Source organism: Callospermophilus lateralis, unplaced genomic scaffold, assembly GCF_048772815.1.
Source record: "Callospermophilus lateralis isolate mCalLat2 unplaced genomic scaffold, mCalLat2.hap1 Scaffold_1955, whole genome shotgun sequence".
Lineage (NCBI taxonomy): Eukaryota > Metazoa > Chordata > Mammalia > Rodentia > Sciuridae > Callospermophilus > Callospermophilus lateralis.
Window position 1 is genome coordinate 90,785 of NW_027512964.1, and position 72,089 is coordinate 162,873.

The 72,089-nt window shown below is 40.3% G+C and overlaps 1 protein-coding gene and 1 long non-coding RNA gene across 2 annotated transcripts; both read right to left on the reverse strand.

Annotated features, from left to right (window-relative positions):
- Positions 1–29,105: 29,105 nt before the first annotated feature.
- On the reverse strand, positions 29,106–36,261 carry LOC143640360 (uncharacterized). The gene is made up of 4 exons (XR_013154917.1): positions 36,191–36,261; positions 32,809–32,915; positions 31,614–31,751; positions 29,106–29,174 (listed from the first exon to the last, which is right to left on the reverse strand). It is a non-coding gene; the product is annotated as an uncharacterized LOC143640360 (long non-coding RNA).
- Positions 36,262–42,252: 5,991 nt separating this feature from the next.
- On the reverse strand, positions 42,253–43,185 carry LOC143400091 (olfactory receptor 2C3-like). Its single transcript, XM_076857363.1, has one exon. The coding sequence runs from the start codon at positions 43,183–43,185 to the stop codon at positions 42,253–42,255; it is 933 nt and encodes a 310-aa protein (XP_076713478.1).
- Positions 43,186–72,089: the final 28,904 nt, after the last annotated feature.

Consider the following 72,089-nt stretch of genomic DNA (forward strand, 5'->3'; position numbering starts at 1 on the left):
TATATATATATATATATATATATATATATATATATATATATATATATATATATATAATGGGGTTCATTATAACTTACACAGAAATGCATATAACATATTTAGACAAATCTTACTGCCCAGTACATTTTCTATCCCTTCCAATAACCCTCCACTAATCCACAAAAAGCAGTTTTATGAGGACAGTTTATACTAAGGGCTACCTCCATTTTAAAATCTAAGATATTTCAATTTAAAAACCTCATAATGCATCCCAAGGTCTAAGAAAAACCTCAGTAATGAATTCTAAAACCAATACAAGAAAAGAATTAATTAAAGTCAGAGCCAAAATTATAAAATAGATATTTTAAAAAAATAGTAATAATGAAACAAATAGTTTGTTTTTAAAATGGTAAATAAAACTGATAAACCCTTGGCCAAGGGAACTAAAAGAAAAAAGAAGATACAGATGAATAAAGCTAGAAACAAAAAGTGAAATATTAAAACAGATACCACTGAAATCCAGAACATCTCTAGAGACTATTAGAAAACTTATATTTCAATGAATGGGAAAAATTTAGACTATTTTAAAGAATAAAATTGAAAGATAAATAAATCTAAGTGATATTAATGAAATATGTCATAAAATGTTGAATCAAATAGCTAGAGGAAAACCATAGCTCAATAACAAGCAATTAGGTTGAAGCAATAATAAAAAAGCCTTATGGACCAGAGGTTCAGAGGTGAATACATGGCTAAATTTTATCAGATATTTAAAGAAGAACTGATATTAATCCCCCATTACATTTAAGAGCAAAGGAAAGATGCTTCCAAAGCAATTCTGCAAAGTATTACCCTGACTGGAAAAGTGAATATTGGACAGAACAAGAAAAAAACAGATATCAATATCCTTGAGGAACATAGTATAAAAATTCTCATAAAATCTTTGCAAACCACATTCAACAACACATTACAAAATAACATACATGTCAGGCATAGTTGTGTAGGTCTATACTCTCAGAAAAGCATCAGGTTGTTTGAGGAACACTGTAATTTCAAAGCCAGCCTGGGAAATTTAGTGAGACCTGTTATCAAAGTGAACAATAAAAGGTGCTGGGAATGTGGTTCATTCGTACCATGCTCCTGGTTTGAGACTCTAACCACATACAAAAAAAAATCCATAAAAGCTGATTTTGATGCAGGATGATTCAATACATGCAAATCAATAAAACTAATACATCACATATAGAATCAAGAGCAAAATTACATGATCTTTTAAGAAGCTGCAGGAAAAGCCTTTGACAAATTCAATGGCCCTTATGACAAAGCCCTGAGAGATTAGAAATAGGAGAATTTTATTAAAAGATAATAAAGACCAAGTATACCAAATCCAAAGCCAATAGTAAAATCAAGAATATTTTCTCTAAAATCAGGAAATACACAAGGATGTTCATTGCCACCAATCTCACTAATCACAGTACTTAAAATTTTAGAAAAAGAGAAAGAAATAAAAGGGATTCAAATAGGAAAGTTAAAATGTTAAATTATTTCTATATGCAAATGATTTAGTCCTATTCTTAGAAGAACATAAATAATATATTATGAAAATTCTACTTTGATGAATGAATTCATCAGAGTAACAGGATACAAAATAAACATATAAAAATAAACTGTTTGTCTATATACCATAGCAAACCTAGAGAGAATAAAGCAAAAGTAATAGCTCATTCAAATAACTTTAAAAATAGCTAGGAATAACCCTAAACAAGAAAGTGAATGGCTTCCTCAAGAAAAATTACACATTGAAGAAAAAAATAAGAAAACAATAGGAAGTAAAAAGATCTGCTATGTTCACAGAGAAGCAGATGAATATTGTAAAAATGGGCATAGTACCATAAATGAATTATAGATTCTATGTATTCCCATTCAAATTCAAATGGTATTGTTTGCAGAAATGGGGGGGGAAATAACTACTTCTCAATTTGTATGGAAGAAAAACAAACAAACAAAAATATACTTAGACAAAGTGATACTGATCATAAGAGAAACAATGGATAAACCACAATGCCCAATTTCAAAATATAAAACAGAGCCATAGTAATAAAAACCATGGTCCTGGTGTAAAGAAAGACCCATAGACCAATGGATAGAAAAGAAGTCAGAGAGCAAACCCACACTGGTACCGTCATGTGATACTAGGCAAAGACACCAAAAACATATTTTGGAGATAAGACAAACAACATTTTAGAAATAGTGTTGGAAAAACTAGATATCCGTATGTAAAAGAAGAAACCTAGATGCCTATTTTCTAACACTGTACAAGAGTTTATTCAGAAAGGACTAAAGACATATGTACCAGACTAGAAGGTTTACAAATACTAGAAGAAAATATATGGAAAACACTTCAGTATGTAGGCAATAACTTCCTGAATAGAGCCCCCTACAGCTCAGAAAATAAGAGCAACAATGGATAAGAGAAGGTGCATCAAACTGAAAAATTCCTGCGTAGTAAGTGAAACACAAAACAGTAAGAAGTGGTAGCCTCCAGAAATGGAGAAAAGCTTTGCCAGCTATTCTTCTGACAGAGGATTAATATCCTAAAAATATTAATGCAAATATCTTAACACCACAAAAACAAAAACCTTTTAAATAAATGAGCAAATGCACAGCTAGTTCTCAAAATAAGAGATACAAATGGCCAACACTTCAGGGAAAAAAAAAAAAAAAACATAACATCTTTAGCAATCGGGAATATGCAAATCAAAACAACATCAAGTTCCCATTTTCCACCATTTAAAAAAGCAATCATCAAGAAGGCAAATAATATTGGGAAGATGAGGAGAAAAATCTCTTACATGTGAATGGCAGGAACATAAATTACTATATCACTATGGAAATTCATATGACGGCTACTCAAAAACTGAACATAGAACTACTTTATTATTCAAATATACTACTCAGTACTTACCAAAAAATATTAAAGTCAGCTTATTTTAGAGATATACATATGCCCATCTTGCCATGACACTATTAATAATAGGCAAGTTATAGAATCAGGCTAGATGCTAGTTAATAAAAGAATGGATAAAGAAAATGTGGTATATATAAACAAGGAAGATTTCTATGCTTAGAGAACAACAAAACTAAGTTAATTTTAGGAAAATGAATAAAACAGGGAAGCATAATGTTAAATAATATAAGCCAGACTCAGGAAACAAGTATCATATATTTCTCTCACATGGAAAACTAGAGGTGGAAATGTTCAACATAAAAATAGATGAATAATAAATTTTATCCATTAGCTCTTCATAACTGAAATAAAATTAAAGTAATTTCAAAAACAAAAGATATCATTTACATTTAACCTTATTTTAGCTTCTCCAGGATATTTGCAAATATATTTCCTAACCTGGAATAGTTCATAAAAATAGTAGTGTTTTACAATAAACATTAAAGTAAGTAAATAAAGAAACATCTAAAATTTGAAATTTCAAAATTTGACATAGAATTTATATATTTTAAGAAACTATAATGGAAAAACAACAATTCTGAAACTAAACTATTACCATACAATTATTGAGTGTTTCTGCTTCCAGAAGTGGTAATTACTTTGCACACACCATTTATTCTTTGATTAGATTAAGAGTAAATTTTTAGAAAATTTCATTACCTCAAATTTCTTTAAAATTTTTATTGGATCTTTTCAGTTATACGTCAAAATAGAAGTCATATACTAGAATATAATGATAAAAGCATAGAATATAATTTGTTCTAATTCAGGACCTAGTACTTCCTTCTGTTCTTCTAATCTTTCTGCTATTTACTTATGGTTTTTTTTAATTACTGTCACTTTTAGTAGAAAGACTCAAAGTATGGATATGCAAGCCTTTTTAATACAAGTATTAAGATACAGATTCTAGATTTCTGGGTTGCCATAATTCCCAATATTACTTTAGTATAAATATGGAGCCACAGAAAGAAATAGAGAATATAGGTCTCCTCAAATGCTATGATACCAAATTATCAAGGGTCCAAGTAAAAAAAGAAAAGTTATGTGCAATGTATATTATATATTCCAAACTAAAGGTACCAGGGAAATTCCACAATTTTATAAAAATTAATTTAGGCATGAGTATTGTAAGTCATGTAAGAATGATTTAAAAATCCCAGGAATAAAAACTGATACAAAAAATCCTTGAATAAATATTATATTTCCTGTACAGTTAGAAAGCTGTTTTTAATGCAATTTTTCTTTCACTAGGTATTTCACAGCCCATTGTTACATCCAGCCCCCACAATCCCCAAGTACTTGAGAGAACAGTGATACAAAAAGCATTTTTTTAAAAAAATCAACATAATTCTTTAAAATGGATTCTTAGCAAATATTCATATAAAATATAAGAAAAATATAGCTAAATTTTCAGCATTAACATCTTAAAATACAAAATTCAGAGCAAGAACATGAGGTTTTTTACAAAAGATCACTTTACCTTAATAGGAGCTTCATAGCTGTCCTGAACCATTGCAAACAAAGAATCACCTGAGTGTGATTTTTTGATAGATCTTTAAAGCAAAAATGTATAACAAAAATGGTGAATAGTTTTCTTTTTAAAATAAACTCTGTTTAATTTAAGGTATAACTTATTAAATGGTGTTTCTTGATTGATTCATTAAAATATGACCTCCAATTTAACAAAATAGCTTGTGTTCACCTCTTTCTGACTCTACTGCTGTGAATCTATAAAATATTCAATATAGATATTAAGGCACTCTTAGTTCCAATTCAGAGCAATAGCCAATACATGAGCAGAAACAGATAAAAATTTGTTCTTGCAAATTGCCTGTCTTAAAGGCTGAATTTAAAACCCAATTAATGGCTGACATTTCTTTTTCACCTGAACTGAAATAAACCTCTGGTAACACAAGACAAGATAACAAGAGGCACAGTTCTCTCTCGTGAATATCCAGGAGTCAAATACTAAGCAATGTTGTTCTTCAGCATTGAAATCACCAATAATAATACAATATTTATTCCCTCTACCCACAAATAATGCACAGAGTTCTCTGGAACTTTAAAAATTATTGAAATTTAAAGAGTGAATATATATGTTATTTAGAATACCTTTGTCAGAAACATTGAAATAAATTATAAAATTGATTTTTCCTGTATAGGTCTCACTTTATTCAGGTCCTCATAAACTAGCAAGCCCTTTAAAACCTTTACAAGCACTCAGACACCCGGGGGGAAAGACTGCCAGAAAAGCAGAGTCTTGGTATTTGTACCTCTGTTTCCCTAGCTATTATGTAAATACCCTCCTTTCTCTGGGAATCCATTTCCCAGTCACTCATCTGCAAAACTCAGTGGCAGTCTGTAAACTTGAAATCTACATCCCTTGAATATTCAGATTCCCGACACAAGGTTAAACTAAATGGAGTCTCAATCATTGGCCTGTCTGAATACCTTTTCAACTACTCAACTGAAGATTTGTAATAACTTTCCCTGCCCATCACTCCTTTGCCCAGCACTACATGTACATTTTAAGGACATCAGCAGTTTGGAAAGAAAGTGAAGGTGAATGAAAACCTGTTTTGTGCCACAGATTCATGTATTCTGACAATTTCCACAGTTTGTTTCACTACTCTCTAATCCATTCTTGCATCACAGAGATGAAAACAGGCAAAATACATGCTATTAAGACTTCCTTTAATTTTGTATTAATATGCCTTTATAGAGAGCTTTTAATATTCTGTGTCCTTCATTCCTGTTTTGTGCTCATCAAACTAATCACAAACCCTAAGATTTTGATCTCTTTTTTAAAATGCTTATTCCTACCCAACACAGTGTTGTTACTCTGGGTGAATACTTTTATAGCCCTTTCCTTCACTAGTTAAATTTTGAACCTCTACCAATGTGTTCACTTAAAAATTCTAGTCTTGTCCTCTTTAGTTTGATTCCTATAGTCAATCTTCAATCTATTATTTAAAAAATCACCTTAAAAATGATAACCAAAAAATGTACTGAGCTCAGAATTAAGAAACTGAAGTTTAAATCTCATTGTTCTCATTGTTTGTACCCAGAAAACTCCCTTTAATATATTTAAGTTTCCGGTACATCCTCAAAACTATCATTTGGCTGGCATGTAGAACACATGCTGAAAGATAAGAAGGTTTCTAAAATTCCTTAAAATTCTTAAATTTCATAACTTTTGATCTGTCAAAAGAAAAAAATATTCAATTGACAAAAAAAAACAGAAACACAAAGAGAACAAAACAGAAAATACAAATAGAAATTAGATAAAAGTTTATAGTCATAAAAAAGGAAAAAAAATATAAAAGTAAAAGTCTTCATAAAATTGTTAGGGGTAGTAATTGAAGAGAAACTATCAGGAAAATCAGGAAGTAGAGAAATTAGAATGTCCTCTAAGGATTAATATAAGTAATACAACATTGTCTAAATAATGTTATTCATAACTTTCAGTAAAATAATTTCTCTACAGCACTTGACTGATCTTCTTGTTTACTAGAAACCATGAGGCCATAGCTCTGTGAGATTTTCCATAAAAGCTTTTGATATATTAAGAAAAAATCCTGATTACTAGTGGAACTGTCAATATCAGGACAAAATCTTGGACTACAACCTGGCTTATCAGGTAAAATATAAATCAGAATTAACACACAACTGACTTTGACTTTCTAAATGATGATACACAATTTGAAAGTTAAAATGTGAATATATTTGTTATTTAGAATACATTTGTCAGACACATTGAAATAAATTGTAAAATTGATTTTTCCTGTATATGTCCCACTTGGTATCAACCTGTACAGTGTAACAACACAATGGAGTTGTCAGCCAGGTAAGACTACAGTCTAAACACAGGCCTGAAACTTATTAATTACACAAATATGAAACAAATAGTCAACCTCTATGAATGACAGCTCTTTATTAGTAATTAACAGATTATAATAGCACAGATACTTTCAAAGTGCTTATAAGATAACTTTAGGAAACAAGTGTTAACTGAATGTGGTGTCTGTCCCACACTAGAATACTCAACAAATCCTTCTACCTTCACTCTCCACTTAGTTAATAGACATTTTTTATTTAAAATCTATAAATTCATACCTTCTTAATGAGTCATCTTTAGGACTTTCTTTAACTATTAAATAAAACAGTAAAATATATAATTAATCAAAAACAGAAATATAAAATATAAAATTTTACGACTCTGATGTTTTGTTATAAAATGTTCCTCCAGACCCATAGTCATAGAAATTTTTAGAATTAATATTAATTGTATTTATGACAGGTAAGTAATGAATGCATTAACAACTCCTATGCTTCCAACTTTGTACTTATCAAATGCAAGGAAGAAACAACAGGAATTATCAAAGTTTGATACTTAAAAGTAAATCATTGGTCCCATAATCATAATCCTTATTAAAAGTTGCAAAAATGAAAAAAAAAAACCTTATCATTGTCAAATAAAGTAGCATAAATATATAAGTGTCAAACAAGGGGAGACATGATGGTGAATTAGCAGGAAGTGGATTTTCTCACAGCTCCACCATATGGAACTCAGAGAGTGAGAAAACTGCTTCTCTGTGAGGTGGGAGATAAAAGCATGTCACTGATACTCAATATTGGACAGAGACCTTGAAAACTGGGGAATTTGGGGTATATCAGACAAAGGTGAGAAACAGAGCTGGAGCTTAGGATCTGATGTGATTGGGGGAAATCTGTACATTAGGACAAAAAAAGACTAAAAAGTGATGCAGACAAGGGGCTAGGGTTGTGGCTCAGTGGTCGAGTGTTTGCCTAGCATGCATGAGGCACTGGTTTCAATCCATGTAAAATAAAATAAACATACTGTGTCTACCTAAAACTAATTACATATATGAAAAGTGCAGCAGTCAGTCTTGGAATGCAGAATGTGGGACCACAGGGTCAAGCTATTCTACTCATTAAACTGTGCATGAAAGTCACCACCAGTCTGCCTGGAATGTACAGAGAGCTGAAGCTGGAGACATATTTAAACATCTGCACTGCAATGGCACCAACTCAGACTGGAAATTTAGATCCATGTGTTGGGGCTCAGTCCGATATATAAATCTGGCAGACACCATCCACAAGACATAAACTGAGCCTAGCAAATCAGGAGAATTTCTGACATGGACAGTATTTCTCCTGGGGGTAATAATAGTCAGACAGGCCAAAGAGAGCCTGTCCTCCTCTCCCCCCTTGACACAGCTATGCCCAAGACCAGTGGCAGTTGCTTCAAAATCTCAATGAGCAGGAGTGATGAACCTTGGTGCTTGAGGGCAGACCTAAGGAGGTAAGAAAGAACAGTACCCTGAAAAAACAGAACTGGTAAAGGACTGGCTTCCCTGTCCCATGAATGTAGCCCTGGGGAGAAGAATAAAGTCCTAGGTGTGCACTGATTTATTTATGCCCAGTAACTCCACATGAAATGAAACACCTGGGGCAAAGGCAGAACCTCACTGCCTCCCCTGAGAACATATTGTAGAACCTAGCATGACCTATACCCTGGGGGTGGAGCTGACAGCACCTTTCACAGCTCCCCATACCATCCCATGGAGAATAGAAACTGAGAGATGAAAAGACACTTTGGAAGAGACAGCAAGCACATACTCTCAGTAACAATCCTGTTTTTTTTTTTCTCTTTTTAGTTTTTGTATGTGTACTGATGGATACATGAAGGACATTCATACACTTGTACATATTTGTTTATGCTTTCTCATTTGTACTATTCTGAAACAGTTATTTTTCCTTACTCTGTTGTTAAGGGTTAAAGTTTTCAATTAGCCTATTTTGGATTGAGTTTGTGTTCTGTTTCAAACCTTTTATTTCTTTTTGTTTCTATTTCTTTTCTTTTAGAAACAGTCAAATTCCATTATTCTCACTTTACTCTTTATTTCTTTTACTTGTTTTTCCTTCTTCCTCATAAACAATACATCGTATATCACTTTGCTTCTGCCCTACTCACATCTTGAAACCGCTAATCCTTTTCTATCACCATTGCTTTTTTCTTCATAATGAACTGTATTTTTAATTTCTCACAGAACTCTTGGTTTATAAAATTCCACACACCACCACTAATGCTAAAGCACCAATTAATACAATTGAAGCTATAGAAAACACTTATTCTTTTATTTTATGAAAGATATAACTCATGATTACTTACTGTTGTTACTGATATAAATTGATACAGTTCTGTTTATTGTGCCAACTAACTTTGTGTGAAAATAAAAATTAAGTATGCAATTTAGTCCTATATTTTTATGCACAGTTGGTTGCAATTATTTGGCTCCCCCCCAATCTGTGAGCCACAAGATAACTACAGGATCACTAGAAATGCACAGAATAGAAGTTCTGTTACTAGAGATCCATTTTGATACATGAATAGACACACAAACAATATGAACAAGCAAGGGAACAAAGCATCCCAAACAAACCAGAATGACCCAAAAGCAGATTCCACAAAAACCACAGTGAAGAAAATATCAGAGAAGGAATTTTGAAACTTTATATTTCAACCAATCTATGAGATAAAAGACAAGGTAAAAAGTAAAATCACAGAGAAGACACAAGAAGTAAAATATCAAGAAGGAAATAGAAGTTCTAAAGAAAAATCAATCAGAAATTTTCAAACTTCAGAAATCAATAAACCAAATTAAAAATGCAATGCAAAGCATCACCAATACACTAGATGACTTAAAGGACAAATATTCAGGTAATAAAGAAGTAGTGCATAATCTTGAAAATAAAGTTCATCATGGAGAAAAGATGTTACCAGACCATGACCAGAATTTAAATATATATATATAATAAGAAAAGGCCAAATTAAAGATTCACTGTGATAGATGAAGGTATTGAATTTCAAAACAAAAAATGAACAATCTTTTCAATGAAATAATTGAAAATTTCCAAAATTTAAAGAATGAAATGAAAAATCAAACACAGGAGGTATATACAACTCCAAATATACAGAATTATAACACTCCTAGCCACAATAGTATGAAAATGCCTAACATACAGAATAAGTATAGAATTTTACTTATAATAGAATTTTAAAACTTGATAGTGAAAAATGATTGGTGATATTCAGAGGCAAACCGATCCAGATCTCAGCTGATTTTTCAAAGACCCTAAAAGCTAGGAGGTCTTGAAATAATATATACTAAGCTCTGAAAGAAAACGGATTCTGCATAGAATACTAAATTATATCAGATTTTAATATGAGATAATAACATCCATAATAAACAAAAGTTAAAAAAAATCACAACTAGAAAGCTGGCATTATAAAACACACTCAATAAATATTTTATTAAGAAAAAATAAAATATGCAAATAAAAACGTACAGAAACTAAAATTAAAAGAATAGTTAATCAAAGTAGAATCTATTTCAACTTGATAACTAGAAATGAACCAAAATAACAGGAAAAATAAATTATCTCTCAATAATAACACTGAATGTTAATGGACTCAACTCATCAACACACATACACTGGCAGATTGATTGGGAAAAAAAAGAAACCAACAGTAGCCTGTCTCCGAGAGACTCACCTCTTAGACAAATACATACACAGACTAACTGTGAAAGAATGGGAAAAACATATCATTCACATGGATCTTATACACAAGGTGTATCTACTTTCATATCTGATATAATGGACTTTGAGCAAAAGTTCATCAGAACAGATAAAAAATTCCATTTTCATACTGCTTAGTAGAGTAATACAACAGGAAGAAATTATAGTGGTAAATATATATGCTCCAAACTATGAAGCATCTAAGTAATCAAAGAGCTCCTTCCCAATATAGAGAATCAAACAGATCACAACACAATAATATTGGGAACTTTAAGATGTGTCTCTCATCACTAGAAAGATCATACCAACAAAAGTTAAATATAGAACTAAAATTACAATAAATAATTTAGACTTAACAGAAATGCACAGAATATTTTACTCATCAATGACTGAATACATTTTCTTCTTAGCTGCACAGGGAACATTTTCCAAAATAGACCATATTTTAGTACATAAAGCAACATTTCACAAATACCAAAAATAGAGCTAATACCTTGAACTCTGTCAGACCATAATGGAATAAAACTAGAAATCAACAAGATGAAAATTTAAAAAAAAAACTAACACTAAGAGACTAAATTCACTATTGAATAATGAACAGATAGATGAACAAATCAGAGTTTAAATAAAAAAATTAAATGTAAATGAGAATAGTGATACAATATATAAAAACCTTTGGGACACTAGTAAGGCAGTTCTAAGAGAAATGTTTATAGCATTGAGCCCATACATTAAAAGAATAGAAAGTTACTGAGTAAAATAATCTAACATTATATCTTAAGGACCTAGAGAAAAACACTAAAATCAGCAAAATATAGGAAAAAAATAAAAGTCAAAGATGAAATTGATAAAATCAAGATGTAAAAACTGAAAAAGAAATGAATCAAAAATTTTTTAAATGAACAAAATTGATAAATATTAACCAAGCTATCAAAGAGAAATGAAAAGTACCAAAACCTATGGTGAAAATGGAAATATCAGCACAGATACTACTGAAACAGATCATGAATAGAAGCTATTTTTCAAAATCTATACTCCAATAAGCTAGAAAATCTAAAAGACATCTGTAAATTCCAGGTGACATGAGCTACCCAAATTTAACCAGAAGTATATAGAAAATTTAAAGAGATCAATTTCAAATAATGAGAATAAAAAAGTCATCAAGACTCTACCAACAAAGAAAAGCCTAGGACCAGATGGATGCTCAGCCAATTTCTACCAAACCTTTAAAGAAGAACCAATACCAATCCTTCTCAAATTATTTCATGAAATTGAAAAAGAGGGAATTCTTCAAATTAATTAAATGAAGCCTATCTCACACTGATACTAAGTCCAGACAAAGATACATCAAGAAAAAAAAATTCAGACTAATATCCTTGATGAACATAGATGCAAAAATCCTCAATAAAATACTGCTAAATCTCATACAAAAAATAGATTTTAAAAAATAGTGCACATGACCAACTGGGTTTCATCCCAGGAATGCAACACTGATTCAACAAATGGAAATCAATAAATGTAATTCATCACACAAATAGATACAGAGATGAGGACACTTGATTATCAAAATAGATGTAGCATCTATTTTTTACATAATACCCCATCTATTCATGCTTCAAACACTAGCAAAAGTCGGAATGAAGGAATCATACCTCAACATTGTAAAAGCTATACATGACACACCCAAGGACAACATAATTATGAATGGAGAACAACTACAGAATTTCTTCTAAAAACTGCAATGAGACAGGGATGCCCACTTTCACTACTTCTATTAGTACACAATGCAACTCTTAGCAAATACAAAATGTAGAGATAATACTCTGCAATCTATTGGATCATAAATGAATAAAACACCAGAAGACCAAATTCACGACTGAATGATGAATAGAGAGATGAACAAATCAGGTTCTTTAATCTCTTGCCAGAGCAATTTGGCAAAGGAATGTAATTAAAGAGATATGAATAGGAAAGAAAGGGCTAAAACAAGCACTGTTTGAAGAAAATGTGATTCCATATAAAGAAGATCCCCTCAAAAAATACTCACTAGAAAACTTCTAGAACACAAATGAATTCATCAAATTTCAGGATACAAAAGTAACATTCATAAATCAACTTTGTTTCTATAGTCCAATAAAAGATGAGCTAAACGAGAAATTAGGAAAATTATCCTATTCAAAATAGCATAAAAAAAACACTTAGGAAACAATCTAACAAAAAAGGTAAAAGACCTCTACAATGAAAATTACAGAACACTCAAGAAATAAATTGAGGAAGGCCCTAGGAATACAAAGACTTCCCATGTTCTTGGATAGGCAGAATTAATATTGTCAAAATTACCATACTACCAAAAGTGCTATATAATTTCAATGAAACTCCCTTCCAGAGCCCAAAGATGTTCTTCACAGAAACAGAAAAAGCAATAATGAAATTTACTTAGATAAACAAGAGACCCGGAATACCCAAAACAATACCTAGCAAGAAAAATGAAGCAGGAGGTATCACAATAACAGACTTCAAATTACACTACATAGCTATAAAGGCAAAACCAGTATGGTATTGGCAACAAAACAGATAAGACCACCAATGAAACAGAAGACAGAGACAAACCCACATAAATACAATTACCTCATACTAGACAAAGGCATAAATATCGTATACTGGTGCAAAGATAGCCTCTTCTATAAATGGTACTGAGAAAATTTGAAATCCATATGTAGTAGAATTAAATTGAACCCTAATCCTCCCACCATGCACAAAAACTCAACTCAAAGTGGATCAATTACTTAAGTATTAGACCAGAATCCCTGCACCAGATAGAAGAATACATAGGCCCAAAACTCCAACATATCAGCTCAGGAACTGACTTATTAATAAAATCTCTAAAGCACAAGAAGTTGTTGGTGGGCCTGACCTTGGGTCTACATGAAGGAATGCTCATCTTTCTCATTGTGCAGCAGGGATGTCCTAACATACAACACTATATTTTGGAACAGAGTGTTGTCAGAACACTGGCAAGCACCATTTGCCTGCTCCTTTGACAAGAAATTACTCCCCAGTTGCTAGACTCTTGGTGGCAGGACTCCCATAATATTATATGTTGTGTATCCCCTCTGGCCTATCATGACTGCTGTATGTAAATTGGAACATAGGCACTATGAAAGCTAGTTTTGCTGCATAATATAGCAGAAGCAATTATCTGCAACTGTCTTTGGAGGGGTTTCTGTATGCCCTCAAGCTCCCAAGAGTAGATGCTGAAAGGGCAGGCCCCTCAACACAAAGTAAAACCAATTTTCAATAAATGGTGCTCCATCAAACTAAGAAGCTTCTTCACGGCAAAGACAAAAACCCAGAACATGAAAAGTGAGCCGACACAATAGGAAAAAATACCTTTGCCACCTTCACCTCAGAAAACGCATTAACTTCCAGGATAGATAAAATAATAATAATAATAACAACAACAACAATAACAAAAACAGCTTAAAACTAATAATAACACCATCACCAACCTCCACCCATTTAATAAATGAGCAAAGAAATTCAACAGGCACTTCACAGAAGAAATTCAGATGGTCAACAAATGTATGAAAAAAAAAACTACTACAGAAATTACAGAAAAGCAGTAAACAGATCAGGGACAGAAAGCTTACAAAGACATTCCAGTGTAGGAGACAGCAAATATGCTCATCTCTTACTTCCAGCTACTTTTTCTAACTTATGTGTGGTACAAACAAAACTTTACTTCCCCTAGGGACAAAAGTGTTGAAAGATGACAACCTTCAGAGTTTATACACTCTCATCCATACCACATGGTCATAGGGAAATACAGAAAGAAGCACTAGGGAGGTAGCAGCAAGTTGTTATGTAGTAATAGCTGATATGATTAAATATTTAAATAGGCTATGAACTCACTCATGCTTTCAGAATGAGCCAAACATTGTCTCTCCATATAGAAGAAATTCTTTCCCACTTCATTAAAACTATAAAACAAAACAAAACAATACAACAACAACAAAAGAATAAGACATTTACTCTGAGAGAATCTACTGGTAGGGCAGAGGAAAGAGCTAAGTGGTAATGTATTGCATAGAATGAAGGAGCTCTGGCTTCAATCCCAACAGTGTAATAAATAATGATGGTGATGCTGACAATGATGGTGATGATGATGATGATGATGTGGAGGAGGAGAAGTACAAAGGACTTGTACTGTTAAAATTATATAGACTGAGTTTATATTCACCGCTCAAAAGAAGAGGAGTATTTCGATTCATGCATGCTATTCACATTCTAGTCTTATTTCACATGGCAAGGTAGATGTAAAAGACCATTTGATGACAATTTTATAAACTATGACTTTTTTAAAAATATTTTTTAGTTGTAGTTGGACACAATTTCTTTATTTTATTTATTTTTATGTGGTGCTGAGGATTAAATCCAGTGTTTATCATGTGCTAAGTGAGCGCTATACTACTGAGCCACAACCCCAGCCCAAACTATGATTTATTGAGACTTTTAAATTCCATAAAGAAGAGTTTAGCTGGTCCCAGGAGAGCAGGATGGTCTATTTAGTACTGTGTTATACAATGTGATGTCAATTTTCTCAATCCTCCTCATAAGTGGAAGATGTTTATAGACTTCACACTTCTTCAGCATGCAATCTGTATGCCCTCATATCCTATACTGATGTAAAAAAGTACTAAAAGTGGAAGACAACAGCTTTAAATGTAGCCCACTCACAGAGAATGTGCCTCAATTTCCTGATGTTATGGGTTCAATCACTGGCACCACAAAAGCACTGAGATCTATTTTTTTTCAAGTATACTTTTCCCTTTCCTGTTTGTTACCTGAATGATTCCTGGACATTTATACATATTCATAATTTTTTTCTCATTTGTAGTTTTTTTTTGGTACTGGGGATTGAACTTGGGGATATTCAACAACTGAGCCACATCCCATTCCTGCTTTGTATTTTATTGAGAGAAAGGGTCTCACTGTGTTGATTAGCTCCTAGCCATTCCTGAGATTTGCCTTGAACTCACAATTCTCCTGTCTCAGCCTCCCAAGCTGCTGGTATTATAGGTTTGTATCACTGAACCCAGAGATTTCTAGCATTATTGAAGCAATTTATTTTTCATAGATCAACATTTTGACCTACCAATAAAGAAAAGTCCACAACTAGATAAATTCTCTGCAATCCCTACCAAACCCTTAAAGAAGAACAAACACCAATACTCCTCAAATTATTCCATGAAATAGAAAAGGATGAAACACTTTCAAACTCATTCTATGAAGGAAGAATAAACCTGATACCAAAACCAGACAGAGATACATCAAAGAAATAAAACTTTGGACAAATATCCCCAATGAATATACATGCATCAACTCTTAATAAAATACTGAAAAAAACTACATACAAAAACATATTAAAAACATAGTGCATGCTGGCAACATGGTGGTGGGCGCGGAGAGATCAAGTCTCTGACCTCTTCAGCTGAGTGGGCATAGGGAGTTGTAAACCATCTAAATGCTGTTTGCTCAGGATCACTAGGCGATGCTGAGCTGATGTGGATCTGGGGCGAACAGTCTGGGCCTCTCAGAACACACACCAAGCCCAGATTGGCTGAATTCAAGCTCCTGTTCGCCTGCTTCTCACAGACAAACTGCTGTGACTCAGCACTAAACAATCCCGCTGAAACAACTGGTCGGCCCTTCTGAACCTGCGGAGGTTAATGCCAACTGAGCCTTCATAGGCAGTGGCCACAGGATTGAGATGGGACTTGGAAGAGCCAGTCAGGACCCACCCATTGCATTGGTCACCCAGCAAAGAAAATGAACTGTCGCCATTTGCATGGGATACCACCATGGCAGAGAGCTGACATCACCAGAATGCGGCAGAGGAGATAACTTCATTGAAACCAGCAGCGACAGGTGTGTAACCCCCTAGCCTTCCCTCTCCACACAGCAGGAAAACCTTAAGGGCCCCTCCCAGCTCTCCCTTGAGCATGATTGCCAGACCAAGGGAATCAGGAGTGGCGCGGGACCCCCGGCTACCGCTCCCACCAGTGCTGACAACTGAGGTCTCTTGCACCAGCTACCAGAGGCGTGGCTACCAGAGGGCAAGAAAAATTTGCTGAGGGTTCTCAGCCCCAAGCTCCACAACTTAGGGTCTGAGGGAATGGCAAACTAGGAGAGTGTGCCCAGTCGTTCATGAAAATAGGGCTCCCGGAAGCAGCAGACCTGGCATGTAGCCAGTATTGTGGTGAGCATCACCAGTGAGCAGGGCCTGGCTTGAGGAAAACTGGGGAAGTGACTAGACACAAGAGAAGGCCCTAGGCACTCAGGATTGGAGACCCGCCCAGTAAGGGAGGAGGAGCTGCTGTACACTGATTGGTTCCCGCATATTGAGAGGAGAAGCTTGGCCCGGTGGGCACAGCTCCAGAACTGGAAGAGAAGTTAATCAAACTCTAAGATTGCATTTATTAATTTTTTTTAATTTGGTTTTTTTTTATTTTCATATTTTTGTTGTTTTTTAATTTTTTTTTAAGTTTTTAAGTTATTTTTTATTTTTAATTTTTAATTATTTTTAAAATTTTTCTTTCTTTTTTATTTTCTATTTTTTTCTTTTGTATTTTAATTTCTTTTCAATTTCCATCTTACCCCTTCCTTGAATTCTCCCTGCTTACTCTCATTCTCTTTAGTGACTTCTTCCCTTCCCTTCTAATACCTTTCCTCCCAAGCATCAAATAAATTTATAGGAGTAAAAAGTAACTCAGCAGTCAAACAGAACAAGAAGTAACATGAGCAGCATGAAAAAGCAAGGAAGAAAAGGAGTAAAAACAATGCAGAACAGCCTAAATATTCAAGAGGACCTAGAGGCATCAGAAAAATGGTCAAATAAAGAACTCAAGGAATACCTTAGACAGATGGAATGGAACCTTAAAGAGGATATGAGACAGAAAATTAAAACAGTGAAAGAACACATTGAAAATGAATTACATAAAGAGTTAAAAGAAGAAATTAAGCATCTTTATCAGGAGATAGAGATTATTTAAAAAATCAAACAATAATTCTAGAAATGAAGGAAACTATAAACCAAATTAAAAACTCAAATGACAGTATCACTAACAGAGTGGAGCAAGTAGAAGCCAGAACATCAGAAAATGAAGACAAAATATATCATCTTGAAAAGAGTCTAGCCAACTCAGAAAGGCTAGTAAAAAATCATGAGAAAATCATCCAAGAGATATGAGATAACATAAAAAAACCAAACTTAAGTGTCATTGGGATAGAGGAAGGTACAAAGTTTCAAACCAAGGGAATGAGCAACCTGCTGGATGAAATAATTATAGAAAACTTTCCAGAAATAAAAAAGGAAATGGATATACAAATTGTAGATGCATACAGGACACCAAGCATACAAAATCACAGTAGACCAATGCCAAGACACATTGGTATGAAGATATCCAATATACAGAAAAATGAGAAAATATTAAAAGCTACAAGAGAAAGGAGGCAGAATACATTCAGGGGTAAACCAATAAAGTTAACAATGGATTTTTCATCACAGACACTGAAAGCAAGAAGATCCTGGAACAACGTATTTCAAACACTGAAAGACAATGGATGCCAACCAAGAATTTTGTATCCAGCAAAATTAAGCTTCAGGTACAACAACGAAATAAAAATCTTTCATGATAAACAAAAGTTAAAAGAATTTGTAGCCAGAAAATCAGCATTGCAAAGCATCTTGAGCAAAACACTACACGAGGAAGAAATGAAAAACAATAACCAAAACCAACATTGGGAAGTACCTCAGTAGAGACAGAGCGTGGGGGGGAAAGCTAATCATGGAGAAACAAACTAAATTTAAAAAAAAAAAAAGATAAATAATCAAACATGGCTGGAAATACAAACCATATATCAATAGTATTTCTAAACATTAATGGCTTAAACTCTCCAATAAAGCGACATAGGCTAGTAACATGGATTTAAAAAATGAATCCAACAATATGCTGCCTCCAGGAGACACATCTGATTGGAAAAGACATACACAGGCTGAGGGTGAAAGGTTGGGAAAAAATATACCATGCACACGGTCCTCGTAAGCAAGCAGGGGTGGCCATCCTCATATCAAATAAAATCGAGTTCAAGACTAAGTTAATCAAAAGGGATAATGAAGGACATTATATACTGTTAAAGGGAACCATTCACCAACAAGACATAACAATTATCAATATTTATGCACCAAATAATGGTGCTGCAATGTTCATAAAACAAATTCTCTTCAAGTTCAAGAATCCAATAGACCACAACACAATAATTATGGGTGACTTCAACACACCTCTCTCGCCATTGGACAGATCCTCCAAACAAAAGTTGAATAAAGAAACTATAGAACTCAATATCACAATCAATAACCTAGACTTAACTGACATATATAGAATATATCAACCATCATCAAATGGACATACTTTTTTCTCAGCAGCACATGGATCCTTCTCAAAAATAGACCATATATTATGCCATAGGGCAACCCTCAGTAAATATAAAAGGGTGGAGATAATACCATGCATTTTATCTGATCATAATGGAATGAAACTGGAAATCAATGATAAAAGAAGGAAGAAAAAAATCCTACATCACATGGAAAATGAACAATATGTTACTGAATGATCATTGGGTTACAGAAGACATAAAGGAGGAAATCAAACAATTCTAGAGATAAATGAAAATACAGATACAACATATCAAAATCTATGGGACACAATGAAAGCAGTTTTAAGAGGGAAATTCATCTCCTGGAGGTCATTCCTCAAAAAAACAAAAAACCAACAAATAAATGAGCTCACACTTCATCTCAAAGTCCTAGAAAAGGAAGAGCAAAACAACAGCAAATGTAGCAGAAGGCAAGAAATAATTAAAATCAGAGCGGAAATCAACGAAATGGAAAGAAAAGAAACTATTGAAAAAATTGACAAAACGAAAAGTTGGTTCTTCAAAAAATAAATAAGATTAACAGACCCTTAGCCATGCTAACAAAGAGAAAAAGAGAGAGAACTCAAATTACTAACACACGGGATTAAAAGGCAACATCACAACAGATACTACAGAAATACAGAAGATAATTAGGAATTATTTTGAAAACCTATATTCCAATAAAATAGAAGGTAGTGAAGATATTGATAAATTTCTTAAGTCATATGATTTGCCCAGACTGAGTCAGGAGAATACACACTATTTGAACAGACCTATATCAATGGATGAAATAGAAGAAGCAATCAAAAGACTACCAACCATGAAAAGCCCAGGACCGGATGGGTATACAGCGGAGTTTTACAAAACCTTTAAAGAAGAATTAATACCAATACTTTTCAAGTTATTTCAGGAAATAGAAAAAGAGGGAGCTCTTCCAAATTCATTCTATGAGTCCAACATCACCCTGATTCCAAAACCAGACAAAGACACCTCAAAGAAAGAAAACTACAGACCAATATCTCTAATGAACCTAGATGCAAAAATCTTCAATAAAATTCTGGCGAATTGGATACAAAAACACATCAGAAAAATTGTGCACCATGATCAAGTAGGATTCATCCCTGGGATGCAGGGCTGGTTCAATATACGGAAATCAATAAATGTTATTCACCACATCAATAGGCTTAAAGATAAGAACCATATGATCATCTTGATAGATGCAGAAAAAGCATTCGACAAAGTACATCATCCCTTTATGTTCAAAACATTAGAAAAACTAGGGATAACAGAAACTTACCTCATGATTCTATACCTAGACATGATTCTATACCTAGAAGACCCAAAAGAGTCTACAAAAAAACTACTAGAACTAATAAATGAATTCAGCAAAGTGGCAGGATATAAAATCAACATGCATAAATCAAAGGCATTTATGTATATCATTGACAAAACTTCTGAAATGGAAATAAGGAAAAACACCCCATTCACAATATCCTCAAAAAAAATAAAATACTTGGGAATCAACCTAACAAAAGAGGTGAAAGATTTATAAAATGAAAACTACAGAACCCTAAAGAGAGAAATAGAAGATCTTAGAAGATGGAAAAATATACCCTCTTCATGGATAGGCAGAACTAACATCATCAAAATGGCAATATTACCAAAAGTTCTCTATAGGTTTAATGTAATGCCAATCAAAATCCCAATGGCATTTTTTGTACAAATAGAGAAAGCAATCATGAAATTCATATGGAAAAATGAAAGACCCAGAATAGCAAAAGTATCTCTAAGCAGGAAGTGTGAATCAGGCAGTATAGCGATACCAGATTTCAAACTATATTACAGAGTAATAGTAACAAACACAGCATGGTACTGGTACCAAAACAGGCGGGTGGACCAATGGTACAGAATAGAGGACACAGAGACTAATCCACAAAGTTACAACTATCTTATATTTGATAAAGGGGCTAAAAGCATGCAATGGAGGAAGGATAGCATCTTCAACAAATGGTGCTGGGAAAACTGGAAATCCATATGCAACAAAATGAAACTGAATCCCCTCCTCTCGCCATGCACAAAAGTTAACTCAAAATGGATCAAGGAGCTTGATATCAAATCAGAGACTCTGCATCTGATAGAAGAAAAAGTTGGCTCCGATCTACATATTGTGGGGTCAGGTTCCAAATTCCTTAATAGGACACCCATAGCACAAGAGTTAATAACAAGAATCAACAAATGGGACTTACTTAAACTAAAAAGTTTTTTCTCAGCAAAAGAAACAATAAGAGAGGTAAATAGGGAGCCTACATCCTGGGAACAAATTTTTACTCCTCACACTTCAGATAGAGCCCTAATATCCAGAGTATACAAAGAACTCAAAAAATTAAACAATAAGATAACAAATAACCCAATCAAGAAATGGGCCAAGGACCTGAACAGACACTTCTCAGAAGAGGACATACAATCAATCAACAAGTATATGAAAAAATGCTCACCATCTCTAGCAGTCAGAGAAATGAAATCAAAACCACCCTAAGATACCATCTCACTCCAGTAAGATTGGCAGCCATTATGAAGTCAAACAACAACAAGTGCTGGCGAGGATGTGGGGAAAAGGGTACTCTTGTACATTGCTGGTGGGACTGCAAATTGGTGCGGCCAATTTGAAGGCCGTATGGAGATTCCTGGGAAAGCTGAGAATGGAACCACCATTTGACCCAGCTATTGCCCTTCTCAGATTATTCCCTGAAGACCCTAAAAGAGTGTACTACAGGGATACTGCCACATCGATGTTCATAGCAGCACAATTCACAATAGCTAAACTGTGGAACCAACCCAGATGCCCTTCAATAGATGAATGGATAAAAAAAAATGTGGCATTTATACACAATGGTGTATTGCGCAGCACTAAAAAATGACAAAATCATGGAATTTGCAGGGAAATGGATGGCACTAGAGCAGATTATAATAAGTGAAGCTAGCAAATCCCTAAAAAACAAATTCCAAAAGTCTTCTTTGATATAATGAGAGCAAGTAAGAACAGAGCAGGGAGGAAGAGCAGGAGGAAAAGATTAACATTAAACAGAGACATGAGGTGGGAGGGAAAGGAAGAGAAAAGAAAAATTGCATGGAAATGGAAGGAGACCCTCATTGTTATCCAAAATTACATATAAGAGGTTGTGAGGGGAATGGGGAAAAAAACAAGGAGAGAAACGAATTACAGTAGATGGGGTAGAGAGAGAAGATGAGAGGGGAGGGGAGAAGGGATAGTAGAGGATACGAAAGGTAGCAGAATACAACAGTTACTAATACGGCATTATGTAAAAATGTGGATGTGTAACCGATGTGATTCTGCAATCTGTATTTGGGGTAAAAATGGGAGTTCATAACCCACTTGAATCTAATGTATGAAATATGATATGTCAAGAGCTTTGTAATGGTTTGATCAACCAATAAAAAAAATAAAATAAATAAAATAAAATGCATGCTGAGATTAACCTTTATAAAAAAAATAAGACAAAAAACAAAACAAAACAAAAAAAAAACATAGTGCACCATGATCAAGTAAGGTTCATCCCAGAGACACAATGTTGGTTAAACCTACAGAAATCAAAACAGGATTCATTAATAGACTTAAAAAACATAACATAATTATCTCAATAGTTCAAGGAAGAGCATTTGACAGAATACAGCATACATTCATGTTCAAAATGGTAGAAAAAATAGGGATAATATGAATGTAACTGAACATTTTAAAATCTCTATACCAAAAAAACCCAAGAGTAACATGATTCCAAATGGAAAAAAAATGAAACATTCTTTCTAAAAACTAGAAAAAGACAAGGATGCCCTCTTTTACCACTTCTATTCAACCTATGAATATTGAAATTCTAACCAGAGCAGTTTGGAAAAAGAGATTAAAGGGATATGTATATGAAAAGAAGAGCTCAAAATATCCCTATTTGCTGACAACAATATTTTATATGTAGAAGACACAAAACTACACCACAAAATTTTTAAAACTCATAACCACACTCAGCATAGTAGCAGAATATAGAATTAACACTCATAAATCAATTATGATCCTGTACACAAATTATGCATCAGCTTATGAATCACAATGGATTCAAAACAATTTAAAAAATAAAATAATCAGGAAACAATCTAAGAAGTGAAAGACCTCTATTATGAAAATTACCAAACACTAAAGAAAGAAATTGAAGAAGACCATAGAAGATGGAATATTTCAAATGTTCATGGATTGGCAGGATTAATGTTACCAAAATTGACATACTACCAAAATGCTATAGTTTTAATGCAACTCCTATTAAAATGTCAATGATATTTCACAAAGAAATAGAAAAAGCAGACATAAAAATTCACTTGGAAAAACAAGAAGCCCAGAATATTCCAAACAATCCTTAGTGAAAAAAAGTGAAGGAGACAGCAGACATCACAAGGTCCGATCTCAAATTATACTATAGTGCTACGAAAAAAAGACATCACAAAGACAATAATCACATACATACTGTCTTGTTAATCTAGACAAAGGCACCAACAACATACATTAAAAGAAAAGACAGCCTCTTAAACAAATGGTACTGAGAAAACTGGAAGTATGCATGTGGCAGAATCAAATTGAACCCCTACCCCTATCCCTGCACAAAACTCAACTCAGAATACATCAAGGAACTAGGCATTAAACCAGACATCCTGTACCCACTAGAAGAAAATATAGGCCCAACTTTCCATCATCTTGTCTTAGGAACTGACTTCCTCAACAAGACTTCTAAATTGCAACAAATAAAATCAAGAATCAATAAATGGGAAGGTAACAAAGTAAAAAGCTTTCTCACAGGAAAGAAAAGTATCAAGAACATGAACAGAGAACCTACAAAATGGGAGAAAATCTTTACCACCTGCACCTCAGAACATTAGTCTTCTGGATAGATAAAGAATTCAAAACAAACCAGCACAGCAAGCTGAAAGAGGAGGATCAGAGTTCAAATCCAGCTTCAGCAATGGTGAGGCACTGAGCAACTCTATGTCTAAATAAAATGCAAAACAGAGCTGGGTATGGGGCTCAGTGTTAGAGAACTAGCCTTGCAGGTGTAAGACCATGTGTTTGATCTTCAGCACTACATAAAAATAAATAAATAAATAATAAACAAGTAAATAAGTAAATTGTGTCCATCTACAACAAAAATAATAAAAATAAAATAAAATAAAACATAGGGCTGGGGATGTGGCTTAGTGGTTGAATGCCCCTGAGTTGAATCCCCACTACTTGCCCCCATGAAAAAAAAATCAAAAACTTAACACACACACACACACACACACACACACACAGCCCAATATAGTTAATATTCTCTTCTAGTGGTCATAGGATGTCAATAAATGTGCAAAGGATCTGAAACTGGTTGTTTACAGAACAAGAAATACAATTGGTGAGCAAATATACTTTTAAAATGCTCAATATCCAACCAGCAGTGTATGAGGGTACCCTTTTCCCACATCCTCACCAGCATTTGTTGTTGTTTGTCTTCATCATGGCTGCCATTCTTACTGAAGTGAGATAGTATCTTAGGGTAGTTTTAATTTCTCTTTCTCTAATTGCTAGAGATGGTGAGCATTTTTTCATATATTTGTTGATTGATTGTATATCCTCTTCTGAGAAGTGTCTGTTCAGGTCCTTGGCCCATTTGTAGATTGGATTATTTCTGTGTGTGTGTGTGTGTGTGTGTGTGTGTGTGTGTGTGTGTTTAGATTTTTGAGTTCTTTGTATACCCTAGAGATTAGAGCTCTATCTGATGTGTGAGTGGTAAAAATTTGTTCCCAGGATGTAGGCTCCCTATTCACCTCACATATTATTTCTCTTGCTGAGAAAAAACTTTTTAGTAGGAATTCATCCCATTTGTTAATTCTTGGTTTTAACTCTTGTGCTATAGGCATCTTATTAAGGAAGTTGGGGCCTAGCTCACATGAGGAAGATTAGGGCCTACTTTTTCTTCCATTAGATGCAGAGTCTCTGGTTTAATTCCTAGACCCTTGATCCATTTTGAGTTAACTTTTGTGCATGGTGAGAGATAGGGATTCAATTTCATTTTGTTGCATATGGATTTCCAGTTTTCCCAACACCATTTGTTGAGGATGCTATATTTTCTCCAGTGCATGCTTTTAGTACCTTTGTCAAAGATAAGGTAGTTGTACTTTTGTGGGTTAATCTCTGTGTCCTCTATCCTGTACCGTTGGTCCACCAGCCTGTTTTGGTGCCAGTACCATGCTGTTTTTGTTACTATTGCTCTGTAGTATAGTTTAAGATCTGCTATAGTGATACCATCTGTTTCACTCTTCCTGCTTAGAATTTCTTTTGCTATTCTGGGTCTCTTATATTTTCAGATGAATTTCATAATTGCTTTTTCTATTTCTGTGAGGAATGTCATTGGGATTTTGATCAGAATTGCACTGCTGGTGAGGTTGTAAATTGGTGCAGCCAATTTGGAAAGCAGTATGGAGATTCCTTGGAAAACTGGGAATGTAACCACCATTTGACCCAGTTATTCCTCTTCTTGGACTATACCCAAAAAACCTAAAAACAGCATACTACAGGGACTCAGCCACATCAATGTTTATAGTAGCACAATTCACAATAACTAGACTGTAGAGCCAACCTATATGCCCTTCAATGGATGAATGGATAAAAATATGTGGCATATATACACAATGGAATATTACTCAGCACTAAAAAATAATAAGATCATGGCATTTGCAGAGAAAAGGATGGCATTAGAGCAGATTATGCTAAGTGAATTTAGCCAGTCCCCAAAAAACAAATGCCAAATGTCTTCTCTGATATAAGGGGGGTGACTCAAAATGGGGAAGAGAGGAAAAGCATGGGAAGAAGATTACCTATACACAGGGAAGAGGGGTGGGAGGGAAAGGGTGGGAGAAAGGGAATTGCACGGATGGTGGAAGGAGAGCCTCATTGTTATACAACCTACATGTATGAAGAAGTGAGAAAACAAAGGAATAGTGCTACCTTAGATTAAGAAGAGAGAAGTGATGGGAGGGGAGAGAAGAGGTTGGAAAGATAGGAAGGATATTAGAATGGAATAGACATTATTATTATTGGTGTATATAGGTGAATGCATGATCAATGTGAATCTACAACCTGTATACTCAGAAAAATGAGATATTGTATCTCATGTGGTTTAAATGTATGATATGTCAAGGTCATTCTACTGTCATGTGTAACTAACTGAAACAAATAAAAATAAAAAATGAATTGTAGTGCAAAAAAAGTATATGTAAAATGGCATAAATTGACATAAACATACTTTATATTCAGAGGTAAAATTGTGCTTTATATGTGTAATAAGGATTGTAGTGCATTCCACTGTTGTCGTGCACTTAAAAAATTATAAAATCAATTAAAAGTAGGAAAAAAACCACAAAATGCTAAATTTCTCTAGAAATTAGAAAACGCAAATTAAAACTACATTGATATTCCATTCTTGGTTCAGTCAAAATAGGAATTATCAAGAATACAAATAACAATAAATGATGGAGAGAATGTGAGAAAAAAGTTACACTCATACTTTGCTAGTGAGACTGCAAATTGGTGCAAGTACTCTGGAAAACAGTATGGAGATTCCTCTGAAAATTTGGAATGGAAACACCATTCAACCAGTTATCACCCCAGTTGAATCTTGATTTTATTTGTTGCAATTTAGAAGTCTTGTTGAGGAAATAAGTTCCTAAGTTGACATGATGGAGAGTTGGGCATATAAATATATATCTCCAAGGGACTTTAAATCAATATACTACAGTGACACAGCTACATCAATGTCTACAGCAGCCCAATTCACAATAGTTAAGCTATGGAAACAACCTAGGTGAGCTTCAAAAGATGAAGAGTGAAATTTATGGCACTTGCTGGTAAATGAATGGAACTTGAGACTACTATATTTACTGAAATAAGCCAATACCAAAAAAACCCAAAGGCCAAAAGTTCTCTCTGATCCTAAATAGAATCAGATGTAGCCCATGTATGTAAAAAATACACTCTACTGTCATACATATCTAAAAAAATAAAATAAAACCTGGTGTTGAAAAAAATTAAAAATAAGAACAGCGATAAAAAGCTTTAACCTAACATACACATTTAGTAATGGAAAGAGATGGCTAAAATTCAGTGGTCTGGACACACTAAAGCAAGACTAGAAATAAATGAAGAAACTCATACAGAATTATGCGAGTTTGAGATCTTCATTTATGCAGGTTCTCAGCCTAGGTAGCTCCCATATATTTGAAGACATCATATTATTAACAAGTATGGAGGAACCACCACAGAAAATGCATTTCAGATACTCTACTGCCTATATCACTATTTCACTAACATGACTCCACTATCACAACACTGACAAAGAAAGTTGTTACTTAACATTGCAAGCTATCACCACTCAGGAGTCACAGATAAGACATAGGAAACTACAATAGAGACACCATTTGGAAAATACTTCAACGTCACACACTTAATCAATAGCATAAGACACATCATCCAGGGAAAACAGTTTCCTAAGCAGACACTCAAATAAATGTGGAAAAGATATATATCCCTGAAGATGTACAAATTTCAATATAGAAATATAAGAAAGATAAAAAGCAAAGTAGCATGACTGTTTTATAGTTAATTACCCTAGAAACTATTTCCAAAGATAATGCAATATACAAAAATGCCAGAATAAAATTCAAAAAAATGTTAAAATAGTGAATTATTTCAAAGATGAAGCAAAGAGAAACTGAGTAGATTAAGGGAAAACAATGCAGGGCATGAAAGAACAATTCAATACAGATTCTGAAAAAGAATCAATTAGAAATCTTGAAAATAAAGAGCTCAATACCTCAAATAAATATATCCATTTTAAGTTAGACTCATAGACTAGATCAAGTGAAAGAAAAAAATACAGAGCTTGAAGTTGATGATGAAATATCACATTCAGACAATATCAACAACAATCAAAATAATTGTAAACAAATTACAAAACCACTAGACACAATTCATAGATACTTTTGTGAATCACTGGTACACATAATGGAGAAGAGGTACAGGCTACAGGCAATGAAAGCTTTCTCAGTGAATACAAGAAACTATTTCTTATATCTTGTGAAAGTTATGGACATCCAGGTATAAGATTTTAGAATACCAAATGGACATGGCCCGAAAAGAACTTCTTCAAATCATAGTCTATAAAATTACCAAAGGTACACTGAAATCTATAATAAGGGCCAAAGCAATTATAAACACATCAGAAAAATATTAGATTTCTGAGTAGAAATTTTAAGGCCCAGGAAATGGTATATTTAAAACCCCAAATAAAAATGTTAAAAAAGAAACAAAGACGATAATTGTAAAATGGATGGAAAGGGTGGTCATCATGTTAAGGTGAAAAAATCAGAAACAAAACCCCAATTATCACATTCTCTCCCTAACATGTGGAATCTGGGAAGAAAATAAGAATGACTAGAATATGATGGAGGGAATACTAAGGAAGAGGGAAGGTAACTGGGGATGAAAAAGGGAGTAGAGGGGAAAATGGAAGTAAGGAGAGTGGTCAGGATTCAAGTATTGTATATGTGTGTATAGAAATATCACTGTGAAATTCACTAATGTAGGCACTCAATAGGAGCTGATATTAACAGTCGACAAGAACACCTGGTTTTATAACAAGTCCAATCTGCTATCATGTGACCATATATGAAACAGAATGTATAATTTAAAAATATTCTTACTTCTGCAAAGACATAAAATTTCAGGGTCAAAATTAATGTAAAATTTCTTCAGACAATATCATTTAGATGATAAATTTCTTATAGTTAATTATTAAGATATCCTGGATTCTATATGACCAAGAAAGATATAAAAAATATGAATGGAATTTGAACATTTATTTTTTTCCACTCTTCTTTTGTGATCAAACATTCTTACTCTTATTTTCACAGGGCATGAACACCAAAAGTAACTCATTTTTTTTAAGTCTTACCTGGATTGAAATTTACTGATGTTCTAGATTGTGCTTTCATGTATTGAAGAATTAAATTCCTGTTACTGTATTTGAAAAAAGTAATAAAATTGGTATTTTAACACTCATATGAAAACACTGACCAAATATAATTCAATACTTAATAATGTTTTAGATCTAGTATCAGAACTTTTTCATATGCTCTCCTAATCTGTATGCCCTATAAACATTTTGTTAACTTGAAAATTATTTGTACAATGTTTGTTTTTTTCTGTTTTGTGAGATGGTATTTCATGATGATGGTCAGGCTGATCTTAAATACCTGGGCTCAAGCAATTGTCCTGCCTCAGGCTCTTAAGTAGCTGGGGTAAATGCATGTGTCACTGCACCCATAGCTTGAAGTTAAAGAAGAAAAAAGATAAAATGATCATTAATTGAGAACAGGACAGGTAAATATATTAACTAGTGTAGCTTGAACTCAGAAAATGTCTTGTCTCTGTAAAAATTAGTTTTTTGTTCTTGTGCAACTTCTTTCTCTTAGGCTTAAGGCCTTTTAAAAAATAAGGGTTGTATCACTTTAGTTCACCAGGTTATTATGGAGATTTACTAAGATAATATTGAAACATGTTAAGCAAAATAGTAAAATAATGGCATACTTAACAACTTACAATCTCAGCTAGAACTAATGTGCATTTTTCATAGGTTCTAATATTCAAAAGTTAAAATTATTTTAAAAAATGCTTGAGTCCTAATTTTCATGATCAATTGGGCTCTTCTTTGTGCTTTATAACTCAAAGCAAATCAGCAATTAATTTATAACTATTTATAAATATCTCCTTAAATTAGAGAATATAATCATCCCCTTCTGTGAGACTAATCAATAATAACAAAGGCAAGAAATTAACAAATGCCAAAAACTTGGACTACTACTATTTCTTCTCTACCTAGTTGAACAGAATCAGCAGATAAGTGTAGCTACATTTCCATGTTGATCTCCAACTGACTTGGAACACAAAATTTTCTTTAAAACTATGGATACTGAGGAGTCATGATGGGGCTTAGCTCTCTTAGATTCAATAAATCTGCTTAATCTATTCCTTTTGAGGCAGACCTTAATAAATGCTGAAAACTTTAGGCAGCGATTCCAACAGCTTGAAAATTGCCATTACTTGGGAAAACTACTAGAAATGCCAATCTAAATTGGCACTCACCATGGAAAACAGTGATGTGGAACCCCCTGCAGTCGAAGGAAATCTATTTCAAGGGATGGAAGGATTTGGGGCACAGATCTGTTAGCCAAGAAGACAGAAAACTCTGATCTCTTCCAGAGATTACTTGAAGCTTTACTTGAAGCTTTCTAATAGATTTGAATGATTTTAATTTTATGACAGAAAAAGACAAAGTCCTAAAAGGATAATGCACCAAAAAGGGCAAGGCTAATATGGGGATTCCACATAAGGTTCCTAAAAGGGGGACAGGGTCAGAGTGCTTAGTATTTGTTGGCCAAAGCTAGAGGCCAAGCTGTCAAAGCAGAGTGCTTCTGCTAGGAAACAACTGTTGAATAAAAAAGCATAAGTGCATGAGAACTAAAAAAAGTGTTGAGTCTAAGTGTGGGTTACCATGAAGGCTCAGGGATTGAATCAGTCAGGATATTTTGAAATAAAAGCTCTTCACTACCAGACTGCAGGTCCAGGTCTGGCAGAAACACCACAGCAACAGAACTGACAGAGACAAAGGAACAATTTAAAAATCTATTTATTCCCCTCCATCTGACTACAGAATTATCTTCCTTACACTTCAAGGATATCATTAGGTCCTTGATAAATTAAAGGGGGATGGTAGAATAGCTAACTTCAGCTAAACAGGGAATTTCAAGACTCAAATAGCAAATTATAAAATCATAGGTGTGATACTATCTGTCCCTGTGAGGAGGGGTTATGCTTGAAATGAATTGGATAATGCTGGAAACCCTAAGGATGAAGGTTTACAAAGTCCTAAGATATTAGGTAGAGGTATATCTCAGTGGTAGGAAAATTTCCCAGCATGCATGAGAAGAAAAAGAAAGGAGAGGGGAAGAGAGAAGAGAACAAACCTTGAAGGTGACTCATGCACACATCACTACTTATTTTTTTTAAAATAACTAATCCATTTTAATTATGTATATATGACAGTAGAGTGCAATTTGATTCATTGGACACAACTGCAACAACTTTCATTTCTGATTTTACAGGATGTACCATTGCATCCTATATGCAGTCATACCTGTACCAAGGTAATAATGTCTATCTCACTCCACCATCTTTCTTGCCTCCATTACCCCTCCATCCTTCTCTTTGCCCAATCAAAGTATCATCACTGCTTCTTGGCTACACTTTGAAGGGTTTCTGACTAATGAACTGTCCTAACTCACTACGGTTCCATACATAGTAATGCTATGAAATCTCACCTCATATATAAGATGCAACAGGTGTAACTATTGTGGATATACAGCTAATGTTGATTAGTATTGTAATGTAAATACTTACTCAGTATTTCCACTAGCAATGGCATAAGACAAGGCAATCTCTCCACAATTATCTGAAGCAGACACATTAACACCACATTGAAGAAGAAGCTCAGCTATGTGTGTTGATTTATGTTCCACAGCCAACATGAGGGCTGTTCTAAAATAAGAGAGATAACTTCAAATTTAGGTATTTTAATAAGTTTATTTAAAAAGCCATTGTAATACATTTTACCTCTTTGACATCTAGATTTACATACACTAACAGACATATACATCTTGGAAGATCAAATCTTTATCTTTCTTTATCTTTCTAAATCATTTGTAAGTCTAAAAGGAAAACAAACACATAAAAAAATAAATCACGAGTCCCAAAAGAGGAGAGTTACAAACTTAAAGTCCTTCAATGAACGTTAATTATGATGAGGTCATTCATCTGGAGTTGGCAAAGATTTCAATGAATAAAGCTCCATTTCTTTCTTAGAGTGATGTAATATATTGTAACTCACAGTCAGCCAAAAGTCAAGGAGTAAAAAAGGTATTTGCAGGTACAACATAATAACAGCAGCACTGGTGATAATAATAATAATTGTTGCTTCAGTCATTCACTCTGAGAAGCATTTGCCAGGCATTGAAATCAATGCTACGTGTATAATCTTGCAACCAGATTTCAAGCATATGTTACACTCTTTTTCATTATAAATGTTCAAAATTTGTCAAGACTAATTAGACGTCACTTAGGAAAAATCTGAAATCAATATTCTACAAATTAAGTAATTTAAAGCAAATAGTCATATAAAGGAAAAAATAATTTTCAATGTCTATCTATACTCAACACAGCATTTCCAAAAGAAAACTATACCAGGAGAAGATGAAATATTACAGAAAATTTAAGAAGTTCAATACTGAATAAAAGCACAAACTAAAAGTCTATATTTTACAAAACTAACATGAAAACTCTAGCTAACTCAAGATTATGTGATCAACAAAATCAAATAGTAATCATCAGCCAATAATTATAAGGGCATGTGAATCATACTACATACTCTTATTTGTGTTGCTCAGTTTGAATAATTGCTTTTCTCCTCAATTTTAGTTTATGTTCATGAATTTCACTCTATTCCAATGATTATGTCATTCCCATTAATTTAATATTTTTCACTTGAGTGATTTTACTACAATATTAACCCTTTTCCAAAAAATATAAAGTACTATACCTTCCCTTATCATCAACTGCATGTATGTTTGCTTTATTCTTAATAAAAAATTCTACCATCATCCGTCTGTTTTTCTTTATGGCGAGTAAAAGTGGTGTTTGGCCACTCTGAAAAACAATAAATATAATTTATTCACAAAATTACTACTTTTCAACTGAAGTTAACCTTACAAAATACTGAATGAATATAAGCATATAATAATAATGTAAATTAAGTTTGGCCACTCTCTTCTCTTCCCATTCTGCTTCCATATGTGCTGCTATTTCATTTTGAGATGCCTCTCCTCTGCCTAGAGTGGCCACATGAACTCCAGAGTTTCTAAGACTCCTTCATACGTTCACTGTTTCCATGGATCTTTGCCACTGTCCAGCATTCATCATGGCATCTTGGAGTTATGTAACATGAACCCTCCTCAACCAAGAGCATATTTAGGACATAAACTGTATTTTATATCCCAATAGCCCCATTCCCTAATGCATATTAGTAAAGGTTATAAGTATTATATTTCATTAACAAGCCAAATTCTCAACCCACTAGTAGGGTGTATAAATCATATTCTGAAGAACATCTACTTTTCCAGAAATACCAAGCAGTATAGAAAAGATTCCTTGTTTTACTGTTAGAAAAAATTTACACAACTGTGCATTGTGAGTCCAGAAGTACAGAAATAGCTTTTCCATTGCTTAACACCTACTTGACACCGATTTTTTATTGGAGATATTCACATGTGAACAATTGAAGTTACAGGAATATATTTCTGAGAGCTTTCCAGCAACATGGAAGTTTTCTCCATGTTATACAAGTCCACTTGATTCCTTTTTATTTATGAAATCAGAATCCCAGATTCCAATGTAAGGAATTTCTGCTTAAAATTGATAGAGTCTGAGTAAACTATGTTGCTTTTTCATAATTGTTCCTGTGTCTTCTCTTATTATAAGTTGAAAGATATTTATCTTACATGTCAGAAAGTTCAATACAAAAATATATTATTTTTATGCAATTGGAAAAAATTTTTCCAACTAATCCACTGAGAGGGGATTAACAAAGAGAAATAACCAACTCAAAAAAAAAATTATCGCAAAGCTGGGATTATGGCTCAGTGGTAGAGCACTCACCTAGCACATGTGAGGCCCTGGGTTTGATCCTCAGCAGCACATAAAATAAATAAAATCAATGTATTGTGTCCAATAAGAATTAAAATATAAATATTTTTTAAAACTCCAAGAAAACAAACAAAAAAACCACCCAGTCAATAACTGAGCAAAAGAACTAAACAGAAATTTCTCAAAAGAAACACAAATGTCCAAACTATATATAAAAAAGTCTTCTACATCTTTAGCAATTATGTTAATGCAAATAAAAACTACCCTAAGACTTTATCTTACTCCAGCCACAATGGTAATTATCAAGAACACAAACAGTAATATATACTGGTAAGAATGTGGGGCTGGGGATGTGGCTCAAGCGGTAGTGCGCTCGCCAGGCATGCCTGTGGCCCGGGTTCGATCCTCAGGACCACATACAAAGATGTTGTGTCTGCTGAAGATGAAAAAAGTAATAAAAAAGTAATAATAATAAATATTAATTCTCTCTCTCTCTCTCTCTCTCTCTCTCTCTCTCTCTCTCTCTCCCTGGTTAAAAAAAAGAATGTGGGGGTAAGGCACATGTTTACACTGTTGGTGGGACTACATACTAGTACAACCACCCTGGAAAAACTTTGGAGATTCCCCAAAATCTAAGATGGGAACCACAACATGAAACAGCTATCCCATGACTCAGTATTTTCCCAAAATTAGTAAAACAAAATTTTACATGTAACTGTATATTAATACCGTCACACGTGTGTTTACAGTAGTACAATTCACAACAGGTAAATTATGAAATTAAACCAAGTACCTGTGAATGGATGAAAGGATTAAGAAATTCTGGTGCACATACATACAATGGAGTATTACTCAGCCATAAAAATACATTATGTCATTTGTTGGTAAATGAGTTGGTATCCAAGAATATAATGCTAAGTGAAATAAGTCAAATAAGAAACTCAAAGGTAAAATGTTTCATATGTGGAAGCTGGAGTTAATTAAAGAAAAAGAAATGAAGAACAGAATATCAAAAGATGTAAAGAAGATCAGTAGTGTAGAAAAAGAAGATGGAGAGGCACAGAGATAATGAAAAAGGGAAGGCAATGAAGAAGGAAATCTTTAAAATTCATGTTATATGCATATATAAATATACCACAGGTAATTGCACCCTTATGTATAAGTAAAAAAGAATCAACCAAATATAAATAAATAGACAGGTGAAAGGAGGTCCAGGAGAATAGGAGGGGAGAATGGAGGAGTAGGGGTAGACAGATGGAAAAGAGGAAATCAATGACTCAACTGGAATTCCATGCATGTAAGATTTTGGGGGAATGAATTCAACTACTATGTAAAACTATAAACTCTAATAAAAATAACATTGAAAATGTATTCTCACTTGTAATGACAATCCTGGTAACATAATGATTGGTTATTTTCCAAAATTCTTTTTATTCTCATCTACTTTAATTGCTACTTAAAGTTACTTATAATTTTAGGCAAAATTTAATTCAGAAATTTTGTGTATCATCAAGATTTATGCTGATCTACACAGATTACTTGTAGCATCATAAAAGGCACTAAACATTTGCACTTTAAGGAACAAAGCTGAAGACTGATTCATAGTACAGCTGGTGAAATCCATGAGTTATCTACTTCTAGCAATAATTTATCCATTCTAGCAATGAGTGACATAATCAGCCTTTCAAAAATTCCAGTGGGAACATGATTTTTATAGTATATATAGAGAAAACTATTTAACTTCCAAATTCTAAATTCAAACACTTAATCCCATTTGCAAAAGATTCATAATATATTATGTAGTCCATATTCTTGTATATCAGTAGAAAACACCATGAAATCTTTATCACACTATATTTAAAAAGAGGAGCTGTAACCTCATTTATACAGGCAAAGTAGGTGATTGGGAGTAAGTGCTGCAGTTGCCAGAAGCAAACTGAAGAACATGTGTGCCCAGCATGTGGGAGGCAAACCATGCACACCACACCACACAGTACTATGGCTCAAGGGGACCGCATCAGGTTCCTTCACAGAAGCTTGAAGTTCAGATTTCTGCATGAGTCTCTTGAATTCTAAGTGTGGATTCAACTGATGGAGGCAAACTAAATACACACATGAACTACAAAAGAAGGAGGAAGAACACGAGGAGAACTCCCAACATTTAATAGTATTTTAATAAAAAGAAAATTTGCTTATAATCAGTATTTTTTAACATGCATTACTGTTAATTTTAAGAAAAATTTTAAATATTTTGAAAATAATAGTGATTGATTATATACCATGTTTTTGGCTTCAATATCTGCGTTGGATGAAAGCAGTTTTGTTGCTATTAATGTGTTCCTATAAAAGATAACAAAGTGGAGCGGAGTTTCACCCTTGTTGTTGTGAATATTTGGATTGGCACCATGTTCTAGAAGAATAATTGCACATTCCTCTTCCTCATATTGTAGGGCCTGTTGGTTTTAACCAAGAAATAGATTGTAAATTTTGGAAATCCAAGAAAAATATTTCACATTTTACTCATTAGTTATAACTAAATGGTATTAACCAATTTTTCTTCTAAGCATTTCATCAAATTCATTTCCTGCAAAACCACTGGTATATCTACCTTCATCAATGGTGTGTTGCCATCACTGTCACACAAGTTGACATTGCATTTCCTCTTCACTAGAAGAGCCACCACTGCTGGATTGCCATAGGCACAGGCATAATGTAGAGGTGTTCTGTGCAAGTAAGAAGCTTTATTAGGAATTCATAAGGTACCTTTTGAAATATACAACTATTTATGCAATTATAAACATTAAGTAGCTCATAATTCCTCTATTTTCTTATGAAGAAAGTACAATATTTAGTAGCTGTCATTACTTATTTTATTAATGAATGATCAGCCTATGCCACTGACATTTTCTTCTTATTTCTTGTTTCTGATACTGCTGGGGATTGCACCCTGGGTTACTCAACTAATGAGTCATATCCTAAGCACATTTTTATTATATAAACAATTTTCATGCAGGGTCTCACTAAGTTGCCCACTGTGGTCTTTTTTTTAATTAATTTTTATTGTTGGTTGTTCAAAACATTACATAGTTCTTGATATATCATATTTCACACTTTGATTCAAGTGGGATATGAACTCCCATTTTTACCCCGTATACAGATTGCAGAATCACATCAGTTGCACATCCATTGATTTACATATTGCCATACTAGTGTCTGTTGTATTCTGCTGCCTTTCCTATCCTCTACTATCCCCCCTCCCCCTTCCCCTCCCCTCTTCTCTCTCCACCCCCTCTACTGTAATTCATTTCTCCCCCTTATATTTTCCCACTGTGGTCTTAAACGTCCAATGCTCTTGCCTCAGCATCCTAAGTCACTGGAATCATGGGTATGTGTGACTGTGCCTGGTTCCATTGATTTTACTTATTTTTGTTTGCTTTGTTTTCATATTGCTGGGGATAGAACCCAGGCCTGAAGCATTCTAGGTAAGGAAGGGCTCTACCACAGAACCACATCCCCAGAGCAGAGCAGCCCACTTGCCTAGAAAGAAGATGAACTTGAGATTTAGTTCATCTTGAGTTTGAATTCTACTTTAGACTCTATGATGTACTAGTTATCCCAGAGTCTTACTCTCCCTCAATTTCCTAAAAAAGTAAGGATTAAAATGAGTATCTCCCTGAATACTACCAAAATGCTTTATGGAGAATCTATATAAAACATTTGAAGATTTTGTAGCAACAGCAACAGCTCCATAATTGGTAGCTATTGTAATCAATATTATTGCTTTTTATCAACTAAGAGTATTTCAATTAATAAGTTAGTAGTATTGTAGTGAGTTTTAAAAATATATTTTTAAAACTATGTATTTCAATGAGTCTAAGAGGATTTTTTTTTCTTATCATTTTAACAACACTGACAATGGAATCCCACTAATAATTTGGGCTGCATTACAACTATAATTGGCAGCATTTATTTTTTTCTTCATAAACAAAATAAAGAACCACCATAATTCATGGTGCCTTACCTTAAGTGAAATGTGAGTCAAACAATAGATTTATGGCAGTTCTCATGACATGGATGGCATTTAAATTCAGTTTTAAAAGTATGATAGGTAAAGTAGGCTGAATAATAACAGTAAAAGGCCAAACCGAAAGCAAACTTAATGCCAAAGGAAAAAGAACCCAAATGAATTAGTATGGTTAAATTAATTCAGTATTTATTTATATGGGATTTATATATAAATCAGGTATTTTCAATGTTCAGTATTTAATACTGTCTTAATTTTTCACAAGGGACTTTTACAATTTCTTACCTCTATGAATGCATGATTGAAAAGGAGGAAGAAATGTTTCATTTGAAATTGAGTCCTATCACGTCAGTTTTAATTAACTGGTCACACCTAGAAAGTTTTTATGTAAGAGTTCTCTGAGATAGTAGAATGTGTCAAATACAAAATAAGTAGCTGTGCCGTTCTTGTGCATTAAAAACGTATTCATTTTACGAGTACAAATGAATAGAATTAAAGAATAATTCTTTAATGCTTTACTTTATAAAAGTTTCACTTAAAAATACTAAAGTTGAGAAGTTTAGTATTTTTATGTGAAACTTTTATAAAGTAAAGCAATATTTTTTCAGGAGTAATAATCTTTCATACTTGCTCTCTTCTATACTCACCAAAACAAAATTATTAACCTATAATTGCATATGTAAAATAAAATATACATATATAAGAAATGTATGTGTAGTAATATATACAATAGATGAAATGCACTATAGGACATCTATATAGAAATGTACTAGAAGAAAACATAAATGCTTTCTTCATGTTGGCAAAGGCGTTCTAAAAAATAATGAATTTGAAAGAAGACTTCTTTTTTTCCTACCTCTCTTTTGAAAATTTATTATGTTGATGGTGATGACAATGTTATTGTTGTTGTTTTGCTGGTGATTGCACCCTTACCCTTTGCTTTGACATGCAAGAAGTGCTCTAACACTGAGCTACATTTCCAACCTTGGAATTCTAATTTAATCAGATAAAATATTCTTAATTTTACAGATGCTCAAGTGACAGTGACATATGAACATAGAAAAAATATTTATGTCCTTGGCAATAGAAGGAATTTAAGTCTAACAAATGAAATAAATTTCTCAGCTACAATATTTTGAAGATGAAGAATAGTGGTATTGGGCTGTTGATTATGGCTTGAGCTGTTTATTGCTCCTCAAATAGATGATTTAATGATAACTGCTGTGCCACATTTAAAACTCTGCATGCCACTACCTACCAATTCCATTTTACTCTCCTTCCAGATATTTGAGTATTCTTTTTATCCTGTTCCAGTCACTTATCTTTTGGCCATTGGCAAACAAGTAATTTGTGAAAGTTAATAATGTATTTTGATACACATAATGGCAAGTCTTTGTTCATTGCAAACATTTTCTTAGTGTCATCATGACCCTAAATGACTGCATGTGAAACTAAAAAATGTACAGATATTTTTATTTGTTTTTTGTGAAATTGATAACCACAAAGAGAGCTCACATTTGGTGTCAATGAGTATTCTAATGCACAAACCACAAGCAGGGCCTACCTTTGATACTCTTAGTCCCTTCAGAACAGAGTAGGGCAAGCTACAGTAGGGCAGCAGCAGGCAGCACTGTACAGACTAGGCACCCTTTGTGTGCTACCCCCTTGGCCCTGGTGACTGAGAGCTTGCACTGCCTGGATGCTCTCAACCAATGCTCTACTCTATATGCTTGTACAGATACACAGTAATGGATAACTACAGGAAAGGGTACTGGAACAGTGGAATCAGCAATTTTGGAATTTTGTGCAAGAAGCTTTTGGCAGATGCTTTTTTACTTTAGTCTAAAGTGATAACAAAATTGAAAAAGCATGCTGTGTTTGGTGTTTTGGAAAGTGTAAAAGCTGCCAGTGAACTCTAGTGTCCTCTGTGGAAAGGTAGTTAAAAGTAGTTAACTTCACTAACTGAAGTTAATGAAGTATTTGCAGAAAATTCAGGGCTTGTCAACACTGTTGTTATGAAAATGGTTAGATGATTAAGATGACACCAAGTTATCCTAAGAATTTCATAAATTAGTGAGTGAAGCATGTGAGAAATAAGTAAAATCTTATTTTTAGAGGTGGAAGACACACCCCTAAATATACTAGTGTGAAGGAATTTTAAAAATATAAAAAAGAAGAAAGAACATGGAGCCATCTTCCCAATTCAGAGTTCTTGTGAGGCTCTTGGGACACAACAGGTAATAGATTACATCTGAAAATTTTTCAATGCTTTTGAAAATGTGTACATTAAAATCTGTTGTGTGTATTTATTTAAAAAAAAATCAGTGACCTTATAGGGAAATTTTAAGTGTCTGGGAAACCAGTTAAAAATTTGGTTTTGTTTAGCTGCCCATTAGAAGTCCTGGGTACTGAACTTCCAAGGTGTGCAGGTCCTGGATATTGAGGACTCCACAGGATATTAAAGTTAAATATTCTGGTGAAAGGAGAACTGGTATCCTTTCTGCTCTGCTCCCATTGGCACAGCCTGGATGGTGCAGGCTTCAATTCCATCAGCCCATTGGTCCCTTACCCCTCAGTCCCTGGCCTCCCAAACCCTATTACCTATCTTTATGATCCGTGCGATCAACATGACATCCACGTCCCAGATAACGTTTAATTCTTCCAAGTTCACAATTTTTTGCAGCCTGGTGGATCTTCCCAAGAGGGTTATATCCGAAAAACTTGATTCCCAGGCTTATATAAATAAACTTTCTCCAGGCTCTATCCATCCTAAAGACAATTAGGTAAAACCTCTGTCAAGTGGCCTACCGAAGCAGGTTGCCACTACCTATCTGCCAACCAACTGGCAAAATAGTCGTTGCCAGGTGACACTGATAAACACAAATGCACATTCCACAATTTGCATGGCCCTAGGTGATTGGCTTCTGGAAGGTATGCCTCCTTTACTGTGATCAGCGCCTGGCTATTCTGTACAGACCCCACCAAGAACCGGGTGGGACTCCCCTGAGACCCCCCCAAGACCCATACAGTGAGTGAGATGCCCCACCAGAATCAGGTGGGCCTCAATGGTGGGCAGGTGAGAACCCCCCACACCCAGACCTGGGTGGGCAGGACTCATCCTCTCTGCCATTGCACAGCTGCCTATGTCCACAACAGGAAACAAAAACTGCACTCTTCCTATTACTTTATTCAGTAAATGGCAGAAAAGGAGATCCCTGACTTAAGATGTCCATTTAAAAAATCTGGAAAAATTCAGGAATGCATTTAACTTAAAACAACAGATTAGAAGAAAACAACAGAATAACTGCACCAAAAGCAATTTTAGTGTCACTCTGCTGCATCATCCTCTCCCTGACATAGCTCTGCTCAACACAAAGACGGAGTAAGCAGCCCACCAGTTCCACTCAAAAGCAAAAGGAGAATAGTGTAACAACCATCACCCTAGGCTTTCCAGTGTAGTACCAAAATGTCCTGATTCAGTTTCTCCCAACCCAGATTACTGAGCAGAGAAGAATAGATGAGCTATTTGGAGATGACCTGAAACAAAGAAGAAGTGGTGCAACACATGGATCAACTTGCAGCTGAAGAAATCATGAAGAAATTTCCCAGGAGGAGGACTCCTCTCCACCCATCTGTGGCCCACAAACATCGTCTTCCTGGAGTGCACAGCGGGGCATGTCCCTCTACCCCACCACAAGGGGGTGCTGAGGCTCCACTATAGAGGTAGGACCACATCCTCAGCCCTCGGTTACAGGACTCACCCCAAGGGCCTCTCTCCTCCCAGAAGCAGGGGTTGGGGTGGCACGTCCCTACCCTCTGCTCCATAGTGGTTTACCTGGGACCCGCCTCTCTGAAGCCATCTAGGGCTCACCAAGATTGTCCTTGTCAGCAGAAACTCAGTTTAGTTGGAGGGGGCTTCCTGTGAATAACAGAAGAAACCCCTGAGACCCTCCCCACAAGAAAGTTAGTAGGTGTTAAGGAGATCACGCTGGGACGAGGGAGAAGAAAAATATGTGGTTCTTATAAAACCCCAAAGCATTGGAGGTAAAAGTGTAAGCACACCTGTGGACTGACAAAGCCAGACTTCAAACTCAGGTCACACCCCAGAGCTCGGCAACCACCTAGCCTTTATTAGGTTATCAATGTCCACTCACTGAGTCACTGAAAGCACCCTCAAAGGCAGACATAATTACAAACAATGAACAGTGCAGCAGTAACAACACAGATGTGAAACACTGGTGCATATCAATGTCCACAGGACGGGCTGCCAGTCATCACACACATACACAGAGCATATGTAACTCTTCACGGTCACGATCAGCACACTCCCGGCCGGGCTCCAGCGCAGAATCTGAGTGCATTCTTCACGTCCCTGTTCCTCAGCGTGTAGATGAGGGGGTTCAGCATGGGGGTGGCCACGGTGTAGAAGAGAGCTATGAACTTGCCCTGCTCGTGGGAGCTGCTCTTGGCTGGCTGCAGGTACATGAAGAGGATGCTCCCATAGAACAAGGACACAACGGCCAGGTGGGAGGAGCAGGTGCTGAATGCTCTTCTCCGCCCTTCTGCTGACCGGATCTTCAACACAGCCTGGGCAATGTGTCCGTAGGACACCAGGATAAGGCCCAGTGGTAAGACCACAAAGATGAAGCTAGCAACGTACATCTCGACTTCGTTGAGCCTGGTGTCCACACAGGCCAGTTGCATAATGAGAGGCATCTCACAAAAGAAGTGGTCGATGCGATTGTGCCCACAAAGAGGCAGGAGCATGGTGAGCGTGGAGCCGACCATGCTGGTGGTCAGGCCCCCAAACCAGGAGGCAAAGGCCAGGCCAAGGCAGAGCTGTGGGTGCATGATGACAGTGTAGTGGAGGGGCTTACAGATGGCAGCATAGCGGTCATAGGACATGACGGCCAGGAGGACACACTCGGTGGCCCCCAGCCAGTGGGACACATAGAACTGCACCACACACCCTCCATAGCTTATGGTTTTCTGTGGTCCCCAGAGGTTGACCAGCAGTTGTGGGACAATGCTTGTGGTGAAGCTGATGTCTAGGAAGGACAGGTTGGCAAGAAAGAAGTACATGGGCGTGTGGAGGTGCACGTCCACACGGGTGACCAGGATGATGGTGGTATTGCCCAGGATAGACACCACATAGCACACCAAGACCACCATGAAGAGGATGGGCTCCAGTGAGGGGCGAGCAGAGAAGCCCAGGAGCACAAACATGGCAGGAGAACTTCCATTGGTCATTTCCAGCCTCTGACGCCCAAAGGATGGGGCCAAAAGGCCACCCACGCTGGGGGCACAGGACATGATGCAGGAAACCATCTCACCACTTAGGAGCCAGCCTGCTCCCTGAGCTCTCAGAATGCTCCTGGATGGCTTTGCGTGGTCTTCCTGAGGCAGAGAGTCCGAGTGAGAGGCCTGGACAGGCATGGCCCAGGGAGATGTGGAGGTTCATGCATGACATTAGCACTGGTTCCACTGGAAAGGTCACTTGTACCAGCAGCATCTGGCCTGTGCCTGAGTGTGCAGTGACACGGGGGTGCAGCACCGGGCAGAGGGTGGTGTTCCATGTGACGAATGCAGGGCAGGAGACAAATCAGAGTCCTGCCAATCACACAACCAGCTTTGTCCGTGACATCTTCAGACTCACCCCTCCTTGCCACCCAGGGTCCTGCCTTCTGGCCATCCTGCGGCCATTTTCCACCTGAGGTTTGATCTGATACCCTAACTTGTCTCCGTGCTTCCTTTCCAAGTCTTCCCTCAAAACCAAGCAGGACACTAAGATGTGCTAGGACCACAGGACCTGTACCCACCCCAGGGCCTTGGTGCAGAGATGGCCCCTGCTCTACGCTCTGTATCAGCCAGCCTCCCATACTCTCACCCACTCCATCGTGGCATTTTCAATGGTGGCCTGTAATGCAGGCCCTCTTCAGTGCCCTCTCCACCTCTCCTCGCCTGCCCTCAGCCTTGGTGGCTACCACCCTCGGCCAGCTGCTCTGCCAGTACGCTGGACCCTGTCTCACTCATAGACTACCAGTTCCCTGTGGGCTCAGTCCTTTGGTCTGTTTGCTTCTGGGTCCCCAGAGTCTGCCAGGGTCTGATGCAAAGTCACTTCATGTGTCTTTGTGGATGTGCCCTAATGGGTGGTCAGATGGCCTGTGGTCAGGGCAGTGCAGACCTGGAGTTGAGGGGCTGCTACCACAACCTCACTGGGGTTGCCAGGAAAGGTGTTTTGGGACTGCCAGCGGCTTGCAGAGAGGCTCAGAACATGCTCTGCAGAGAGGGAACCAACCAGCCACGTCTGAGCACCTGTTCACCTTGGTAACAGCTGGCTCTGATGGTCACTACCTGCAGTTCCAGGATGCAGAGTGGCACTCACCAGCCCTGTGTCTGGGCATGGTCAGGGGGGCAGGAACAACATGTTCACTGAGTGCTTTACCTGGGAACTCAGGGCTATGCAATACCTGCAGGTGGACCTGGGAGGGGAGAGCAGGGGCAGGTCACCAGGGCTGGAGAGCAGCCTGCCTGGAGGACAGGGTAGAGAGCCATCCACGGCACCACTGGTGTTTGGCAGGAGGGTCAGGTTCTGTCCCAGCATGTGAGTGCAGTTGACAACAGTGCCCTGTTTCCCTCCCAGAAGAGAGCAGTATGAAGGGACTCCTTGAGGAAGCAGCAGAGGCCACGGTGATGCTGTGCTAGTGACACTGAGGCCATGTCCACCCAGTGAGGACCTGAATCCCAGCTCCCAGGAGCCTCCCAAACACGCACAGAGAGTGTGCACCAATCAGTTAAGAGTACACACAGGGACTCCTTGGCACAGGTAGAAATGGGACTCAGAGCACCAGGCATTTCCCCTGGGAGACTGCCAGAGAAGAGTCTTGCCGAGACAGGGTCTGCTCTGCAGACAGCCGGCCAGCAGTGTGCTGGACCCTGGAGAGGGCGTCTTGAGGAATGCATCCCCACCTCCTCCATGTCACAGGCAGCTGAGGCCCTCAGAGCATGGCTGGCTTCATACCTGGGACGTGAGGATGGGGGAGCCTGGCTAGTTTTCTGCCACTGTGTCATGCAGGAGTCCCAGTGATGGGTCCTTGCAAGGAGGCCCCACAGCTGACCTGAAAAGCAGAAGGCTGGTTTGACACTTGCCCTGTCACTTGTGGAAGGAAGTGTCCCCCCTATGAACAGAGAGAAACTATGCTGACTCATAGCTGACACCCTGGCAAACGCAGAAATGTCACCACGAGATGGACGCCAAGGGGTGCCTGTGATGGGACAGTCTGGCTGACTCTTGGAGGCCCAGCAACCCTCCTGATGCTCTGGGCTGTTTCCAGCAACGTCCAGAGGCATCCACAGCCTGAGCTCCTGGTGACCCTGGAGCTAGCCCAAAGGCCACAGCCCCAGCAGAGGAAGAGGTGGCCCCTCCCAAGGTGACAACCACACTCTCACCTCAGCACTGAAGATGTCCTCCTGCAGAAATAAGCCAGGCACAGAGTCGAGGTCCCCATGTTCTCTCCTGTGTGGGGGAAGGGAGAAAGAAGGGGAGGGGCCACCCATGGAAACAGGGAGCTGGAGGAGCAGAGGAAGGGGCTGGGGGGAGGGGAGCAGCTGCAGCCTGGGGTTGGCCCAGGGATGCTCTGTGCACCCTGAGCACAGCCAGGGACCCAGCAGAGGCACACACAGTCCACTCAGAAACCCTGAGTCAGTGGAGGAAGACCAGCAGGGCAGGGGGAAGGTGAGGGAGCGAGGGGCACTGGCACTGAAGGCAACCAGTTCTGTCCCACACGGGTACGATCCTGTCACAATGAACCCCGCTGCCATGTTCAGCTCCAGTCCCCAGTGACACAGTCAGCAATCCTCACTCTGCGCCTCGCCAGCTTCCCTCCTCCATGCCATGTCATCAGAGAGTGGTGGCCCAGTGACCCTGAGAAGAGCCACGAGTCCTTGTTGGCCTGAGCTCACCATGTAGCCCCATGTGCCCCCAGTGTGTGGACGACCGCTAAACACTCTGGCCATGGAGGAGGAAGGCAGAGCATTTCAGTGATCCATGCCCCTCAGCCTGTACTGGACTTACCAGAAAGCCTGGGACTCAGTCCTCTTGTCCCCCACAAGGGAGGAGCAAACCCAAGGTCACTCAGGAGGGTGAGCCAGCAGCCACCTTCTGCTTCCTGCAGGGGACATGGAGGAAGAGAGACAACCTTGGGAACTGGTAATGCCCATGAGTTCAGAGCATGTGGGATCAGGAGGGGCAGATCAGCCCTGGGACCTCATCATCCCAGCTCTGGGAAGCCAGCTCAGTGGGGCAGCATACCTGGCTCTGCCCAGTGCACGTCCAAGGACACCTTCTTAAGTCTTAGATCAGATGCCTTGGAACTGAAAACACACCCCAGCTTTGCTGAGAAGAGAATAGCCCATGGAGGGAGGACAGCACGCCATGCTCCAGAAGGGAAACACAGGGGACCCCAGGGACAAACTGATGCACAGCCCTGCATGTCCTGAACCTGCTGCTCATCCCTGGAGCTTTCAAGAGGAGAGGAGGCTCCAGGGAGTGGAATGCAGGAGGGACACTCAGGAACTGTTCCCTGTGGACAGTTACACTCTCTGCAGTGAGGGCACAGGTGTGCTTCTTTTATGAACACTGGGGTTTGTTTTTGTGTCTTCCCACCCTGGAGCATTGCTTGCAGAGCCAGGAGTGAGTCTGTGCGCGGGGACGTGTGGGGTGTTGGGGGGAGTCTGACATAGTTGTCTCTTACACTGATTTTGGCAGAGGCTGTAGTAGACTCTTCTTTTTTATTAATCATTTTATTATTGTTCTATCCTTGCTTACTAGATAGCATTTTCCATGCTAGTGTGAGTTTATTTGTATTGTAATAATATACACCTGAGATGAAGACATTTTAAAGTGTAACAGTAGGTCAATTCAAAATAGTGTACAACCCTCAGTGCTACATAGTTTCAGACCCTTTTATTACTGCAAGCAGAAACTCTCTACCTGTTGGTGCCTCCCCTGCCTCTGCCAAGCCCCCAGTGCCCCGCAACTAGGGATCTTCTTTCTGTTTGTGTGGATTTGCCTCATGTGGATCCCATGTTAACAGAATCATGAAATATGCAGCCCTACCGTGCTACTTCTTCCACTTGGAGGAAGTGTTCAGGGTGGCGTGTGCTGCGTGTGCCAGTAACCCGTTCTCCTTGCAGGGGATTCCCGTCATCTGCCCCTGCCTTCTTGACTTGTTCATCTGAGGATGGTGTTTGTGTTCACCATGTGGTGACTGTGAGGGTGGCCTCCCTTTGGGGCTACAGAGAATAGACACACTGTGCACATTTACCTGCAGGTGTTGTTTGCCTTTCTTCTCAGGCACCTGGGAGTGGAACTGCAGGTCTCATGCATTCTTTGATGACCTCACGTGCCCCTCCTGGCTTTCCACAGCGTGGGATTGTACCCTCCTGTAAGGAGAGGTCTGTCCCCTGCGTTCCACACCATGACCAGCACTGACTGTTTCCTTCCCTCCTTCCTTTCTTTGTGCCTGTTGACAAGTCTCTACCACTCAGCCACATCCCAAGACCTCTTCTTTTGAGACAGGGTCTCAATAAGAAGCCCTGCTGGCCTTGACTTTGTGATAATTCTGCTGAGCCCCCTGTAGCTGTGATTACAGGAGTGGTCTGTCTGTCCACCTTCCTCTGTCCCTCTCTCTTTTCTTAAATAGCCGTTGTAATGGAAACGATATCTCTTTTAGTTTTTTTATTTTTTATTTGTTTTAATTAGTTATTCATGCATTTATGTTCTTTGATATATCACATGCAGATGGCAGGTACCTTCTCATTTTTCTGAGTGTACATGTTCATTTTCCTAATGACTAATCATGTTGTACATTTGGAAATGTGTTTGTTGGTCTCTTGCTTATTTTCTTTGGGGAAATGTCTATTTAAGTCTTTTGCCCATTTTTCCTTGATGTGTTTTTCTGTTGTTGAGACATAAGATTTCTCAAGTATGGTGGCTGCCAGACCCTTAGGAGGTGTCTGATTTAACAGTACCATCTCTCCCTCGCTTAGCCTTTTCCTTTTTGGACACCAGTCCCTAATTTTGCACTTCACCTGTTTCTTGTGTTGCTTGTGGCTTTGGTGTCATGTTTAAGACACTGTTGCACAACCAGGGTCCTGTGGACTTGCTGCTATTTTCTTCTGAGGGTCTTCCACTTTAGGCTCTCACCCAGGCCTCGAGTGTCTTGGATGTCATACGTGGTGTGAGGCAGGGATCCGATCTTCAGCAGGTGCACATCCAGTTGTCTTCTTGCCACTTTTTGAGAGAGGACACTTTCTCCACTGAGATCATGTCAGAGGTCCGTGTGGTCATCTCCACACTGATGGCTGGCCTGTCCTTGTGATGGCATCACACTTTTGATGACTGCAGCTTTGTAGTAAGTTTTGCAATCAGGAAGTTGAATCCTCCAACTTTTTTTTTTTTAAGATTGTTTTTGCTCTTTAGGGTCAAATGAATTTAAGAATTGGTTTCATACAAATTGAATACTGGATTTTTCATTTTCAAAATAGCCTTTGGCAAATGCCATTATTTCATTCTTCTTTAAGGATAAGTGATATTTCATTGTGTGTGTGTGTGTGTGTGTGTGTTTGTGTACACACACAGCACATTTTCTTTATCCATTCATCTGCTAAAATGATGGCATTTACCCGTAAATGGAGCTAGAGAATATCATGCTAAGTGAAATAAGCTCATCCCCCCAAAACCAAAAGTTGAATGTTTTCTCTGATATGTGGATGCTAATTCCCACTCAGGTGGGGAGGCCAGGGAAGAATAATCTTTAGATTAAATAGAGGGAGTGAAGGGAGGGGAGAAGGAAAGCAGGTAGGAAGGATAGTAGAATCAAGCAGGTATTATTACCCGATGTACATATTTGACTTCACCACTGGTGTGATTCGACATCAGGTACAACCAGAAGAAGAGAAGTTGTACTCCATTTATGCATGACGGCTCAACGTGCATCCTACTGTCCTGTATAACTAATTAGAACACAAAAAAATAGCCTCTGGGATTTTGTTAAATTCGCTTATCTATCATAACTTGTTCCCTACGTCCTTTTTGTAACTTTGGATTATTTTTACCTATGAGGCTGTGTTACCTGTGGATGTGGATGGTCTTCTTTTCCCTCTCCATGGTGGAAGCTTCTGTTTTCTTGGGTGCTCCTAGCATGACCAGGACTTCCCAAGCAGTGTCAGGTGGAAGGGGCGGATGCTGGCCTGCGTGCCTCGTTCCTGACCTCTCGGGAGCTGGGTCTGTCACTCCAGTGTGACGTCGGCTGTGGTTTTCACGCATGGTCTTCACACACTGAGGAAGTTCCCTTTTTGAATTATGCCACTTGCTTTATCCATTGACCTTTCACATGTCGGTCACTGCTGCATTTAGGAGATAAACCCCTCCTCTCATAGTATAGAATCCTTTTCTAGTTCATACTGCATCTGTCTTGCTTTGGATTTGGCTTGTTAGCATTTTGCTGGGTTTTTTGTGTGTGTGTGTGTGTGTGTGTGTGTGTGTGTGTGTGTGTGTCTATTTGTAAGTCACATTGGTCTGTGATTTCATTTGATGTCTCCATCTGACTGTTGTGATCTTTTGTGCAGCATATAAGGACTATCGCCTTGAGTGACATTTTAGATTCTTCCAGAAGTGGACCCACGTTTCATGATGGCCGGTCTGCTCTTGGCTTTGTGTAGTGGAACCCTCCGTGGCTGGTCCAACTGCTAAGGGTTCAGCCTAAGAATCAGTCAGGTTTGCACACTGCCCTGTTCCGAGGCTGTTCTAGCAGCTGGCCAGGCCACTTGAACCTACTCGTCATCAATTTTCATATCTGTTCATGAAAGAATTTGCAATATGTGATTGTGACTCCTCAGTTCTATGAGGATAGTATCTGTGACTGTCCTAGAAGATTGTCCATTTCCCACTATCCTAACATAGGACTTGATGCCTGGTGTGCTGATGGCATCCAACCAATATTATTTTAATCATTGATTAAAAATTTAATCAAATTTTAATCATTTACATTATGATAATGAATGAATGATTCTAGAGCTAGTCTGTTACTTAGAGCACATAGTCATTGTGCTGACTGTGTGATTGAGGCGGCCTACTGCTGGCAAACCCCCATGAGTTGTTGCATAGTGATGATCATAGTTTGGGTGCTCCTTCAGTCTTCCTGGAGTTATCCAAGCTACTCTGACTCAGTCCCCCACATTACAGATGAGGTCACTGAAACTGTGGGTGGGCAAGTGACCTCAGGTCTCATGGCCACCAAGGGGTAGAACAAGGCCCACACACAGCTGTGCATTCCTTTTTCCTGCCTCACCTCCCCACTGATGTTATCTAGCTAATGGGCTCAAATACCAATGGCGTTCCTTAGACGCACTGCACTTCAGACTCATGCGCCTGGCTGCCATCTGCATCTGACAGTGTTGTGGGCTGGGTGGTCTCTCCCAGTGTGACTCTGTTGAGAGACAGGGCCTTTGAGAGACTGTTATTAAAGGACACCATGAGGGTGATGCCCTAACCCAGAGGTCTGACATCTTATAAGAAGAGGGACCACCTTCACGCTCCATGTGCACAGAGGGAAGGCCCGTGAGGACACCGCATGCAGGCAGCTGGCCACAAATCACGAAGGGGCCTCACCCAGGACCACAGCTGCACTGGGGTCCACAGCTGCACTGGGACCCTGGACCTCCAGCCTGGAGCCCCTGAGAAGGTCAATTTCTGCTCTGTGGGCGTGCTGTGATGGCACCAGGGGGCTAATCTTGGGCCTGCTCCAGCTGCAGCCCCACCTCCACCCCAGTTGATGGTGACCCTGTCTTTCCATTTGCTCCAGGAACCATGGTACAAGCTGTGACCTCTGTCCTTCTCCAAGTCTCCCTCCCTCTCATGCATAATCCATCAATAAATCCTCTTAACTCTAACTTTGAGTTATCCAGACTAGGATCCTTTCCCACAACGAAACCCTCTACCTTTCTCAGCAGATTAACAGCGTTAACGGTGAATCGGGTCACCTCTACCTTACCTGGAAATACCTCTCCATCGTCCACCGACTCGGGAAAAGCCTGGCCTGGCTGGGTCTTCCCCTTCCACCTCCATGACCTCTCTGAATCCAAACAATATTATTTTAATCATTGGTAAATGATTAAATAAACTGCTGTCTGTTAGGCAGCAGTCAGTGGAATGTGACCCTATAATGTGGCAGGTCGCAGGTTTTCTTTAAATTGCTTTTAAGGCTAATGAATAATCAAGTAATTTATAGAAAAATAATAGGTGTGCTAAGCCTGGGAATAAACAGGAAGAAACAAAGAAAGCCAATTAAGAAGTAGATCAAGAGGGGAAAGGTCAATAAGGCCAACCCCTGATAGGGTCAGCTGGGGTCACTGTACAGGTAGGATTTATGCCATGGGTTCTCTAGTGTATAACAAAGGGACATTTCTTCAGTAGTGCAGTCCACGTAGGTAAAGTGTGCCTGATCTTGCAGCCCAGTGCCTGCATTAACATAGGACTGACTAGCAGAGGAAGTCTCCAGGTTGGGATGGGCACTATGACAGTTCTGGAAAGGCATCAACTAGGGCCAACACCCCCACACCCCATGTGAGGGAGTTCAACATCTGATTAGTGGAGATGGCAGAAGGACAAACCTAAACAGCAACAGGTCTGGATGGAGCACTGCTCTCCTTCTCTGCTCAGAGACAACCACGTCTCCTCAGAGTGCTCCTTGCTGAGCCTTTCTTCACTTTCACTTATGACAAAGTTCTCTTGCGTGGCTTTTCCTGCCTGAATTTGAATTTTCTTTCATTAGAACACAAGAACCAAGATTTGAGGCTTCAGCTCCTCACCCTCCTGTGACAATTTCCCAGGGCCTTTGCTTGCTCCTCACATCTGCTGGGCACTCACTTCCACACACATTAGTCCTGGTGGGGACCAGGCAAGACAGGTGTGTTTCACAACTCTTGCTTGATCACATCTCTGTCTTCACATCTGCCCTCAAAGCTCACTCCAGGGCACTGTGCCCAACTGGGCATGCCTACTGGGGTTGCCCAGTCACCTGTCCCAACTCCTGCTCTGTTTCCTTTAAACCTCACTCCAAATGACAAACACTTGGTAGTGGGATGATTGGATTTTAATTGAATTGAAAAGAAAAAAGGAAATTGCAAGGTGAAATTTTATCTTTTTTAATGTATAATAATTTTATTCATTAAATGATGCCATTAAAAAGTACAAAGATGAATAACCAGTAAAAAAAACAATTTCAAAAATATGTGCCCCAAACAATAGATCATCTATGTTCATCAATCAAACTCTTCTCAAGTTCAAGAGTCAAATAGACCACAACACAATAATTTTGGGTGACTTTAACACACCTCTTTCACCACTGGATAGATCTTCCAGACAAAAGCTGAACAAAGAAACTATAGAATTCAATAATATAATCAATAATTTAAGACTTAACTCACATGTAGAGAATATTTCATCCATCAACCAGCAAATACACTTTCTTCTCAGCAGCACATGGATCCTTCTCTAAAATAGACGATATATTATGCCACAAAGCAACTCTTAGCAAATACAAAAAAGCAGAGATACTACCCAGCACCTAATGAGATCATAATGGAATGAAATTACAAATCAATGATAAAATAAAAAATAAAAGCTACTCCAACACCTGGAAATTAAATAATATGCTATTGAATGAAGAGTGGGTTGCAAAAGAGGAGATTTAAAAATTCTTAGAGATAAATTAGACACTGATACAACATATTAAAAATCTCTGGGCCACTATGAAGGCAGTACTAAGAGGAAAGTTCATTGCATGGAATTCATTCCTTAACAGAAGAAAAAGTCAACAACTAAATGACCTAACATTACATTTTAAAGCCCTAGAAAAAGAAAAGCAAATTAACACCAAAATCAGTAGAAAACAGAAAATTATTAAAATCAGAGCTGAAATCAATGAAACTGAAACAAAAAAAAACAATTGAAGAAATTGACAATACAAAAAGTTGGTTCTTTGAAAAAATAAATAAAATTGATAAATCTTTAGTCATGCTAGCAAAGATAAGGAGAGAGAAAACTCAAATTACTAACTTCCATGATGAAAAAGGAAATATCACAACAGACACAACAGAAATACAGAAGATAATTAGAAATTATTTTGAAAACTTGTACTCCAATAAAATACAAAATTTCAAAGGCATCGACAAATTTCTATAGTCATATGATTTGCCCAAATTGAATCAGGATGATATGCAGAATTTAAACAGATCAATTTCAAGCAACAAAATAGAAGACACCATCAGAAGCTTACCAACCAAGAAAAGCAGAGGACTGGATGGATACATAGGAGAGTTCTACAAGACCTTTAAAGAAGAACTAATACCAATACTCTTCAATTTATTTCAGGAAATAGAAAAAGAGGCAGCACTACCAAACTCATTTTATGGGACCAATATCATCCTGATTCCAAAACCAGGCAAAGACACATCAAAAAAAAGAAAAAAGAAAACTTCACACCAATGTCTCCAATGAATATGGATGCAAAACTTCTAAATAAAATTCTGGCAAATCGAATACAAAAACATATCAAAAAGATAATACACCACTATCAAGTGGGGTTTATTCCAGGGATGCATGGTTGGTTCAACATACAGAAATCAATAAATGTAACTCATCACATCAATAGACTTAAAGGAAAGAACCATATGATGATCAATAGATGCAGAAAAAGATTTTGACAAAATATAGCACCCTTCATGTTCAAAACACTAGAAAAATCAGGGAAACGGGAATATATCTCATTATTGTAAAAGCCATCTATGCTAAGCCCCAGGCCAACATCATTCTAAATGGAGAAAAATTTAAATCATTCCCTCTAAAAAACTGGAACAAGACAAGAATGCCCTCTTTCACCACTTCTATTTAACACAGTTCTTGAAACACTGACCAGAGCAATTAGATGAAAGAAATTAAAGGGATATGGATAGGTAAAGGAGAACTCAAATTTACACTATTTGCCAACGATACGATTCTATACCTAGAAGACCCAAAAAAATTCCCCAGTAAACTTCTAGAACTAGTAAATAAATTCAGCAAAGTAGCAGGATACAAAATCAACACCCATAGAAAAGCATTTCTGTATATCAGTGACAAAGCCTCTGAAAGGGAAACAAGGAAAACTACCCCATTTACAACAGCATAAAGAAAATAAACTACTTGGGAATCAACTTAACGAAAGAAGTGAAAGACCTCTACAATGAAATCTATAGAATGCTAAAAAAAGAAATTAAAGACCTTAGAAGATGGAAAGATCTACCTTGTTCTTAGATAGGCAGAATTAACATTGTCAAAATGACCATTCTACCAAAAGCACTATACAGATTTAATGCAATCCCAACCAAAATCCAATGACATTCCTCACAGAAATACAAAAAGCAGTCATGAAAGTCATCTGGAAAAATAAGAGACCCAGAATAGCTAAAGCAATCCTTAGCAAGAAGAGTGAAGCAGGTGGCATCACTATACCAGACCTTAATCTATACTACAAAGCAATAGTAATAAAAAACAGCATGGTATTGGCACCAAAACACACTAGTAAACCAATGGTACAGAATAGAGGACATAGAAACAAATCCACATAAGTGAATCTCATATTAGACAAAGGTGCCAAAAACATATATTAAAGAAGAGATATCCTCTTTAACAAACGGTGCTGGGAAAACTGAAAATCCATATACAACAAAATGAAATTAGTCCCCTAACTTTCACCACACACAAAACTCAAAAAATGTATCAAGGACCTAGGAATTAAACCAGAGACCTTGCACCTAATACAAGTAGGCCCAAATCTTCATCATGATTAGCCCCTGATTTCCTTAATAAGACTCCTATAGTACAAGAATTAAAATCAAGAATCAATAAATGGGATGGATTCAAAGAGAAAAACTTCTTCTCAGCAAAAGAAACAATCAGTGAAGTGAATAGAGAGCCTACAGAATGGGAGCAAATTTTTACCACAGGCACATCAGAAAGAGCACAAAGAACTCAAAAATCTTACCACAAAATAAATAAATGAATGAATGAATGAATAGCCCAATCAATAAATGGGCCGAGGAACTGAACAGACACTTCTCAGGACATATAATCAATCAACAAATACCCGGAAAAATGTTCAACATCTCTAGCAATTAACGAAATTCAAATCAAAACCACTCTACGATTTCATCTCACTCCAGTCAGAATGGCAGCTATTAAGAATACCAACAACAACAAGTGTTGGCGAGGATGTGGAGAAAAAGACACATTCACACATTGGTGGTGGGACTGCAAATTGGTGCAGTATGAAGATTCCTTGGAAAACTAGAAATGCAACCACCATCTGATGCAGCTATCACACTCTTTGGTTTATACCCAAAGGACTTAAAAACAGCATACTACAGGGACACAGCCACATCAATGTTTATAGCAGCATGATACACAATATCTAAATTGTGGAACCAACCTAGATATCTTTCAGTAGATTAATGGATAAAGAAAGCATGGTATACATACACAATGGAATATTACTCAGAATTAAAAGAGAATAAAATCAAGATAAATGAATATCATGGTAAGTGAAGTAAGCCAAATCCAAAAAAAACAAAATGCCAAATATTTTCTCTGATATAAGGATGCTGATTCGTATTAAAGATGCGGGTGGGGTGGCAACATGTGAGCAATAGATGAACTTTAGATAGGGCAAAGGGGAGAAAGGGGAAGGGAGGAGGCATGGGGACAGGAAAGACGGTGGCATGAGACGGACATTATTACCCTAAGTACATGTATGAAAACACAAATGGTGTGACTCTACTTTGTGTACAACCAGAGACATGAAAAACTGTGCTCTATTTGTGTAATATAAATTGAACTGCATTCTGCTGTCGTATATAACAAATTAGAACAAATAAAATAAAATAACTTAAAAAAATAAAAAAAATAAAAGGTACAAAGAGAAGTGACAGAGTGGGAAAATAATGACCTCACATATAACTGAGCACTTTTAATTAAAAAGGAAAAGACAGAGACACCAAGAGAAAAGCAGGCAAGAGACTTGAAAAACCACTTTATATAGGCAATAGCTAAATGTTCAAAAATCAGCAAATCTCAGAATCTTAACACTAGATGTTATCCTTCGTTCGTTCAGTTCAGTACCTGGCTTCCGTGGCTTTCTCCCCAAGTTTTACTTCCGTGCTCTGCTCTTTCAGAACGTGAACTGGTGGAGTTGCCTGGTGATGACCGCTCTGTAGCCTGGGCATCCCAGTTGCAGAACCCAGCACAAGATGCTGCTAATGCATGTGGTGAGTGCGGAGGGCTGTGGTCCCTGGGGTGCCAACAGCCTTGTAGCAGGAATTCCCAGTGAGAACAAGGACTTCTATCTGCAGGAAGGCTTGAGGGGTGGAGAGGGGAGACGGGGAAAGTGTGTGCATTTGCATGCGCAGAGAGAAGGAAACCGAAGGGGACCCACCAGGGCACACTTGACAGACCTGGCACACCTGGGCATTGCGCAAGAATGAGCGTGCCGCGACCTGGAGGGGAGTCTGGATCCAGGCGCTGCTCCTGGGGGTTCCCCCTTGACTGGCAGGTGGCTGCTCCTCTGGGATGTGAGGCCCTTCTGCTTACAAACCTCCTCCAATGAAGACCTGGTTGTACTGGAGGAGGGTCCCCTTAAGGGCCTCCTTATAATGGCTCACCTTATTAGAGACCCAGCCCCTCTTATGCACTGTTTTACTTCTGTGGCTGCAGTTACCTGAGGTCAACCAAGGTGTAAAAATACGAAGTGGGAAAATCCATCAGTGAAAAGAAGCCGACCTCTCACGGGAAGCAGCCACAGCCCTGTGCGTTGCAGCAGGCCACCCTTCTGGGCTCACGCTCCCACCCTGTGCCACCCGCGGGGACCGCGCTCCCACCTGCGGTGTTTCCACAGAGACCGCACTTTTTATGCGCTGTCTGTCCTTACTGTCCAGTCGCCGTTGTTCCTCCCTTCTAACTGGCAAGCTAACTTTCGGGGTGTGAGCTGTGGGAGACCACAGTACCCAAGAGTGCCGCGCCACCTCGGTGCAGGCAAACTCTTGGGAAGGCCCCATGACTGAGCAGGGCCTACCGTGCAGTCACATCCTGAGGTGGTCTGGGGGCTGCGGCAGGAGAGAGGAGGTGAGGACCCTAGTTCATCCCCCGCTACTGTCATTCTCCAGGATCGCTCCCAGGGGCCAGCATCTCCAGAAGGAGGAGCACTCTGCAGCCAGTTCTGACTAGACCTACCTCTGCTTAGGGCTGGGATGTGGCTCAGCGGTGGAGCCCAGGCCTAGCACTGCCCCTGGCTAGACCCCAGCAACCTCCAGGGAATGTCCCTGTACCCAACTTCTGCAGTCAGTGAATGGCAATGTAAAGACATGGGCACCTGTGCACATGGTCAGACGCGTGCATGTACACGCGTGAGCCTATTGCTTGCCCCGCGCCTTTGCACAAATGCAGACCGGCCTCTGGCAGAGCCTCCGTCTACCTGCAGAGCCTCCTTGCATCTGCAGAGCCTCTCTAAGGAAGGAATCCCACCAGAGCTCTCCAGTGCTTTGGGAAATGAGGGAGGGAAGCGGATGTGAGGGAGGTCCTGAGGAAGTCACTGCAATAGGTAGGAGTACTGGCCTTACTCAGGGAGGCATGGGAGTCTGTCCTATGGTCAGTGCTGGATCCACACCTTGGAGCCTTTCCACACAAGGGGGAAGCAGATCACATCTGTAGCACCAGGCACAGTGTCCTGTCAGACCTTCTGTGTCCTGGTTCTTGGCCAGGGCAGGAGGCTGTCTCCATCAGGCTGAGCCCCGCTTTGGTCATTCTCCTGCTGGCTATGGTAGGGTGGCCTGAACTCCCTGCCAGGTCACTCTCCTTTCCTGTGACTTATGGAATAGGCTCTGAGACCCGTGGGCCAAGAACCAAGGCTGTGATCCACCTCTCTACCAGGTGGATCACTGCCCCAATGCCTGCTCAGGGGTGGTGTGAGATGCAGAGCTACTGGTGACCTCGGAGAATATGTGGACCATGGGACTATGGGGTTCCAGAATGCAGCATTGGGAACAAAGGGATGCCTGCATTCATCATGTAATGACCAAATCAGGGCGATTAGCACATCTGTCATTTTAAACATTCACCTTGTTTTTGGGTGAGGGCATTCAAGATCCTCTTTCTAGCTTTTTTCAAATAGATATTACACTCTTGTTAACTGTGGTCACCCTATTGTGCAAGAGGAAACCAGAACTTATTCCTCCTGACAAATGCTGGACTCACTGACCAACCCTCCCCACCCTCTTCCTGGACACCCCGCCTCTGGTGACCATATTCTTGTCGCAGCTTCTATGAGATCAATGATTTCATTATTGCATGTCAGTCAAAAATAAAATAAAGCTCAAAGAAGGAAATGGGAGATTTGCATAGTTTGTCTTAAAGAAGATGCCGCTTCTCTGTGGGATGAGACAGAGTGGCTATGATATGTATGTTCCACATTAGATTTGTCTGCTCTTCTGAAGGCCAGAGGCGAAGGGATCCTGCCTCTTGACTTGCAGAGCCAAGTTTCCTCTGCACTTCTGTGATTGCTAATGAGAAGTGGATGCATCTTGGTTGTATGGCAGTGGATTATATTGATATTTTCCCTCCATTAAGGATTACACGTTTGAAAAACTAAGATTCCAATGTAATTTAATGCAATTCAGATATTTACTACAAACCCCTCTTAAGTAATAGACACCAAATCCAAAATAAATGACTAAGTAAACATTGTCAATTTCTGCAGATTAACCTCCAATCTTACTTGGCTGTAAACATCAGAACCTTTAGAAGTTCCAGTTCCTGGTGTCGTAGAATTAATATCAAAACCCTCGGGGCATTGAAGAACATGCTGAGCTTATCAACCAATGCTGGGACACATCCCTGCACTCAACAGACTGCCAAGGGAGAGGGGGTGGAGGTGAGGTTCCTGGGAATTGCTCATGTTGGGTAGGTAATGGGGAAGGCCCAGAGTCTGCGGGAAGGACAGGAGGAAGCCGTGGGTCTTGCGCAGTGAGTTAAACTAGCCTGCCTCACTCGCCAGTCCTGATGCCAGTGGGGGAGTCCGACCTCCCTGTGCCCAGCACTACCAGCTCTGGCCTTTGCACCCCTCGGTTCCTGGCCGTGGAGCAGCTGCTGCAGGAAGCAGGCGAGGCAGCACCTCCAGCCCCAGTTCAGTAGGCCACCTGTCACAAGAGGACATTCCTAGTGCACGGCAAATGCACGGTGCCCACAGGTCCAGGCGAGTGTCTGCCACGCACATTAGAATACACTTTAGTATTGAGAAACCAGCCTCTACCTCAGAGCAAAGCCTGTCCAAGGAAGGGGGCGTGACCCTTGTCCTTGTAAAGACCCACAGAGCACTCCTAGGCACATACCCACCCCACTGAGTTTTTTATCTACAAATAACAGGAGAGATTTGCTGCGCCAGGTGTCCCTGACTCAGTCAGGCTAGGTGGGGACCCCCTAGCAACCTCCAATCAACATGAGACAGGGAAAATACCTGGGATGCCAGATGACCCTCCCAGTAGTTTATGGTGGTTGATAACATGTTGGGAAACCATGTAGTTTAGCGTGTACACCCTTCGTGGCTTAAACCAATCAGTTCAAACGAATCCCCCCTCTTGTCCTAACCCCTACCCAACCTTTTCCCACCAGTGAATGTGCTAATCAATGTTAAGAGTTGTTTTATGATTTTCCCACGGTGTGTGATGATTTGCTAAGAGATGCTATGATGTATGTGAAGTCCCTGCCTGCCCCAAAGAGTGTATAAAACTGCTGCAAACCCTGGGCTCAGGGCTTCTCAGAGTCACCAGTTGCTGTGTGCACGCGGAGGATGAGCTAGCTTGCAATAAACGTCTTTTTGCTACTTATATTGATTTTGGTCTCTGGTGGTCTTTTGGGGGTCCTGAATTCGAGCATAACAGCATGAGATGAAAACCAACCAATCCTCATTCTTATTCCTCAAACCCGAGCCAATTTCTTTCTTTCATATTATAAATGTAGTAGAATTTAAATTTTGTCAAGCAATATTTAGGTATTTGAAAATAAACATCTAATTTCTTGGGATGCTGGCTTTTCTAATGACTGATCCTCATTTTACTGAACATGCCTTGAAAATGAAATAATTGCATCAGGTTTGGGTTTGGGTAGGGAACTTTGATTCTCTTACCTGCAAATGCCAAGGCAAGGAGGGAGGTCCAGAGGAAGTCACTCTGGCTGGCCCTGGGTGCCCAAGTAGCTGGGTCAGAGCGCCCCCTCTGGCCCGCAGCTGCTGATGCAGATTTAATAGTACAAATATCTAGTTTTTCATGGAGACAAATTTGCCAACTAATATTAAAAATCTTAAACATTGTCAATGATATCATGTCAAGATTTATTGATAAGAACATTGATTTCAGCATTATTGTAATAGAAAAACTGAAAATACTGCAAAAACTACTTGGTTTTTTGCCAAATGATTGTACATTGGGATGCTTTACCAGTGATGACATTAGGATGTATTTTATAATAATCATCCTAACAAATGTAGCATTATGACTTTTTCTCTCTTATATGCTTTATTTTATTTTATTTTTAATTGACACATAATAACTATACATGTTTACAGGACACAGTGCGATATTTCAATACATGTATGATCAAATTGGGTCAATTTCCATCACTTTCAACATTTATCATTTCTCTATGGTAAGAAAATTCAAAATCCTCTCTTCTAGCTACTTTGAAATATATAAAACGTGTCATTATCCATGCTCTCCTTGTGCAAAAAGCAGACTTCCAAGCTTGTTTCTCCTTCTAGTGTTTCAGCCACCCTGTACCCTCTCTACCCTGCCCTTGGCCTTCCCAGCCCCTGCAGACCACTACTGCAGTCTCACCCGTGAGATCAAGTTCAGATTCCACACGGGTGAGACCGTGCAGTACCAGTCCTCGGGTGCCTGGCTTGTTCACTTAACACAATGCCACCCATTTGTGTTTCCCCAATGACTGGTGACAGGAGTTTCTGGCACACACCTGCTGGACAGTCTTGCCACTTCTTGGAGAAATGTCTACTCAAGTCCTTCGCCAATTTTTAAACTTGGGGTTTATTTGCTTGTTTATGTGGTTAGCTACTGATTTGAATGATCCTTTACATATTTTGGAATTGACCTCTTATCAGATATATGGTTTGCAAAGTTGGCTCCCATCCCACAGGTGGGTTGTTATACATAGTGCTCATGATTAATAATAAGGCATTGTTCACTTAACAGTCTGTTAAGAGGGCAGATCTCATGTTACATATTCTGTGGAGGTGCTCAATAATAAAAGCAGAAGAGCACAGACACACAAGGAAATTATAGAGGTGATGGCTACGTGTATTATCTTGATTGGGTTAACAGAAATGGATGTTTAATACAGCTCAATAAATTGTACATGTTAATTATATTCTTCTTTTGTATATCAAGGATGCCTCAATAAATCCAGGATAAAAGTGGTCTTTGAAAACATCTATGATGGTATGAAAAGAATGTGCAAAGATGAGCTCCACTTTGGAAATATTTGAACAACTGGGTCTGTGCAGGTGCCCACAGAGGTGCTCATCAGAGCACTCACAGCAGGCTGCAGAGGGGCAATCAGAGTACTCAGGTGATCAGAGAGGGCTGCAGAGGTGCTCATCAGGGTACTCAGGTGATCACAGCAGGCTGCAGAGGTGCAATCAGAGTACTCAGGTGATCAGACAGGGTTACAGAGGTGCAATCAGAGTACTCAAGCGCTCACAGCAGGCTGCAGAGGGGCAATCAGAGTACTCAGGTGCTCATAGCAGGCTGCAGAGGTGCTCCTCAGGATATTCAGGTGATCACAGCAGGCTGCAGAGGTGCAGTCAGAGTACTCAGGTGATCACAGCAGGTGGCAGAGGTGCTCACCAGGGAACTCAGGTGCTCAGAGAGGGCTGTAGAGGGGCAATCAAAGTACTCAGGCACTCACAGCAGGCTGTGGAGGTGCTCATCAGAGTATTCAGAAGCTCAGAGAGGGCTGTGGAGGTGCTCATCAGAGTACTCAGTGGCTCACAGAGGGCTGTGGAGGGCTCATCAGAGTATTCAGGGGCTCAGATAGGGCTGAGGAGCTGCTTATCAGAGTTCTCAGGTGCTGAAAGAGGGCTGCAGAGGTACAATTAGAGTACTCAGGAGCTCACAGCAGGCTGCAGTGGTGCAATCAGAGTATTCAGGTGCTCAGAGAGGGCTGTGGAGTACTTGGGTGCTCAGAGGGCTATGGAGGTGCTCATCAGAGTACTCGGATGCTCAGAGGGCTCATCAGAGTACTCAGGCGCTCATAGCAGGCTGCAGAGGTGCTCCTCAGGATATCCAGGTGAACACAGCAGGCTGCAGAGGTGCATTCAGAGTACTCAGGTGCTCAGAGAGGGCTGTGGAGTACTTGGATGCTCAGAGGGCTATGGAGGTGTTCATCAGAGTACTCCGGTGCTCAGAGGGCTGTGGAGGTGCTCATTAGAGTACTCAGGCGCTCTCAGAGGGCTGTGGATGTACTTGGAGATAGGGTGGTTGCTGGAAGGTCTAACAGGCAGGTGAGGAACGTGTGAGGAGATGGACATGTCAATCACTCTGTTTAAATCACTACAGTGATTACAAAGGTGAATTTTCATACTCAAACTCATAAAATATACAAATATTATGTCTCAACAACACATATTGAATTATCATACTCTACCCATAAAATGATACGAATATTATGTCTTGACAACAAAAAATGGCCTAGGAAGTAGTGGTCTGTGGGGTTATTTTGGGTTAGTAGGATTCTGGAGGTTTTCTTTTATAGTTTCTAGATTTTCCCACACCAAGCATATAGTAATTTAGTAAGCAAGAAGCATATCTCACTGGACATCTGGTACTGAGACCCAGAGTGACATGGTAGTGCTGTCAGGGCAGATAGAGGTGATTCTGTCTTTCTGGGTAGGTGAGCCCTCAACTGCTAGTGGACAGGAGCCCAGGAAGAGACCAAGCAGACATACAGAGGATTGAGGCCTCATGGTTGGCAAAACGTCCTGCAGGATGGAGGTGGCCATGCCAGGGAGCAGGCGAGGCAGGTGGGAGGCTGGTTGTTCAGTTGGTGGTAGTGGAGCTGAGTACCGTCCTTCCTCAGCTGGGTTCCAGCTAGTGTGAGATGCTGCATGACCCCCAGGCCTTCCGTGCTGCAGCAGGCCTGTCCTGCGGCCTTGGTCCTGCTTAGCGGAGCCTTGGGGACTGAGGAGTCATGTGTGAGAAAGAGGGCTGCCTGAGGTCCCGCACTCTAGCAGGCAGCTGGAACACTGCCCAGCAGGGTTTCTGACCCAGCCGACCTGAGGCGTGGTCTCAGTGCTGCTGCTGTTGCTCAAGGACCACCCGGTAGCACAACTGGCCAGGTGCCTTGCAATTGCAGGACCTGCAGGCATCCCCCGGGTGCCTGTCACAAAGGAGGATGCTGACCCATCAGACAGAATCAGAATCTGCACCCTGACAGGGTCCTTGGATGACTGGCACATGTGAGAAAGTCGGCAGTGGAGCTTGGTGTGCTGGTTTTCAGGTATGACTCAGGTGAACCATGACCTGAGCCCAGGTGTTCAGCACCCCGGCTTCTGCCTCATCTTCTCACATTTGCGATCAACAACAACAAAAAGGAACAGTGTGAAACTGATAAACGAGATGCAGTCCTTCAGATCCTTGCATTCTGCCTCTGGCTAACAGTTGAAGCTCCTTAGCTCTAGTCTCCCCCTGGGGGAAAGAGTTGAAGTGGACCAGCTGCAGCTTCTGAATCCCGCAAATGGATTTCGCCATGGCTCAATCCTGCAGGAGTTGCTACCTGCGGAGCACCTCCCAGGCTGGAGGCTGCTAGAGGGGCTTCTCTCCCCTGAGAGCAAAGGCTCAGTCAGCTGTTGGCTTATCTCCTGCCCTTGATGGTGGGGCCTTGGCGTTATCATCAGGACCAGCTTGCGCTGTGGCTCCAGTGGGCGGCCCGGCAGGAAGCACAGGCCAGATGGAGGGAGGCCAGTCAGGCTCTGCATCCTTCCTCCTGCCACATCAGCCCTGGAGGTGACAGCTGGAAGGAGAGCTGCTGCTCCTCCACCTACTGCAGAAGGTCTCAGTGTGCCCCATATACACACTCCTTTCTCTTTCCATCTTGTCGTTGGAAGTGTCAGATTCGGAGAAAGGGGCTCCGACATGTGATTTGATTTTCATGGCCAGAGCCACAAAAATAAATTTTATTTTTTCCCTTTGCCTAAGAAGATATTTTCTTTTTATGTGCTGGGAAGGAAAGGCATTTGGGAGTCTTGAGCTCTCAGGCTTTTGAGGAACAGGCAGACACCTACCCTATCTGGTCTTGAGCCTGGAATTTCTTTGAAGCAAACAGCCGAGTCTTAGATTCACTGCTGTGGACCCTGGTTTGCCCATGCCTTGTAATTGTGTGTGTGCATGAACTCTCTTGCATGTGCACACGGTTCTTTTCCCCTCCCCTCAGGGCCATCTCTGCTTGCTTGCTCCTGCCTGTTCCCCCGGCAGCCAGCACTTGGCAGGAGCTCAAGCGAGTGGTCAGATGCCACGAGGACCTTGCGCGTTTTGCAGGGCGTTGCTCTGGTCAAGACTGCCCGGTGGAGTGAAGCTGGAGCTGAGAAGCAGAGTCCTGTGGGAGGATGGGAAATTGTCTCCTGAGAGAGCTCAGGTGAGTCCTGGCTGGGACACTGCCCTTCCTGGGGGAAGGAGAGGAAGGAGGAGGCAGGGCAGGTGGGCCAGGCTGTGCCACAGAGGTCTGCTCTGAGGGCAGTGTCCTTGAAGGGCAAATGGCTACTCCAGCTATGGAGCCATGGTGGGGTGCTAGGTACAGATAGTGCTAGGTGCAGACCATGAAGATAGCGAATGATGGGTCGGATCCGAATTTCAGAATATCAGGCAGGTTTTGCTGTTGTGGTAGTGCACACCTCGTGTGATATCCCGGACATTTTTTGTGGGTGGTACTGATATGAAACGCAATTCATGTTCATCTGAAATTGAAACTTAACAGTCTGAATCTGTATCTTTTCAGGCAGGTCTAGACCACTGGCCACTTGAGTCTCTCCATTCCTTCTTTTTTCCTTACCTGGGGTCTAGGATTGACCTCCAATCCACCAGCCTCTGGGGTTGGCAACAAAATGCATGGCCAGGGGCCTGAGAAGGGTGAGGTAGAGCACGCAGGCGCATACTTTCAAGGAGTGGTTCTTGAGGTGGTGGAACAGATGTGGACACCAGGCCCAGTCCTCTGCTGGGAGCCATCAGCCAAGTAGGTATGACAAATTCCTTGCCAGCTTACTCCCATGCTGTCTAGTGGAAGGACTTCTGAAAGGTGACCTTGCTCAAGGACCAGGGCAGGATCTGTGTTTAGGGTGTTCCCCCTTTAGAATAGGGCGGTTTAGCATAATAGGAGATTAGGGTGTTCCCCCTTTAGAATAGGGCTTATCCTGCTGCTGAGTTCCTCTTGAGTGCTTAGGGTCAGACAGTATATTTGGGAGACAGAAGCCCATGCGGAGTGGATTTGGGCAGAGTAGTGGATTTGGGAGAAGTGGATTTGGGCAGAGAACGTGGATTCCCCCAGAGCGTGTTTGTAGACGGCCTGTGTGAGTTCGGGAATAAAGAATTGCTGTTTGAATCTACAAGCTGTGTGGAGACTCGTGATTTGTGCCCAGCCAGAGACTGCGGCAGTCCTCCTTTCATGTTTCTGAAAGGATTGGTGTTGTGGCATCCTCTCTGTGGTCCCCTCTCCCCAAGCCCTTGGGGATCCCCCTCTGCATGGTTCCTGTGCTCCAGGCTGCCTCCCTCCCCTAGCTATAGCTCTCGGGCGGCCACACCCTGGCTCTGCTCTCAGGTTCTGTACACGCTGCTCCTTCTCCTTTGGCTCCTGTTTCCATCACTAGCTTTGCTGCAGCCCCTCCCTTGGTGCCTCTTCCCTGGCGGACAGTCGTCCACAGGCACCTGTCAAAAGCCCTGCCACCTCCCTGGGGCTCAGCACGTGGCAGGGACTTGAAGAAAGTGCGCCTAGCTGGTTAAGTAAACATGCCTTTTTGCCCTTTCTGTCATAACATGTTGCCTGCATCTTGTGCTGTTGTCACCCTGGTCACTGGCTGAGGTTCTGATTTCAAGTGCCTGCCCTGGCTGGCAGGTCTCCTGCTCCAAAGTTAATGCCAGCCAATTTACTTGTCCAAACATCCATTCTGCAATGCTCTGATCTAATGCTTCGTCTTCCTGGCTGTTGCCAGAAATTGTTCTTTCAGTTTTCTCGGAGACAGTTTGTGTCCAGCTACAACACTGAACACAGGCTGTCCGCTGTCGTGATTCTACATGTGTGAGTCCTTTAGATTATGGATGATTTGACCACAAGGACAATGCCTTTTTTGCATTCTGTGAAGTCGCTGAAACATTTGTTGACACCCCAGCACTAAGGCACAGGTAATTCTCAAGGAGGTCCAGGGGAGTGAGGACCTGCTTTGGAATGCTGAGACTTAAGGGGGCTCTCCCTTTCTCAATTCCCCCCTTTGTGTGTTGTTTTTAAAATGCACTCATGTTGGCAGCCTCTTTGGGAACTTTCACGGACATCACTTACTCTATAAACATCACAGCAGCGAGAGGATGCAGATCCAACTCAGCCATGTTCAGGTGAACTGTGGGACCCAGAGTGGCCGTGCCTGGGCCAGCAAAGGTTCCTAGCTCTGCCTTTGGTTGATCTTCTCCTTGGTCTCCCACATTTTCCTTCCAGAGAGCTTTAGATTTCAGCTGTTTGGGAATCTGAATCATCTCAGGCTTTCCCCTGCAGTGGTGGTGGGAAGCTGCAGGATTAGCTCCTGAGGGTGGGTCCCTCCACCTCCCAGCTTGACTCCAGCTTTCCTGTGCCCTGCCTTGCTGCCTTGCCCTGCTGTGCCGGCTTCTCTGTAGCTGGACCTCCCCAAGGCAGGCTCCTGCCACCACTCAGGTGTGTTCTGTGGGGACAAAGGGCCTAGAAGAGCACCAGGATTGGGCTTCAGAGCAGCCAGGTCCTAGCCTGGTGGGTAACCAGGATTCAAAAAGGGGGCGGGGACATCCTGTCCTGGTCTGGCTGTGAAGATTTCAGATTTCAGGCACAGGGCACAGGTGTGAAGGGGCACAGGTGTGAAGGGGCATAGGTGTGAAGGGGCACAGGTGTGAAGGGGCTTGGGATTGTGCAGAGGCACAGATGTGAAGGGGCACAGGTGTGAAGGGGCATGGGTGTAAAGGAGCACAGGTTTGAAGGGGAATAGCATGGTGACTGCAGAGGCACAGGTGTGAAGGGGCACAGGTGTGAAGGGGCACAGGTATGAAGGGACATAGGTGTGAAGGGAAACAGGTGTGAAGGGGAATAGGTGTGAAGGGGTATAGGTGTGAAGGGGCATAGGTGTGAGGGGGAACAGCGTGGTGATTGTACAGAGGCACAGGTGTGAAGGGGAACAGGTGTGAAAAGGCATGGGTGTGAAGGGGAACAGCATAGTGACTGTGCAGAGGCACAGGTGTGAAGGGGCACAGGTGTGAAGGGGAACAGGTATGAAGGGGAACGGGTGTGAAGGGGAACAGGTGTGAAGGGGCATAGGTGTGAAGGGGAACAGGTGTGAAGGGGAACAGCATGGTGATTGTACAGAGGCACAGGTGTGAAAGGGAACAGGTGTGAAGGGGCACGGGTGTAAAGGGGAACAGCTGGTGGCTATGCAGGCGCAAAGACGGCTTTGTCTCCCTAAGCTCCCTCCTTCAGCTCCTTTAGTCTTAAGGAGCTTGTCCTTGAACAGCCCCAGGACTGTTTGGCTCAGGTGGAGCCTCATGCAAATGTGCTAGAGGCACCAGGGAGGCCAAGATCCTGGCCTCACAGAGTGCTCCAGCAGGAGAAGCGACATCTGTGCTAGTTCTGCAGTTCTGACTGTGGGGGCACTTTCAGTAGAATACAGAGCAGCAGGGCTTGGAAGGTGGCTGGGGGACAGGGACCTCATGGCCCTAGGTAATGAGAATGACCAGTCTTGCAGTCCATTTCCTGCTGCGGCGTACAAGGAGAAGGACTTATTCCTCTTGGTTCTGGGAAGTCTGAGTGTGGTGCAGAGTCGGTGCTGCAGAGTGGTCAGGAGGAGCCGGAGATCTCACCCTCACAGGCAGCCCGCCACAAGGGCCATGTCCCCATGACCAGACCCCCTCTGCAGGTCTCACCACCCAGGGCCATTACTGACAAGTGTTGACCTGGGTTTTGACAGGGACTCTCAAACCACCAGAGCAGGAAGGGCAGAGATACTGTGGGCTTAGCCTCCAGACACAGAGCCCAGCGGGGAGCCCCTGGACCAGGGCTAAGCTGGTGCCTGGTGGGACAGGGAGGGTGGAGGCTGCCAAGGTTTCCCTGTGACTACTGCCCATCCTACAGCTGCTTGTTCTGAATTCTTTCCCCTCTATCTTTGTACTTCTCTCACTGCCTAAAAACACTTGATCCTTCAGGTCATTTTGTCCACATTGTAGTGTCCTGGTCATCCAGCCAGGCAGAAGAGTGTCCACTGTGTGGCCCACGCCATCTCTCCTGGCCATGGTAAAGGGCACAGCTATCTCTTGGATTTCCACCAGGCCTTTCAGTAACTTCCCCTTTCTTAAAAAGACCAAAGGGCCGTGATAGAGCAGAATCATCACTATCCAGGGTGATACTGAGCTTGTATAGGTGGAGGGACAACAAGACCCAGCTCAAAGTTTAACTCAGCATGTGCCCAGGGTGTTGCCCGTGTGGCCCAGCAGGCTCGCCCTTGGGAGAATGGGAACAGGGCAGATGGCTGTGAAGCCCAGTGCACAGATCCTGAAGAAAGCACCGTGCATGCTCACGCTGCTGTAGGTCAGACAATGGAGATCCTGTAGCTGAGAAGTGGAACTGGGAGGAGTGAAGCTTGTCCAGGTCAGCTCTTCTGAGAGGAGCTGAAGCAGCATATGATTTAGATGCCATCTGTCATGACCACGGTGGCTGCTCTTGTCAGGTCAGGCAGATGCAGAAACAGGAGAACGGGAGGGAGGTGCTTCTGAGGGAGGATGGCAGGAAGGAGTGTTGAGCATCTGCCTTTGGGGGTGCTGTCATGGGAGGCAGGCTTAGCAATGCAGAGACTGTCCAAACACAGGGACAACCTAGGGACCGGGCAAGCGTTTGGAGGGTAGAGCTCTGCAGGGAGTGAAAACTGGTTGTCCATCGTTGGAGGATATTTGGGAGGGTGGACCCCCATGGGGGAGAAGTTAAAAATGAGGCTCACCAACTGGGGATGAAGGGCCTTCAGAGGCCCTTGGGAAGTGGTGAGATGGTGGACATGTGTGAGCTGGAAAGAGATGCAATGTGGCCCACAGGTTAGGGAGAGTGTCCATCCACATGACGAGGTGCAGCGACAGGGAGAGGCCAAGGGAAGACAACCAGACGTTAGATGGTGAAGAGCTGAAACTCACCAGGATCAATGGAAATAAAAAGAATGCAGGGAAAGTAAATGCAGTCCCCAGGGGCTGTCCTGGTGTTTGCCGGTCATTCAGATCCCAACCATGGAGGGGAGGGTGTGCTTATGCCCCTCAGCTAAAATCAAGGCTGCCCCAGCCTCTCCCAGGCGCCTGTCCATCAGCAAAGCCATGGGGTGGGGGTGGGGGGTCCTATATGTCTGAAACTGGAGGAGTTGAGGCAGGAGGAGCAGCAGGGCATTCTGGGTGGGCTTCCTGGGATCCCAGCTCCTCCTGCAGCTGCCAAAGAGTCTCACCACAGCTGCTGGATGGAGGAAGCAGGTCACAGGAAACACCCACCCTATCTGTGGAATCTCCTTTTTTTTTTTTTTAGCAGTAGCATACTTCTCTTTATTGGGACCCAATAACACCCCACCCACTCATCCAACCATAGAGCTCAAGACTGCCCACCCCTCTCCAGCCCTTGCTCTGCCACTCCAGTCCAGTGGCATGGACAGCAAATAGAGGCCACATTGCAAGTGCCAGCGGGTGCCCAGCATTGAGTAGGTGGACCAAATCCTCAGTGGCCCCGTAGAGGAGGCATTGCTGCCTCCCTGTCTCACCCGACTTTGCCATTGCTGTAAGAGAATCTCTGAGACTGTGTGACTTATAAAGAGTATAGATCTATCTCTTACAGCTGTGGAGGCTGGGCAGTCCAAGGTCAGGGCCTACCTCTGGCTATGTCCACTCATGGAGGAAGGTCGAGTGAGCAGGTGGGAGAGAGAAAAAAGGCCACTCTTCCTGCTTCAAGAGCCCACTCCCTGGTGACCAGTCCTTGCCCCAGCAGTGCACTGATGTGTTCACAGGGAAGAGGCCTCAGGACCCAGTCACCTCTGGAAGGTGCCCCAGCACTGTTGCACTGGGGACTGAGTTCCCACAGGTGAAGTTTGGGGACACCTTCAGAACATTGAATTCCAATACTGTTTAACAGACTTTATTTTTAAGAGAAATTTGAGATTCACAGAAAAATTGAGTGGAAGGTGCAGAGACGTCGCGTGAAATTGCTCTCCTGCCCCACGCACAGCCTCCCCGTCGTCAGCACCCGTCAGAGTGGCACACGTAACAGTGTTGACCAGGGCACCTCATTGTCACTCAAAGTCCACAGTTTTCACTCGGGCCCACGGTCGGTGACGTATGTTCTGTGGGTCTAGGCGAATGTGTACCATGCACACAGCACCCTGCAGGGCACATCTCTGTGCTCTCCCTCTTCACTCCTCCTCCCTTCCCACCAGAAAACCACTGATCTTTCATTGGCTCCATAGTTTTATCTCTTCCAGAACGTTCTGCAGTTGGAATCACACAGTAGATGGCTGGAGGGTGGCTTCCTTCCCCTGGTGATATGCGTCAGCAGAGGGTTTAGTTTCACAGTTCTAAGAGATGGTTTCCAGCCCTTGACACGAGCCCGAAGCCCATGGGACCTCTCTGATAATCTAGATGGGGAAGGAATTCATGTGGGACTATAGGGCTCCTGTCCTGGGAGGGTGGGCTGTGCCTCCCCCACGCCTTCTGGAAGCCGGCCTCTGGTTCCCAAAGGGGAATAATGGGTACAGTGCAGCCTTAAGCTTGTTGCTCGTCTGTGGGACAAACGTTAAGCAGAAGGCGGAGGGTCTTCTTTGGCAGACCTCTAACTGGTGCACATGTCAGATCTAGAATGCAGGATTCTCTGCCTCTCGACCCATCTGTGCAGCGAGTGAAATGTGTATGCACACCTTGCTTAATCAACTAGAAAGAGCAGAGAAGTTTCTTAATCCAGACAAAAATCTGAATTGTAGATTGCTAGGTTATTGTTCTTAATCATCTTGGATATCTTATGATGTCTATGTGAACCAGCTTTTCTTTTTTCCATTTTTTTATTAGAGTTTTATAGTTATACATAGTAATCTGGTTCATCCAGCTGACACATGCATGGAATTCGATTTCAGTTCACGATTCCCCGCTTTCTCTCTTCCTCCTCCCCTCCCCCATTCTCCTTCCTCCAGTAGAGTTCCTTTCATTCATATATTAATTTACGATTGGCTGTTTATCTATGCATAAAGCTGACGTTCCCTGTCCTATATGCACATATGCACACGACATCATTCTGCACTGCCTCCCCTTACCTATCTCTTCACTCTGCCTTTCCACCATCCAGCTCTTCAAACAGGACAGTCCAGCATGGGAGGGAAGCGTGAAGAAGAGAGGTCAGATATGATTAATGCACACTGCATGATAGGTGGGAATATCACGTGAACCTGTTAATCTGCACCACCAGTGCCTGTTAGTGGAACAAAAATGAGAGCTGAAAGAAAGTTCCAATCATAGAAAATCCATCCTGTCCTGGGCGGCTCAGACTCAGCCCAAATTCCTCAGACAACATGGATTAGAACTCGACTTTTTGAGGGCATGGCTCAGTAGTGGAGTGTGTGCCCAGCATGAGCAAGGTCCTGGGTTCAATCCCCAGCATGGGAAGTAAGGGTTGGATCTCCATAGTTGCTCACAGGGAGGCCCCCCACGCCCTCTCAGGGCTAAAGGAGCCAGAGTCAGTTTCAGGTGGTTCCCAGGGAGTAGGGCTCTTCTCT

What these genes read in the sequence shown, in the direction of transcription:
- LOC143400091 (XM_076857363.1), bottom strand. Translation starts at nt 43,185, where the DNA reads ATGACCAATGGAAGTTCTCCTGCCATGTTTGTGCTCCTGGGCTTCTCT.